General features: G+C 35.1%; 1 protein-coding gene across 1 annotated transcript; it reads right to left on the reverse strand.

Moving 5' to 3' along the window:
• Positions 1–10,765: 10,765 nt before the first annotated feature.
• On the reverse strand, positions 10,766–50,277 carry COL3A1 (collagen type III alpha 1 chain; the record flags this gene model as incomplete). The annotated part of the gene is made up of 50 exons (XM_080689363.1): positions 10,766–10,912; positions 11,614–11,856; positions 12,217–12,404; positions 13,393–13,687; positions 14,509–14,616; positions 14,714–14,767; positions 15,062–15,169; positions 15,553–15,606; positions 16,108–16,215; positions 16,301–16,354; positions 17,368–17,475; positions 18,224–18,331; positions 18,450–18,611; positions 18,801–18,854; positions 19,140–19,193; positions 19,464–19,571; positions 20,148–20,201; positions 20,897–20,950; positions 21,049–21,102; positions 22,834–22,887; positions 23,136–23,243; positions 23,330–23,428; positions 24,588–24,641; positions 25,313–25,366; positions 25,689–25,742; positions 25,856–25,909; positions 26,179–26,277; positions 26,462–26,515; positions 26,813–26,911; positions 27,448–27,501; positions 27,718–27,825; positions 27,937–27,990; positions 28,193–28,291; positions 28,416–28,460; positions 29,281–29,379; positions 29,775–29,828; positions 30,685–30,729; positions 31,167–31,220; positions 31,360–31,404; positions 31,801–31,854; positions 32,492–32,545; positions 32,692–32,745; positions 33,906–33,959; positions 34,697–34,750; positions 35,195–35,248; positions 37,151–37,231; positions 38,368–38,475; positions 39,220–39,270; positions 39,524–39,720; positions 50,196–50,277. The coding sequence occupies 50 exons, from the start codon at positions 50,275–50,277 to the stop codon at positions 10,766–10,768; spliced, it is 4,344 nt and encodes a 1,447-aa protein (XP_080545489.1).
• Between the last annotated feature and the right edge of the window lie 21,812 nt (positions 50,278–72,089).

Raw genomic sequence — 72,089 nt, forward strand, 5'->3', positions numbered from 1 at the left:
TGTGGTTTTCAGCTGAGAGTATAATCATGAGTTTTAGAGACCTTTGGGAATGGGTGATCTGAGTGTTTGTGGCTCTCACTGGTGAATATTTTCCACATTTCATAGATGGGCTAAGGATGATGGAGATCTTGTAGGCAAGCCCATCCCTTACAACAAAATCAAAACCACCAGAAATATCAATAACTTCCACTGCAAAATATTGAGTTATTTTTAAGCAACTGGGGTACATGTTGTGATTGGCATGCTGGAAAGATCACCTTGGCAGACAATTTTAATGTGAGTGAGACTGAAAGCAGAGAGATTTGTTAAAAAATGTTTGAGAAAAAGAAGCAAGGAATGACAAAATCCGTGTCACCACAGAGAAAGTCAGATGTATTGGGAGATACTTAAGATTGACAGAGTCGGCCGAGCATAGTGGCACACACTTGTAATCCCAGCGCTTGGGAGACTGAGATAGGAGGATCGCACAGTTTCGAAGCCAGCCTCAGCTACTTAGTGAGGCTCTCAGCAACTTAGTGAGATCCTGTTTCCAAATAAAATATAAAATAGGTCTGGGAGGATAGCCCAGAGGTAAAAAGCCCTGAGTTCCACCCCTACTACCACAAAAAATAAAAAAAAATTAAAAAAATTAACAGAGTCAACAGAATCTAATGAGTGAGTGAGAAGTTGAGGAGGCAAGGATTTTAACATTATTCACAAATTTCTTATTTAGGTAGCTGGAAGGAAGGGGATGGCATTTATTGAGATAGAGTATAAAGAAAGGGGCAGGCCAGAGATGTTATGTTCTATGTTTCTGTTCCTGGGACCATCCATTGGGAGGTAGGTTAGGTTTACACTTGGAGATAGGTGAACCAGGCATTGTGGTGCATGCCTGTAATCCCAGTACTTGAGTGGTTGAGATAGGAAGATGACAGGTATGAGGCCAGCCTCAGCAATTTACTGAGACCTTCAGTAATCTAGTAAGACTCTGTTACAACATAAAAATAAAAGGGCTAGTTATGTGTAGTTCAGAGGTAGAATGCACATGGGTTCAATCCCTAGTAATGCACACACACACACACACACACCACACACACACCATCACATGGAATAGTTGTTGGGCATTTTGGTGCTAATGAAATTACTCACAGAGATTGTAAAAGGAGAATGTTGAGCTGAGAAGAGATCACAGGGGAACGCCGATGTTTAAGAGAAATTGAGGAAAGCAAACTATACAGATAGACAAATGTTAGTAGCGTTATTTATTAGTTATACATTCCTGAAAGTTATTAAAGATGACATTAAACTTTGAAAAAAAGCTTAAAGCTACTTTTGATGCTATAATGCATCTTTCATAGTTTCATGATTAATCTCAAGGAAAACAACAAAAGAAAATATAGTGGAAGATGAAAACCCTGGATTAAAAATCTAACTCAATAAAAACAACAGTGGCACTGTTATAATAGGAAATCTCAGAGATGAAACTGTGCAAATGTAGCAAAATTTAGTATCATTTATGCTTATAATTCTCTGCTGGAGTTTATTTTGATGCATAAATAAAAACATTGAATGATCCCTAATTTACATTATGCCTTATCATGTGACTATTTTTTAAGTTAATAAAACCTTGAAGATTGCATTTATTGTCATCAAATAACATAATTCATCAAAAGTTGAGGGGTACATATCAAACTTATATGCATGGGAACAATTATGGTTAAATGCCATTGATATTGCAATAAATTAGTAAAGACATTTGTGAAGTAGAGTAAAGGAGATTCAAATGGTAATAAATAGGGGAAAGTAATGTGAACAATTTTCCCAGCAGCTGAAACTGTTATGAGGTGGATCTTATAATGAAAGGCAGCTGTAGATAGAGAATGATCACAATTGTTGTTCAATTTAATGAGAAAAAAATGTAACATAAATTGAAAACATCTGTAGTCAGAATTTGAACTTTAAAGATTCACGGGAACCCTGAAGTCAAAACCTCTGAGACCTCTGATATGTTTCCTTGCATAATGCTCTGGTTTGTGGGTTCCTTTAGATAGTGATCGCCTTTCCTCTTTCAAACTGTGATTTTCTAAATCCGACAAACATGGTTTTCATGTGCTTAAATACAAGACAAAATTTGGAAATAAGACCCAAATCATTTTTAGCAATACCACCTCCTGTTCAGTTTCGTCTCTGTTCTTATTGCCCTTGTTGATCCTCAAAGATAAATCGTCCTTTCCTTAAAGCATTAAAAGCTCCAGGCCCTCAAATCCAACTCCTTGTGATACTTTCTGCACATCTTCCTTCTCACCGTGTACATGACATGCTGGCCTTTTCCCCTTTCCTCTGCAAGTTTTGCTCCCTAATGATGATTTTGGAGCCAGATGATTTCATCGGCCATCTGTAGAAGGATACTTTCCAAATCTAGTTAGCCGCCCCTGACCTAGTACTTGCTAATCAGGCACATATTTTATCATGTTCAGCCACCCTTCCAAATGAGTCACTGTCGTGTTTAACTGCCACGTAGGAAGCTGTGAGAAATGCTGGAGTTGTGTAACTTTCCATTTAGTCCTTACTAAAGGGAAACATCTCGCATGACTTTTGAAGTTCTCCTTCAGCTGTCCCCATTTTCCCTCTTTAGCCTAATTTCCCAGCAAGTTTATCTACGTGCTGTGATGCTTCAGTCTACTGCTTGAAGAAAATGTACTGATTTGCTGAGATGTTTTATTTTCATCTTCTTCTTCTCTAAAATGTTCATTCTTACTTCTTTCTTCCACAATAAGTATCTGCTATGCTTTAAATATACTTTGTCTAGCCTGACATGGGCACACATGCTTGTAATACCAGTACTAGGGAGGTTGATACAGGAGGATAGCAGGTTCGTAGACAGCCTCAGCTACTTAGTGAGGCCCTCTGCAACTTAGTGAGACCCCGTTTCAAAATAAAAATGAAAAAATAGAGCTTGGGGTGTAGCTGAGAGGTAGAATGCCCCTTGGTTCAATCGCCAGTACCACTAAAAATAAAAAAAATAAAAATATGCTTTGTCTCCTTTGAAACTCATGCTAAATTCCCATTAGGAGAACATAAGTTTCAAAGGAGACAAAGATCCAGGTGCTATCTTTAATTCCCTATTTATATAACTAATTGATTAGTTTTAAAAATACTGGCCATGAATGCAATTTTGAAACTTTATTTTAACATTGACTCAGCAAGTGATTCTTCATGAAAGTTCTGCAATTTTGGTACAGTTGACTAGAGAACATGAAGATTTGGGGAGAACTTTTATACATGCTCCCTCAAAAAGAGTGCTTTCACCAATATTGTATCAAGCTCTCTTAGTGAGTTATGACTCAGTGGATAATTATGTCTGCAAGTAAAGTATTTGTCATAGTTTCTGACTCATCAAGTGGGAAAATTCCTCTAAGAATCCAGACAAGAAAGATTTTGAAGTAAGATCTCTTTGATGTGATTTTATATTGGGAGGAAGGGAATGGGGAGGTGGGGGAATCAAGAATGTGTGACGTGTGTCATTGTCAACATAATTCACAACATAATTCACATTATGATGTGAGACTGATGTACCAATAAAAGCACAGAAATTAATAAATGATTAACAAAAATACTAATCTCCTCTAATTAGTACCAAAGTCAAGTAAATACTTCCTTCATAGATAAAGTGATATCATGTTAAAAGAAATAAGCAATGTACAAAATTTCATACACAGTATTTTCACAGTTACGTCAGGATGTACATGGGAGACTTGAAGAAAATGTCCACTCCAAGGCAACATGTATAATCAATACAACAACATCTCATATTTTATAGGACACAGAGAAATTGATATGATATCACTTGATTTCACTTTTTAAAATCTAGATTTAGTGGCCTTGGACTGCATAAAATCTAAATTTACTTTTGTTCTTCATATACCATAGTTTCAAATTTTTATTTATATTTATTTATTTATTTATTTATTTGGTGGTACTGGGGTTCCTGGAAGCCTTTCTACCTCCGGGCTACACTCCCAGACCTATTTTTATATATTTCTATTTGGAAACAGGGTCTCCTAAACCAGCGCAGCTGGCTTGGAACCTGCGCGATCCTCCTGTCTCCGCCTCCCAAGCGTGGGGATTACAAGCGTGCGCCACCATGCCCGGCTTCATAGTTTCAAAATTTTAAACAACAAACTTTTATTTTTCATTTGGCATTGAAGTCATTGCACTTTCCTGGTTTCCTGTTGTTTCTTCTCTCTCTCTCCTTTGCTGCTTTCTCTTTATTTCTACAACTTGTAAATATTGAAGTACCCAAGAGCTCATTTTTCTATATTTTTCTTCCTTCTCTCCACTCTTAATTGTTTGATGATCTTGTATGTTTCCATGGGTGTAAAAATAACACATTTACTGAAACTCTTACACTTAACTTTCTAGCCTAGACTTAGAGAATTGACAGGTATTCAAAACATCACATGGACAGCCGGAAATCTCAAACACCTCAAGTTTTTTACCTTGATAGTTTCTGGCAACTTTATTCTTCCAGTTTCTTATGCAAAATCCTTGAATTTATGCTTGACATCTCTTCTAGATAGCACATCCAATTTGTTGGCAGTTCCTGTTAACTCGGTATTCAAAACACTTCTGGAACACAACTACTTTTCATACTTTCATTACCACCACCCTGGGACAGGAAACCATCATCCCTGGCCCAGATTATGCAATAGACTTCTAATGTATGGTTTCTTCTTCTAATACAGTATTATTTCAAAATCACAGCCACAGAAATACTTTAAAACTGAAGCCAGAGGACACTAGCTATTATCATAGTGTTTTCTCCTCACTAACACGTTTGCTAAGTCAGATCCTTTATTTCTATCTTCTTAAGTTCTGGTATTATATTCTTCACCTTCCAGGAAGTTTGGGAGTCTTAATTTAGTTTGGAATATCTTGGAGGCTTGGTTTCAGTTATTCAACCTTGTTAATAATTATTCCCAGAGGCCTCCATTATATTTTATATTGATTATTATTTTCCAAATTGCACAATTCTTCTTCTAGTATCTCAGAACCTATTCTCACATATATTGTCCAGATTTTAGATGATATAAATTAGTTAAAATTTTCCATTCTTTTTATTTGTAAACCTCCTACTGAGACTGACCTTTTAGTTGCTAAAGTACTAGAAGGTCATTCTAAAATCTGACTCTAATTATAAATCCAGAGACAATAAGCAGTGGTGGGAATTAGGTATGTTAAACATTGGCCTTTTCTTACAGGAATCTTGCATTTTACAAATAGCAGAAATATTACTACATAGGAATTAAGGTTCCTATTTTATAAGACTAATTGGGAAAAAAGAATGTTTAAAAAGAATTCTTTTAGAAACTACATTCAAACTTCTAGGGTCCTGCTACTTTCTAGTCATAAAGTAATCAACTGGAGGGTGAGAAATTTTGATTTAAATGATGTGATTTTCAGAATAAAGATCTATATTTGGCTCTTTATTATCTGAACCATTTGGCAAAGATTTATTTATTTACTTACTCGTTTATGTATTTGTTGTTGTATGCAAGGCATTGGAGACTGAACCTAGAGGCATCCTACCTCTGAGCTACATGCCTTTTTAAATTCTCATTTTCATTTTTTGTTATTTTGAACGAGAGACTCTTTAGGTTGATGAGAGTTTTGGTACATTTCTAAGGCTGTCGTTGATCCTGTAATCCTCCTATCTCAGCCTTCCAAGCTCTAGGATTACAGATATGTGCCACCACACCTGGCTTAATTTTTAAAAATATTTATATACTTAGCATAGTTAAAGGAAGTATATATCATTTCTTTCTATGCCTTAAGCCAAGAAATTAGAGACTTGAATTTGTTATTCTTTTTATGTGCATCACCAAATATAAACAGCCACATTCATATGCAGTCCAACAATTTCTTATTAAATTCAAACATACATTTAGTAGAGGAGGCCATGTGTCTCCTTAAGCTTTAAGTTTAAATTGAAGATCACTCTTCATTTTCAAAGATGATTAACCCTATTTTCATAGACTTCAAAATTCTCATCCTTGGATGTAAACAAGTGTTTCTACATTTTCCCTCAACAAATATAAACAGTTGATCCCAGAGTATTTCCATTTTCTTTTATTTCTGCTGTCTACAAGCCCTACAGATAGCAACTGCTGACCTTATCAAGATTCTTATCTACAAATGACCTAAAGCAACTTTGGCAGATTTATGATGATTGTAATTAACATACTTTTTCTGAAGTTCAGAAGAATTCAGAGAAAGCTATAGAATTCAGGTTTATAGAATAGAAAGAAACAAAGTGAATGCTTATGTTCAGGGCCATCACCAAAATCATATGCCATAGAAGTCCTGGTGAAGCCATCATAACCCTTGCTACTGGATGTGTATCCAGCACTATGTATTGGACAAGCTCCTTTTGTCATCTGGCTAATACGGCCAAGTTATGAAATCAACCATCCTAGGTGCCTGTTGACAAATAAATGTAAACAAAATGTGGCATGTACACACACTGGACCATAAAGAAGAGGAAAATTTTGTCATTTGTAGGGAAATGGGTGCAACTGGAGGATGTCAAGCTAAATGAGGTCAGCCAGATGCAGAAAATCAAAGGCCACATGTGTTTTCTCAGATGTGAAGGCTAGAGAGATAATAGGAAAGAAAAGGGACCTATAATTTAGAAGACCCATGGAGTAGTGGAAAGCAACTTGGGGATGGGAGGAGAAAGGAGGTTTGGGGAGAGAAACAGACCAAATAATCTTAAATGATATATGAATGTATCACTATGAATCTCCCTATTAGTTATGGGAAGAGGAGGAGGTTATGGGAGGCCAAAAGACCAAGTGACACACTGTGTGCACATATAAATGCATATCTCTATGAGTCACACTATGATGAATAATTACAACACACCAATAAAAGATGAATAAAAATGCAATGTGGCTATTCCTGCCTCAGTTGTATCTGTCACCACCACAAAAATGATTTTCTATTCTTATTTACTTTTGCATTTTTATTATGGTAGTAGAATAATGCCTCCCCAAATATATCCACATTTAAATTTCTAGAATCTGCTGGGTGTGGTGGCGCACACTTGTAATCCCCACGCTTGGGAGGCGGAGACAGGAGGATCGCGCAGGTTCGAAGCCAGCCTCACTGGCTTGAGACCCTGTTTCCAAATAAAATATAAAAAATAGGTCTGGGAGTGTAGCCCGGAGGTAGAAGGGTTCCATCCCCAGTGTCACCAAAATAAATAAATAATATATATTTATATATTTATATATATGTAAATTTCTAGAATCTGAATGTTACACTGCACTAGGCAAGAAGAAATTGAAGTTTCAGGTTGAAATTAATGTTGCCAATCAGCTGACCTTAAAATGTGGAGATTATCCTGGCCTATTTAATTGGGCTTTACCTTATCATAAAGGTCCTACTAAATAGAGAGAAAGCAGAAGAGCCAGTGTGAGAATGGTGCAATGTGGGAAAGACTTGACCAAATATTGCTGGTTTGAAGATGAGAATGGATCACGAGCCAAGGAATCTGGGTGGTCTCTAAAAACTGGGAAGAGAAATTAACAGGGTTCCTTGGGGCATCCCAAATACTCCCTAGCTCGAACATATTACAGAAAGCATTTGGCCCTTCTCTTTCTGTGCTTGGCTAATCTCACTTAACATAATGTTATCCAGGTCTTTCCATCTTCTTATAAATGACATAATTTTGTTCTTTGAGGGACTCCAGATAGCGGAAGAGATCCTCAGTGGAGCCAGGGGTAAGGGGAGGGGAGGAAGAAGTCTGAGGCTCATTAATGGAAATTCTACCTACGACTATATGCATACGTGTGAATATAGAATTGTTAACCTGGACACTTGGTATTGAGAGGGAGGGAAATGAGGAGGTGGGGGCACTAAGTGCTGTGTGAATATATGCCATTGTCAACATGATATACATTTTGATGTGAGACTATACTGCATGAATAAAAAATTTAAAAAGAAATTAATAGGGCTTCTCTCTAGAGTCTCACAAAAGAAACATGGCCTTGCTTCACACCTCGATTTTAGCCCAGAAAGATCTAATTTACATTTTTTGACTTCCAGACATATAAAACAAAAGATTGCTGGTACAGTAAGTCACTAAGTTTGTGGCAACTTGCTATAGCAGTAATATGAAACTAATACAACTCTCTCCAAATTAGAATTGGTGTGTCTTTCTGAGTTACCAAGTTCAAATCACATGTCCAAGCCCTAACAACATAAGGCTAAATAAACAAGTGTCTTTGTGGCTTCAAAGCTATATAACCAAAATATTTCTTGTGTGAAGATAGGGATTTAGATGCTCTGTAACAACTAAAGAATCACGTGAACAAAAATAGTGAACCATTTTAATTCTATTCACTAAAATGAATATTAGTGATCAATAACAGGCAATGTGTTAATGTTATATGTAATAGGATGAAATATTGTCTATAATATATTGTTAGAAATGCAGAAGGCAGAAATTATATTTCATATGTTTTTCTCTGGTTAAAACTCCAAGAGATATGTTAATTCATATGATTGGCTTTTGCATTTTCTTTGTGCATATGTATAAATATAAAATTGTTTTTGGATATAATTTATATATAAATGATATATTACATAACATAATATATTATGTAATAAATATGTTATTACAATGTAAATAAAATAGTTTTTGAAACAGGCACCCAGAGACTATAAATATTGGTTGCCTCTATGTCAGAAGATAATGGGACTACAAGTCTTGATGTTTGTTTGAAGGAATTTTAATATTGAAAGCATAATTATTTTTCATAGTAATATAGAGTGACTAAATTTCAAATTATTAGGTCAACTGTGTATGACTGTACTATTTTTACTTATGGTAAATAAAAAATAAGAACTTGATGGTAGAAAAGGAAGTAGAAAATGCCTAATCTTGCAAGTACTTTTAATATTTTTAGATCAATATTTTAACTTACTAATAATAATTGCATGTGTTTCTCATATACAACATGATGTTGTGAAATAGGTATACATATAAACATTACTCTTAGCAACTTTCAAGGAAACAAGTTATTGTTATTAACTGCAGTTACCATGTTACTCCTGTTATCTAGGTGAAGTTTTGAAATCTTTTTTTTTTTTTTTTTTTTTTGGTTGTACTGGGGTTCCTGGAAGCCCTTCTACTTTTGGGCTACACTACCAGACCTATTTTATACTTTTTTATTTTGGGAAACAGTGTCTCTTAAGCCAGTGTGGACCAGCGCGATCCTCCTGTCTCCACCTCCCAAGAGCAGGGATTACAGGCGTGAGCCACCACACCCGGCCAGTTTTGAAATCTTTGACCAATATCTCCTCACCCTCATCTCATCCATATACCTTCCCAATATTTTGCTCCTTTTTTTGAATTCAACTTTTTAAAATTCCACATATAGTTGAAATCATATTATATTTGCCAATTGTTCTTAATTTTGTGTGTTTTGTTGAACTCATCTTACTTTCTGATAAATCACCAGCATCTTTCTCCTTAATTACTCCCACTCTGAGGACATCCCAATTGTGTATGTTACTTTCCAGGGGGTGATCCTCTCATACAAAACTCTCAGGTTTCAATATGCCTCAGGGGTTACACTAAATTTGATCTAAAACATGCTGGATTCCCTACTGAAAGTTATCTCTATTCTGCACAAATTGTTTGTATTTCCAAACCATTGTACTGTTAGCTTCAAAATTGGAATGTAATCTGTATTTTCAAGAAAATCACTGGAGTTCCTGGATGTTGACAAGTATTTGTTAAATCTGTGAAAAGTGACAAGAACCAGGAATGTTTCATTACGATATTTTATTATGCATGTCTGTAAGAAAAGATCAACAACCACATACAAGCTTACAAAAGAAAATTTCAGACATTGTCTATGTTATTGTGACAAAAGCAGCCCCGTAATTTTTCTTGTTTTCTTTTACAGGATGAAGAGAGAGATTCCCCTGTGGTACACGAATTAATCTTTCTGATGGGAGACAGGTACTGATTTTGTGAGTTTATGGTTTGAATGCAGGTCAACAATTCTGTTGTGGATGTTTAAAAGTGAAAGTACACTAGCACCAAAACATGTGTCTTGAAAGATTTCCCAAATATTTGTCATCTTCACCAGCAATGACAAGAAAAGGGAGAAGCACCTTTAAAAGCAGTTGCTATCCAAGATTAAAATAATTGTGGCTTTAAAAATATTTGTTTAAATTTATTTGTTTAAATTCTTGTACTACATTCTACTTTATTCTTACCGATATTCTAGGAAACTAATCAATAGAATTTCTAAGTTTGCCAACTTATACAAATTATCTAGTCTTCTGGGGCTCACAAAATTTATGTTTCTGACCAGTTGAGGTAGTTGAAATAGGGAGGTCATTTCTAATTTCATGTCTGTTTCAGAAAGATTATCTTTTACTGGTGAGTATAGTTATTCCCCCACAGATAGACTAGAATTCAAAGAATGTAACACAGTGTAATCATAAGTGTTGAAGTTTATTTATTATAGCACCATTGAGACATTTTGAAATTGAAATTGGTAAAAAAATAAAACAAAAGGCATTTGAAACTGTATTTGGTGGAACAGCAAAAAAGGTATTCTTTTTTGTCAAATTATACTTTTTCCAAAAATTTTGGAAATAAATAACTGGAATTTAGTTGGTCGTGTGTACTGGTTGACAAGATTAGAACAAGAAAAACACATATGGAATGTGGCAATTTTTGCTGGGATTTCAGACAGAGTTTAGTTTATAAAAAGCAAACAGGGCCAACATCCACACCAAATTCTTGATCAGGACCACCGATATCATAGGGTGCGATATCTACCACAGGTAGTCTCATGGCCTTGCGCGTCCTATACTCAAAGACTGTTTTGCTCCATTCCCCAGTGTGTTTCTGTAAAATAAAAGCAAAGATGTAAGTATTTATGATGTTAACAATTATTTAGACAATTCCATGCAATTATTCAATTATTTAGACAATTCCTCCAACTGATCAAGTTGAAAATAATTTAATTTTCCTCTGAATAATCAGTATGACCTCTGTTCTTCCATACATATGACCTGCTATATTTCAAATTGTAATCCTTTCATTTGCTAAACAATATTCTTCCTCAACAGCCTTGTGGGACTTGTGAGCAAACTCAACAGGGAGATTGCCTGAGCGGGCCTGATTCTGGTCACCGCTACCAGGGATATAGTTTGTTAACAGTGGATAGGTCACTCCCAATAACATTTGCTAGCATTAGCAGTGAGTTTTCCTTTTGCTCATAAAAAATAACAAGGATAATTTTTTTATAAAACATAGATCACAGAATGAGTTCATGTGCAGAAGGTGTAATAACCAGCACAGTTATCTGATAGAATTTATATTATGGATTAAATTTCATTACTTTCATTTCATCTGGAAGTGAAGACCTATTTAGCGTTTGCAATACTTAACATTCTCTTCAGTGAATTAGTAGATGCTATATAACTCACACCAAATGCTATCTGTAGCTCATTATATTATTTTTTGCCTTCCTTTCAAAATAGCATGATTAAACAATACATGTTGGGTGCATTCTGACCAATATTTATAAAAGTATTGTTACTTACAGTGCAACCATCCTCCAGAACTGTGTATGTGAATTTACTGTTTCCTTCAGCTTTGAATTCACCTTCATTGGACCCCATCAGTTTCAGGGCTTTCTTTACATTTCCAGTGGCCTGATCCATGTAAGCAATGCTGTTCTTACAATGATATGTGATGTTCTGGGAGGCCCGGCTGGAGAGAAGTCGGAGGTATGCCAATTGTACATCGAGCACATCTTCAGGCAGTTCAGGGTTGCCATAGCTAAACTGTGGTAGGGAACAAATAAAACAGATCAAACATTTCAGTTGAAACTGTCTGTAAGTATCTCACATAGCAGTAGTATGGACATTGCAGTACAGGCTATTCGTAGATATTGTATATGAATATATTCTTATTGTATGCCAAATTAAAAAAAAACTCTTAAAAAGAAAAATGCTTGAAAAGTAATTCAATCTAGCTTAGCTCTTATTGCGGGTAAAGTTATAAAAGTATAGTGACTTAAAAAATGAAATAATTTGGGCTCTACTACTTATTAATTAACTTAGCTTTGTGATGAACAGATAGGAGGAACAGAAAATATCTAGTAAGTAGAGATGACTTATTTCAAAAAGTGTATCCTTTCTTACCTGGAAACCACCCTCCATGGACTCCCCAAACCAAACGTGTTTCTTCTCAGCACCAGAATCTGACCACCAGTTTTTACGTGGAACATTGGAAGGACTGGCATTTATGCATGTTTCCCCGGTTTCCATATTACAGAACACTTTAATAGCGTCCATCCTGCAACCTTGGTTAGGATCAACCCAATATTCTCCTGAATAGTCAGAAAAAAATACAATGGGAATTGGTTATAAAATTCAGCAATGAAACTTGGACAAGAATGATTTTGTTTACCTGCTAAAGCATTCATAGTGCTGATTGCTAATGCGTTTGTTTTATGTATGGCATATACAGAAATGATTAGCCTGAAACTGCCAAGGTAAAAATGTTACTATAACTACATAAATCCCTGAAATAAAATATAACATCTTGATTTGAATAATGATGATATTCTAAGCCAAGAACTGTTGATTAGTATATAATATTTGTTGAAATCTCTTCTTTATTTGTGTGTGTGGGCCTGGGGATGAAACCCAGGGGCATTCGACCTCCAAACTATAACCCCTACCCTATTTTTTATTCTTTATTTTGAAACAGGGTCTCACTGAGTTGCAAAGAGCCTCATTATCTGAGGCTGTCCGCGAACCGCGATCCTGCTGTCTCAGCCTCTCAAATGCTGGGATTACGAGCGTGCACCACCACGCCCAGCTAAATCTCTTCTTTTTTAATGATGACTAAATAGTTAATGTAATTTTGCTTAATAATGTAAGCTGGCTGTCTAATCCAGCAATATACCAATATATATAAGTCTAGTTAATGTCTCTTTCCTATTTTAAGTAATGTTTAGAAATTACTCTGAGAAAAGGCAATGCTCCATGTCAAGATATTTGAAAGCTTTCTAGAATTAATTAATTAATTAATAATTAAATTTGATTTTTAGAAATAATTAACCCATTATGCGCAAAGGCTTAAATTTTCTGTATTTGTAATATTTTGAAGTTATGTTATACCTTGAGTGAATCTACAAAAATTATTTTTTAACAATATCAAGCATTTCTTACTCGATGTTATTTAAATATTGTTTTGGTTTCAAAATATTTTCTATTCACAGTGAAGGTTTCCTGTCAAATTCTAAGATAAGCACTTTTCTCTGTAATCCTGCTGCCATAAGTGCCATTGCTCCCATCTGGAGTTACACATACCACTCTTCAGTTCAGGATGGCAGAATTTCAGGTCTCTGCAGTTCCGAGCAGGGTTCTTACGAGAACCATCAGGACTAATGAGGCTTTCTATTTGTCCATTAACAGATTTGAGTGAAGACATAATCTCTTCAGTGTTGATTTTGAAATCCATTGGTTCATCTCCATAATATGGTGCAAAACCACCAGATTTTTCACCTCCAACCCCAGCGATGGCAGCAGCCCCACCACCACAGCAAGGACCAGGAGCACCAGGGGGTCCAGGAGGGCCTGGCTGGCCTGGGTGGCCTGGGGAGCCCTAGAATGGGTAAAATCTTGCATCACTGAAGTGTTTTTGCTTGGCCCCCACTGAAACATTGTGCTACTAATCCAAAAAAATAATTAAAAACAGTTCATATATTGTGTCATAATTATTTTAGGACAAGTTTTCTTAGGTGCTTCTCTAGTCATGTGATAACCAATTATAAAACTAATTCACTGTAAAGAAATATATTGTTCCACTGAAGAAAAGTAAGTAATATTTGAAGACAAATTCTGGTCTATCATAAACAATGTATGTAAACAGCTCATGCAGCACAGCTCTAATACTGACATGAAAGAGTAAATAAAATCAAAGAAACTAAATTCTGACCCCAAATTTAAATCACTGAGCTTATTACTTAAGTCATTTCTGCTTCAATTGTCACAGGTGTAATTTGTAGAGATAATATTTTTATCCCATTTACCCCAAAGCTGTAGGTAGTAGGAATGATGGTATCAGTAGCAAAATAGGAATTATGGACGTTATTGAGAAGTAAAATGAACTGCATAAATGCATATCACAGTTGAGAAAACTCAAGTGTGAATTAAAATTGGTATGGTCCATTTGGTGGGCTGATCAGATGTCATTTTGATATAGTTGTTATCAAACCATAAGAAAAATTTCTCTCTTCTTCCCCCTCTTTCTCTTTCCCTATAGTGTAGTGGAGAAAGTATTAGTGTGGTCAAGAATGCTTTAAAATCATTCATTGTTCATTTTCTAAATCAAATGATTACTTAACTCACTAATACTGCACAGTGTTTCTGAAAAATTGGAGAATACATCAAATTAAAAACACACATGTATGAGTGCTGTCTTACCTCAGATCCTCTTTCACCTCTGTTACCTCGAGGCCCTGGGGGTCCAATGGGACCTGGGTGTCCACTTGTACCATCTTTGCCAGGGGGGCCATTGGGTCCAGCAGGTCCCTAATACATGATCATAGTATCATAATGTTAGAACATCTTCCTGTGATGCAAATATTTTATAAATGTGGACCTTCCCCTGGATATCTTTGCTACTTACTCTGGGGCCTGCAGGTCCTGGACTACCAATTGCACCCTGATGACCAGAAGGACCCTGAAAAGAAAGCAAGTAAAAATATAAGTGAGGGCTTAAAAGAAGGTTTAGAACACTATACATTTAAGATCTGATCAAGAATGAAGGTGATTGTGATAAGGGATGGTTTTCTCTTTAATTTCCTTATTGTTTCATGCTGTTATTTCAAATAAGCTCTTGAATTCATTTCTCATCTCTTCTAGCATATGTTTTCAGAGATGGAAACTTCTCTATTATTAGTCTCTCAAATTGGCCTCGCTCGTCAGTTAAAATGCACTAGCCTGAAGGAGATTTTCTAACATTAGATGTACTTACAGGAGAACCTGGAGGACCTGGGTTGCCTGGGAATCCTCGATGTCCTTTAATGCCATTAGAACCACGTTCACCAGTTTCACCTTTGTCACCACGTGGGCCTTGTGGACCCTGTGGAAATACATTCCAAATTAAAGTCATACATGAACATACATATTGAAAAATTAATAATTTATAATAATTACATTTATTTTATGGCATTCTATTAGCTAATAGAACAATAGCTAATGGAACAATATATTTCTTTACAGTGAATTAGTTTTATAATTGGTTATCACATGACTAGAGAAGCACCTAAGAAAACTTGTCCTATTAGTTTATATCATTGGCCCCAAGGAATTTTTAGAATCTCAATTGCTTTCTGTACCATTGAAGGAGAATTTATATCTGTTCAATACTTATATATTTTGTTAGTACATTTTTCTAAAATCTCCAGAATATATATAATATTCTACAGAGTATAATGAGTTAATAAGAAACAAAACAATACTTACGGGGGCGCCTCGTGAACCAGCAGGACCAGGGGCACCAGCAGGACCAGCAGGGCCCTGATATGAAAACAAATGGTTATATACACATAGAATTGCTCATATTCACTGATAAAATTTTGTTTTTGAAAGTTAATTTCATAGAATCATAGTATGCATACTAGCATTATTATTATATAATTATTGTTGTAGATAGTGTGCACACTATTATTGGAAGTTAAAATTGCTTTGTATCTCAAAGTACTTTTCCTGTTTATATTTTACTAAGGGCCTTAAACAGGAAAGTTGAACAAAATTTAACTTTGTATTTATCCTGCATACAGATAGTTGGTTTGATTAATGCTATTTCAGATTTTAGTGACAAATTCTTCATTGATTACTTCTGGACACTTCTGATATATTTTTACAGTCACATCTGTTTATGAATGACTAGTACTAAAACCCGCAAGAAGAATGAGAACACATATTTTGGTTGGCAGATCTGACATTCTATCTTCTCCTTACAAATCTCTTTATCAAGGGAAAGACAAGGACAGAGAGGTGGTGCTTATCAGAACTCACAGTTTCTCCTCTGTCACCACTCTTTCCAGAAGGACCAACAGGACCAGGAGGGCCTGGATGTCCAGGAGCACCAGGGGCACCAGGAGAGCCATTTTCACCACGATCGCCCTAGAAAAATATCAATAGATTCAAAATAAATATGGTGCTTATTTGCTTTAATAGCACATACCTAGTATACATGCATTTTTCATACCTTGCCACCAGGAGATCCATCGCGGCCAGGCAGACCATCTGATCCAGGGTTTCCCTGATTAAAAGAAGAGATAGAGATAGAGATAGTTGCAGAGATATAGATAGAGAAAAAGAGAAAAATTAATTACCTTGAAATAATCTAAATACTATACAAGCCACTTATTATAAACAAAGCAATATAGTTCTCAATGAGGTTGATAATTGGTTCTTGGGAGCAGGAAGTCTGAGATATTACAATGGAGCTGGACTTCAAAAAGTCATAATACCTGGGTATATCTGTGCTACTAGAATTTTACAATAGGTGATAAGAGAAATGTAGGAAAAGAATATCTAAAATATGGTACACACAGAGAAGCTAATATGTTGTTTTGAGAAATATTGATCTAAATTGATAATAGGAATCTACAGTTTAATTAGCTTTAGTTAATCATTCCACATGTCAGGCAAATATCAAAACATTATATTATCTGGGCGTGGTGGCACATGCTTGTAATCCCCGCACTTGGGAGGCAGAGACAGGAGGATCACGCAGGTTCGAAGCCAGCAGTGCTGGCGTAAGAGACCCTGTTTCCAAATAAAAATAAAAATAAAAATAAAAAAAGTAGGTCTGGGAGTGTAGCCTGCCAGTACCACCAAACAAAACAAAACAAAACAAAACAAATTATATTGTACCTATGGTATTGTATCATATATAATCTTGATTTATCATTTTAAAATATTAAGTTAAAAATAAAAATAAGTGAATAAGGAAAGACAAATCATAGATAACTACAAGCCAATAAATACATAAAAAATTTGTAAATTGGGGGGGTCTCCCTACTAACTTGTTTCCTAGTTCAGCTAGAGATCATATTTCCTCAAGATTATCTATTGGATAAATATTAATGACCACAAGCCTTTAAGGCTGATATAAGATGCAATTGGAAGAATATGTTATTAGAGAAAGAAGAACTTGGCTACTTGATAATATTTATATTATTAGCTATTAAGGCTCAATTGTGATTTTTAAAAAATAAGTTATTAAATTCTACCCGAATGGTTGAACATTTTCCAAGAATTGTTACTTACATCTCTCCCAGGTTCACCGGCAGCACCAGCCAGACCAGGAAGACCTTGGGGTCCAGGAGGACCACGTTCCCCATTGTGGCCACTAGCTCCTGGTTTTCCACTTTCACCCTGAGTACAAAAAAATATTATTTTAAGTAAAAATTAACATGTCATTATCTTATCTACCCATTTATCGGAGAAAAATCTTATTGTACTAAATTTCTATTGAAATTTTCTGCTTAAATATGCATCCACAGGGAAAAACTGGGGGAAAACAAGTTTCATTCTTTAATTCTAAATACACACTAAGTAGATGTGTCATATAAATTGAATATACTTAACATAACATTTTAATTTAATGACCACAATTACTTGACATTTCTTGAAAGAGGCGTTCCATTATAATGTGAGCCAGAATAAAATAAAATTTGCTGAATGAATTGTGTAAATGTTAAGCACAGAATGTATGGCAATACTAGTGAAAAAGTTAGGAATTAGAAATGACTTGAGTGGATGGAGAGTAGGAATCTAGGGGCTTTTATAAATTTATGTTTATAAATTTATAAGCCTTTCTGCCTCCAAGATTGACAGTCAGCAAAGTGGAGAATGCTCACAAGTTTCTTCACAGAGGCATCTGAGATGCTAAGATTATTTTTCTGTGATACCAATTTGTGCTTATATTTAAGATGTGGCTATGATTTGCTTTGTGTTCTGGAGCGGTGTAATAAAATTTTGTCTCTGAAAATTGAAAATATCAGAAAGGTCATCTCTTGAATAATTTGTACTTATGACTTTTTCATTCACCATTCTACATGGCGAACGATCGTTGAATGCTATCAAAGGTTGCAAGAGTCCAGAGAGAGAGCACTGCACTCACCTTGATGCCCTGAGGACCAGGGCTTCCCCTAGGACCTGGCATGCCTGGTGGTCCTGCAAGACCTCGTGCTCCTGTAATCCCTGCAATTCCAAGTGGGCCTGGAGCTCCCTATTGTGACAGATAATGAAGACCCAGGTCATCTTTCTGTAACTATGTTTTCCTGTATTGAATCTGTGATGAAAACCAAAATAGTATAATCAATCAATAGAGCAATGAATTCACTCACCGGAGGGCCCTGGGCACCAGGTGGTCCCTTCTCTCCTGGTTGGCCAGCATCACCTTTTGGTCCAGACACTCCAGGGCTGCCAGGAGAACCGCTGTTACCTGCAGGACCTGGGGGTCCATCCTTCCCTGGAGCGCCACTGGAACCTGGGGGTCCTGGGTTTCCCTATAAAAATTATTTATAATTTAAATATGCATAATAAATTGAAATTTTCTCCCTCTTTTACCATCTTATTTTGAGTAATTTCAGATGAGACTCAATACATAAATAGTAATGTGTAAGTTTCTCATTCTATAGATATACATAATGCTCTTTCTGAAATACATAATGCACAAAGACTTACAAAGAACTTACATTATTTCCAGGAGGACCAGGAAGACCACGTGCACCAGGAAAGCCAGCAGCACCCTGTGCAATAATAGTAAATTTTTGAATTTCAAAAGTAGAACAGACAAGTGTGCACTACAAACTTTATTTCATAATTAAAGCTTAAGAAGTGTGATAGGACCTGCATTCTACAGGAGTCTTACCCGGTTAGCTTTTTCTCTTTGTAATTTACTCATAATTCATAAATGAGTGGCTATAACTTTTATACTATATTTATGCTTCCAATTCATTTCAAAATTTTATTCAGATTAATATAAATGAATAAATATTTTTCAGTAAATAATGAGAGTATCAATAAATACTTACAGGACCACCAGGACTGCCACGTTCACCCTTTACACCTTGGGGACCCGGAGGACCCTGCAAGAAATGGAGGGAAGAAAGTTACTAAGCATAGCGCCAAAATGAAAATTTAAGAAAAACATTAAACCTTTGAAACCCGAAATTTTAAGAAGAAACTAAAATAATCTGACTGCTCTCTTATCTGAACTGCTGGAGCCAAGAATCAAATTCATAATTAGATTTCTCTGAAGATTATACTTTCTCACTATGACATGCTATTACAATATAAACTAGTAGATTATTGATAAAGCTAACTGTTTTCTGTCGAAGGTTATAAAGAACACTTACAGCAGGCCCAGAGCCTCCAGGGGGTCCTGCAACTCCAGGGGGGCCTCCTTCACCTTTCTCACCAGGGGCGCCTCTTTCTCCTTTAGCACCAGGCTCACCATTCTGTCCCTGCATGCGGGAACAACAAAGGCCTGTTGGTTGACATCCTTCACAATACACTCTAGCTTATTCTTACTTCAAGCCAAAATATAGAATTCTTTAGAGAGAAAAATGTTGAAATAAAACAGGAATAAAAAGTTCTCTGAAGACATGCCAAAACAATCCATCAAAATGTTGCCACAATAGAAAAAGATTTATCAAAACATAGGCATATAATATCTGCCATTAGGGAGAAAGTCTTTCTAAGGACTGTGTACTTGAATATGAGCATCAATAAATTTCTTTGGGAGAAACTGGATAGAGTGCCAATTTTAATTACTATCATCTGATAATGGAAGAACTTTAAGATTTTCAGTGTTATTAAATCTATGGTGCTGCTTTAGCCTTGATAACCAGGCATAAAAGTAGGACAGGTGTTTTTTATTTTCATCTTGTAAAGAGTAATAATAGGTATAAATTAAGCAACCATTAAGGGAAAAATAACCTCCCAGGGAGTAAGTGTCCAAAGAAGGACTAGACCCCCAAAGTGGCTTAGACTTTCACTATTTTTCTGCTATGTGCCTTTCGTGTTATATGTAGACTTACAGGAGCACCAGGGAAGCCAGCAGGTCCTGGAGGCCCATGCTCACCTCTCTCACCCTGAGAAGAGAAATATCCATGTTAGTCACAGCAAAGGCATTTCCAATAGGCAGTGCACATCTTTCACTATTTCATCTTATCTTTTCTTTAAGTTAGAAATATGCAAAGATAAAAGAGCTTAAATTCTGAAGCCTTTTCTGCTTTTTGACAAAACTAGAGGCAGACAATACAAGAACTATTTATTTTTCCTGCAATTATTTCCAAAATCATAGTTTTAAAATGTTGAAATAATTAACACATTTAATTCTGTAACTTTCAAAAATGTAAGTACCTAAAACATGGTAACATGATTCAATTGAAAACTCTGATAGTTGGGTTTAAAAGGTTTACTACTATTATTACTCAAGTTTACTAGTTTTGAGTCTTAATCCCTCAAAGTAGAGAATGTTGGATCTAGAAGAAGCTTCAGGCATAGATCCTTTGAGTTTAAGAATATTTATAAATGTATATCACTTGTGCAGTTTTAATTATTTTTTCCCCAGGGTTATTCAGGAAAGAAGGTATCGTTTAAAATGATTTCTTTCAGATTTTATGTTTAAGAAATTTAAAATTCCCTTGCATGCATGTCAAGTGTTCCTAAAGAGAGAACCCCAAAGTTGAGTACTTGGGGCAAAATTGCTAAAAAAAATGAGCAGCATAAGTAGCTATGTGTCATGAGAAGTTTAAAAATATGTTGAAAATGCTTTAACACTTACAGGGCCACCACGAGGTCCAGCTATACCTGGAAGTCCAGGGGCACCACCTTCACCCTGAGAAAAGAGAAAACAAACACACTTTAATATTGCCACGTCCTGCATCCAGAAATCAAAGAAACTTACTCTGTTTTCCAAATAGTGTGATGTGGTACCTTATCTCCAGGCTGACCAGCTGGGCCAGGGGGACCAATAGGACCAGCAGGACCCTAAACAAAATAAAAATATATTTGACTTAAAAGCCCTCATTTTTATACTATTAGAATGAAGTGCCTAGACATATGGTCATGTAGCAACCTAGATAATATGATTTCTTTCATGGCTTGAGTGACATACTCATCAGTGTGTAAATACTGAAGAGTTTAGTGAATGCAAGAGTCAATGGGGGTGATCTAGAAGACAGTGGGATTCAGCAACAGTTTATTCATCCCTTAATTTGATAGTTGTAGAAGACAATGGGATGTGATGTAAAATCTTACTATATTTTAAAATTTATTTTATTAGTGCATAGCAATCACATCATAGGTTCAGTGTGATAAAGACATACATGCACACAGCTGTCAGCATATTTCCTTCCCCACCCAACCCTCCTCTCCCCTCCCCTCCCCACATATGTTCATGAGATTGGTAGTGATACCTTCTCATATGCCATAGTATTATTTGCACTCTCTTTCATCAGTCCTCCATCTTTCCTCCTAGTCCCTTCCCCCAAACTCCTTCCACTACAGATCTCTCTTCATTTAAAGTCACTTGTGTTTTGTATTTTCTCTCTAGCTTCCACATAAAATTAAGCTATAATATTTTATTCAACTGTTGATAATTTAAAGTGTTTAACTACTAAACGGTTCATTATAGATATCAAAATTTAAAATTTTTATATATTAATTTTATTTATAAATAAAGTATTAGGCATCTTTTTGAAAAATAGGATGACAGCTTATCTACCTATTCTGTCCAAGGTCAAATATTTATGAATTTCTTTATGATTACTACAAAAAATAAAATATTTATGAAATGGCTTATATTTATTTGCTATAGTCATATTTAGATATTTGTTAATATGAGTAGAATTTTAATAATATATTTTTTGTTTTTAGCTTTTATATTAAAATAGAGATTCACAGGAGCATACAAAGAGGAATTTCTGTGAACCTTTCTCCCAGCCTTCCCCATGTTAAACTGATACAGAACCATAGTACTGTATCAAACCAAGAAAATGGCATTGGCCCTGTCCATACAGACCTAACTAGTTACACATGTGTGTTGTGTAGATAGTGCTATGCAATTTTATCACATATGAGGCCTTGCATGACCACCACAACAATCAAGGTACCCAAATATGCATTCACCATACCACCTTCTCATGTTGCCTCTTCACAGCCATCTCCATCTCCCTCTCTCTCATTCCTAACTCTTTGCAACCATAAATGTTCTCTACATTTCTTCAATTAGGTAATTTCACAAATGTTACAAAAGTCAAATCACGGAGTATGAGGCTGACTTTTCTTCACTCAGCTTGGTCTCAAGGAGACCTCCTTGAGGTTTTCTACAAACCTCCAAGAGGTTTGTGTAAGTTTTATGAATCAGTAGTTTATTTTATTTATCGGTAACTAAATTTCCATGGTGTACATATATCATCATATTATCATGTTTTTTAAAACAAAAAAATAAATAAAATTTGAGTGACTCATTATGATGCCAGCTGGTGAAATTTATCATACCTTTGAGAATTTCTATCTTTAGGTCATTGTATAACTATAAGTTAATGATATTTACAAACTTCTAATTTAAATAATTAAGTTATTTGGGTCCTTTTAATGGCCAAAAGGTGGTAAGCTATGGTCTAACTTGTCATGAGTAGTTTTCACTAAAAGTTGAAGTAAAGGCTGCCCCAAATCACATTTAAATAAAGCTCATTTCTCCCATGGGTGAATACTCACTCTTGGACCATCTTTCCCTGGAACACCATCAGCACCTGCACCACCTGGCTCACCCTGTCAAGTAAAAACAATGTCATCAGATTATATCTTTGTGAAAATCTGACCAGAGGGGAGCAACCATTATGATTTGTTGGAATATGTATCAGTTGTTGATTAATAGTCACTCTAGGACCCATCTCAAACTTCACTTACTCTAAAATTATAACATTAATATTGGAAATAGATTACTCTCCATGAGTATGGCTTTTCCTTCATTCATAATATCTGTCTTATTACATAATCAAGAGAGAATAAGTCAGTACCTTTTCACCTTTTGGACCAGGACTTCCAGGACCTCCTCTTTCTCCAGGCATCCCTTGCAGACCAGGACTACCAGAAGCACCAGGTGGCCCAGGGGGACCAGCAGGACCCTGAAATTAAGGGGCAAGTGGTTAATGGCAAGAAAGATAAAGAAAGGGCTTTCTAATATGTAGGAGAAGGAGTTCCATGAAGTTACCTTTCCTCCTTCAGGGCCAGGGGGACCAGCTCCTCCTCTAAGACCTGGGGTCCCTGCCAATCCAGGAGGTCCACGTTCACCAGGGGCACCGGCATCACCCTGCCATAGAATATGCAATATCCACATTAGAAAACCCAAATGCTAAAGACACCAAATTCACCTGGAATTGTATAATGTCAATACAGGCCACTAGGTTCTTAACTTGTAATTCTGAGCAATTTGAAAATTTTTATAGTTCTAAAAAACATTGATGAGTTGTGTGTGAACTAGAAACTTAGACGAATCTAAACAAGAAAACTCAGGTTCTTGGTCTGCCTACGTATTAGCTGTCTTTAATATGCTTACTGTTATTTTATTTGCAACTTCATTTTTTCACATTTCATTACAAACATTTTATTATTTTAATTACAAGGTTAATTAAATACAAATTATCTTATATTTTTATGTGGTACTAGGGATTGGACCCAGGAACATTCTACCTCTGAGCTACACCCCCAGCTAGATTTTACTTTTATTTTTATTTTAAAACAGGGTCTCACTAGGTTAATAATAGTCTCACTACTTGCTGAGGTTATCCTGAACCTGTGCTCCTCCTATCTCAGCCTCCCAAGTACTAGCATGTGCCACCACGCCATTACCTTTGAGATTTAAAGACCCTGGCTGATTCGATAGTGCTTATAATTACTGTTAGGAAACTGGGTTTTTCAAGTGAAGCCAATTTAATTTTTGGAAATGTCCGAACTTTCCTAAGTAGATTCACCGAATACTGTTAATGTTGCTCTTCTAAAGAACTACTTTTTGGGCTTGATAAACTAAGAATATCTTTCTCATGAATTTTTCTGTAATATGCTGAAGAAGTTAGAGAAGAAAATGAAATATCACCTTGCCTCCAGGAGTTCCAGGTGCACCAGCATCACCCTTTGGACCCTAGAAGTTGGACATTATGTGATCAGGCCTGTATCAGAATACATGATGTAAATCACAGCAACATATACATCTGACTTTCTACATATAACACAAGTGTTCAAATCTTGAAGCTGTGTATTTTTTCTTCAATTCCTTTATTTTGCAGTGAAATTCAAACTCTCTAGGCAGTAGTTACATGTTAAATGATTTGTCTTTGTTTTGATAATGAATACTTCAAAAGTAAATGCCAAAACTCAGATGCTATGGCATAAAATGCAACTTTTCATAATTGATAAATGATAGCCATGTATTCTTTTGTTTTCTGAATTTTTAAAAGTGAAAATCCACTCACTGGTTCACCAGGTTTCCCATTTTCTCCAGGAGGACCAGTTGTACCAGGTATGCCCTACAAAGAATCAAGTATATGATTATTCCAAAGTTTGCTAACTTGAAACATTCTTACATATAAACATAGTTCTGTAAGGTATTCAAAAATAATTTTCATGTTTCTTTTAGATGTAGAAAATTTGTGCTACTCAAAAGCCAATGACAGAGACAGGAAAAACATATCTTACAAGCCTGTGTTAATTTTTGCTTTGTTGCTATGTATGAAAATGAATTCATGAAAGTGGCAAAAAAATTTTATATGTATTTATATGAAATGAAAAGCTGTATATCTTTTTGTACAAGGGATTTAACCCAGAGGCATTCTACCTCCAAGCTATACCCCTAGCTAAACTTCTGAGGCTAACCTCAAACCTGCAACCCTCCTGTCTCAGCTTCCCAAAGACATGCACCATTGCATTCAGCTGAGCTTAATTCTGTTTTAAAAACTAAATGTGTGCATCCTGGAATACTCATTGAAAACATTAGTGTTGACCAACATTTTTTTCAGAATGGGAGACAATCCCACAAATTAGGCTTCAAATGAATTATAATTAGTAATATGATATAATAATATAATCTGTTAGGGTCACATAAAGATTGAAAGTCAATTTATTCAAAAAAGTAGCTATACAAGGGGAGTATAAAGTTGCCTGCTAAAAGCAAGCACATGGTAACATTTAAAGTTCTTACCTGTAATCCCTGGGGGCCAGGGGGTCCTCCATCTCCCTTGTCACCAGATGGCCCCTATGTAGAAAAATATAAAGATACACTCATTATAAAATGTCATTTCATCTTAGTTTACAGTTGACATTTCAGCAGGCCCATAGCATAATTTAAAATATAAAGATGTGAAGAGGGTATAGTCTGGGTGATAAAAGAGACCCAAAGCAGACAGCTCTAATATACCCTTACTGTGAGCATTTAGCTAGATAATTAAGTAAATACATTTCACAGTTGCTTTTGGAAATTTTAAAGGCATGCTATCAGGGATTATGTAATTTGTAACATATTCCTCCTGCTCAGACTCCACCCTACTTCCATCTCTAATTTTTATGAGGGGACTTACAGTAGGTCCAGGGGGACCCTGAGGTCCAGTTTCACCATTCTTTCCAGGTGGACCCTAAAAACAATGACAGTTAGGGAAGCAGGGTTAGTACAGATAACATAGAGAAGTTCTAAGATGAGTAGGAATGTATCTATCAGAGGGCTAGAAAGGAGATGGAAGCTACCTACCGGAAGGCCAGGGCCTCCTGGACCGCCTCGTTCTCCATTCTTGCCAGGAGCACCCTGAAAAAAGAGTGGCCAGTGTTTACCAATTCTAAAATACATCAGTAATCACATGACATGATTCCTTTCTATGTTTGCTCTGCTTCCTACACACACACACACACAGACACACACACACACACACACACACACACACACACACACACAATTTGATTCTCATAGTCTTCCATTCTTTAAAGGAGAGACTGAGTTTTGGGCATTTCTGTGCTCTCAAATGGAAAATAAAAGGCTTTATGCTTTATATTCTTTGGAGAACTTAAATAACTTACATCATTTCCTTTAGGACCAGGGAAACCCATGACACCAGGCTGACCTCGGGGACCAGATGGCCCAGGAGGACCTTGGCGACCACTTTCTCCTTGAGCTCCCTAATGGAAAAAGCAATTATATTATCAAACTTTGATAGGTACCTGATGAAAATATATAATACAGACATATATATATATATATATATATATATATATATATATATATATTCAAGACTTAGTTAATATACATTCTGTTTTTTTTTTAATTTGGTTTGTAAAATGAGATTTTTGTAAAAGTACATACAGGAGGCCCTGGTTTTCCATCATTGCCTGGTCCTCCTGGGCTTCCGGGCATACCCTAAATAAAGAAAAGTCAGTTTTCAAGTTACTTAAAATGAAAATTAAAACATACAGGATACCGTTTTTATAACTGGGAGATTTCCTCTTACATGTGTAGCCTCATTTTGTTCATCTTTTATTTTTCTGTCTATAAAACATCTTAGTCAAGTGTTCTATTTTCTATTCTTTCTTGATCTACCCAGCTCTAAATTTTCTTAAAACAATGTTGCTTTGTTTTGATTTGAGCCTTACAGAAAGTCATTTATTTTTCCTTTCTTCTTGCTAAAGTGTCATTCAAACAAATGATCCTCCATACCCTCATTCCTGGACTTCCAGGGGCTCCATCTCGGCCAGGTTCTCCAGCCACTCCTCTGGGCCCTGCAGGACCTGGGCCACCACGCTCCCCAGCAGGTCCCTAAATAATGAAATAAATAAACACACCTTTAAAAGAGGCTTCATTGACTTAGACATCAACAGTAATTAGGTTACAATTATAGGACTTATATGGTCTTTTAGAGTTGATTCATTGCTGACATTCTCTACATAAAAATTTTTATCTTGGATTTCCATTTGAAAAAAAATTTTGAAACAACTATGACAAACATCACATACTTAATTCATTTCTATGCATTTAAAGTTGAGTGTCTTTGAAGTTTTGAAATCACATTTTATATCACTTTGGAGTTCTGAAGAACTTTTATCTTATTTTATCATAGCCTGAGACAAGTTATTTCCAAGTCAAAGATAAAGTATTCTCCTAGAGATTAAGTGACTTGCATTAGTTACAAAGTCAGGAAAGTGGACAAGCAGGGCCTTGTTTGATGCTGGGAAGGTTTTCAACTTCAATGTGTTTATTTCATATATGTAGGTTGTCATTAATGGGGAACCATATATAAGAAAGGCCTATTTGTAGTATGTGAATTTAGCGAAATAGAAACTAAAGTTATCTACCTTTTCTCCAGGAATGCCATTTGGTCCAGCTGGTCCTCGAAATCCTGGGGCACCCTGGAAATAATGAAGGTCAAATATTTCAGTCTGAGCTGAAATTTTTTTTATAATTTCTGAGTGGCAATATAAATATTCTCATTGTTATGAAATGCTTTCATAACATTATTTGGGATTGATACTCCAGAAAACCAGTGGCTGCCTCACTCTGAAGGTCAAGTTTTATTTGGAGGATAGTGATGATGCTTTCTTTTTGAAGACCCATTGAAAACCTACCCTTTCTCCTGCAGCACCTGGAAGTCCATTTGCACCAGGTTCACCGGGAGAGCCATCTTTGCCATCTTCACCCTTAGGTCCTGGAATACCAGGGGAACCAGCTTCCCCCTAAAACATGATGGCAAAATAAAGGAATTATCAGTGAACTTAGCTGCAATTTTTTTTTACCTGTTCATTTTTCTAATTTTGTTTCAATTTCCTTCATTGGGTAATACTTACACGTTCACCACGTGCTCCTGGCTCTCCTTTGGCACCATTTTTACCAGGTTCACCCTAAAGTGAAACAAAATCTTCATTTAGAAACAGGGAGGATTCAACTAACAAAACCATCACCAGCAGGACATGACAGTTATAAAACCAGAGTGAAACCTATATAAATCCACCTAAATAGAAGGAAAATAAGTGTGAGCAATATTTTTATGTGGCAATTAAGCTGCATATTTCAAGAAACAAAGGAAAAATCAAGTTAACTTACCGCATTACCTCGCAGTCCAGGAGCACCATTAGTACCAGGTGGTCCAGGAGGACCTCGGGCTCCCATTAGGCCAGGAGCCCCAGGAATGCCAGCGGGACCCTAGGAAGAACCCAAGTACATTCTCATTAGTCAAACTTGAACTTTTTTCTGAATATCTTACTTGAATATCTAATATGTCTGTGGTTGAGCTAAGTGTGAGATATAAGTATTGGTGGCAACTTACCATTTCACCTTTACCACCAGGACTACCATTATTCCCAGGAGGGCCCTAATAACATACAGAAAAAAACCATATTAATTATTCAAAAGGCCATGTGTATACACACACACACACACACACACACACACACACACACATATTGTTTATAAAATATGTTTTTGGCAAGCATTATGCTTTGTAGATATTAGATGATTCCCCAACTACAGTACAACATAAAAGGAGAATAATTATTTATTTATTTATTTATTGGTGGTACTGGGGTTCCTTGAAACCCTTCTACCTCCGGGCTACACTCCCAGACCTAATATATATATATATATATATATATATATATATATATATATATTTTTTTTTTTTTTTTTTTTTTTTTTTGAAACAGGGTCTCTTACTCCAGCAAGGCTGACTTTGAACCTGCGTGATCCTCCTGTCTCCACCTCCCAAGCGCGGTGATTACAAGTGTGCGCCACCACGCCCGGCAGAGTTATCATTATTTAAATAAAATAAAAGCAATATGCATTTGGTCAAAATTATTAAATAATAAATAAATAAGAAATGGTTTTGATTTTGTTACTCTTCAGAAATTTTCTGATTGATGTCTAGTTTGGGAACATTCTTCAAAGTATCAGATAACTACACTATTCTCTATCTAGTCCGTGTCAACTTCATTAGTTCCAGAATCTAGCAAACCCAAAACACTACCATTTCTACTACTAATCATATAAATGGTTATCACAGCAGAGTTATTGTAGAGCATTAAGCAACCTCTTTCTTTTAAAGAAGCAATTTTGATAATAGCAAAATTGAATCCTATGTCTTCCAGAGCAGTGCAGTGGCATTTCTTCCTCTCTATTGCATATTTGCTACTTACAGGAGGACCTTGAGCACCAGCATGTCCCTGAGGTCCAGGTTCTCCTCTTTGTCCGGGGGAGCCATTTGAACCAGGGGACCCTGCAGGTCCTACTTCACCCTAAGGAATAACACCCAAACTAGTAAGTTTTGCATACAACTCCTAATTACTTCTTTCAATCTTTAACCCATCTCCAAAAAGATGTAGTACTTTATAACTATAGGCTATAGATAAAACAAAGAATCATTAATCATGAAAGCAGAGAAAAATTATAAATGTGTATGACTATTTTATATGTGTCCCAGAAAGAGTTTGGGAAAAGACCAAAGGTATCAGAGGAGAGATTAGGATAACTGAGTGCTGAGGATAATGCTTCTTTGAGAATCAAGAATAGAGCATCAAGACTATATATAGATAAAAAACAATTTGGTTAAAAATCATTTACAAGAATCATTCCAATGCTCTATTTTGTTTACACAAGATTTTTATTTTCTTCTATGGAAATACAAGCTTACCTTAGCACCAGGGGATCCAGGGAATCCTGCAGTTCCAGGGGGACCAGGGGGACCCTGAAAAGATTAAGTAAAATTTTAAGAGCTCTTAGTCAAATAAATGCAATAAGTAAGGACATATATAACACAGAAGACATGCAAATTAAAATAGTACTCATCATTCATGAATGAATATTACATAAAGAAACAATGTGGTTCTATGAGAAGAGTGAGATCTAAAATTAGGATAAATTTCTCTCAACTTAGTTTATAAATTCTTCAACTTTTTTCAAGTTAATTAGCCCTAAACTTTGTCAGTCTCATTGACAAATGGAGGTAATATTGCTATCTATTTTGCAGGGGTTTTTTTAGTAGTAATATCCAATATTGAGTTTTATTTATTTATTTATTTATTTATTTATTTATTTATTTTTGCGGGTCTGGGGAGGGAACCAGGGGCATTCGACCTCCGAGCTACACCCCACTCCCTATTTCTTTTTTTATTCTTTATTTTTGAAACCTGGTCTCAGTGAGTTGCAGAGGGCCTCACTAAGTAGCTGATGCTGTCTGTGAACCGAGATCCTCTGGTCTCAGCCTCCCGAATGCTGGGATTACAAGCGTGCGCCACCACGCCCGGCTCAATATTGAGTATTAACTAACACTGAAAGCACCATACAAATGTTAGCAATTGGTCTGGTATAAGAAGTGTCAGAAAATAGATTTTGTTTGTAGGCTCAGTGTTAGTTTGAATCAGATGTTTATGAGTAAGGTCATGTACTGGGCCTACCAAAAAATTAATTTATTTTAACTTTTAAATGATAAAATGATGAACTAGAAGCTAATATAGATATCAGCAATATCTATTATAGAATAATATACAGTTCAGGATCTCTTATTACTCTAGAATGAGTGGGGATTACGTGCAGTTACTTACTGGTTGACCGTCGCTACCTCGAGCACCATCATTACCTCGAGCCCCCTGAAAAAAAAAAGGTTGATCTCAAATGTCTTCTTAATTATGGCAGTATGGTCAAAATTAACTTTTAACTAAAATCCAAACTCAATTGGGTTTTGCTCAAGCATATTAAAATATAACTTCTAATTATATATTTTAGAATCAAATTTTTAAAATTACATTATATACAGTAAATGTAGCATTAGATTCTTTTTTCAGAATTGAATGCACATATCCAAAGTTAACAACAAAAGAACTACTCTCAACCCAGTTGACAATTGTAAAACTCTGACTCATTTCCATATAATTATAGCTAAAATTTCACTTAGGTCATTTTGTGTAGTTTTTTTTTTAAAAAAAAAAAGAAAAGGACAATTTTGTGAAGATGTTCACAATCTCAATGCCTGAGACTCTTACCAGTCACTCTGGAGTATAACTGTGATGTTGGAAAAGGTACTCACCGCGGCTCCGGGAAGTCCTGGCCGTCCTCTCTCACCAGGTGCCCCTCTTGGACCCTGCAAAGTAAAATTGAAAAATATGATCTTACTTTCAACTTGACATACACAACAGCATTTGGGAGGGAGCAAAGAGAGTTTTGGATTAGATGGAGGCTAATAGTAATACTGAAAATCGTATGATAAGAAACAGAATTACCATGGGTCCAGGAGCTCCATTATCACCTGGAAGACCATTTTCACCCTAGAATCATGTGACAAATGTTACTATTTTACATAAGAAAAAGACTTTTTATTTTGCATAATGTTATATTACATAAAATACTATGAGCCTAATTAATACATGCATTTTAATAACAAATTTATGTTAGCATTTTATTTACCAGAAATCTTAATTTTTGAGTTTAAAAACATAATTACTAAACTTAAGTAATTGATAAATTACCCATTATAAATGTAGGCTTTTCAAGTTTTCAGCTTTATAAAACCTCTAATAAACTATTTTAAGTAGTCACTATTACTTAGCTCTTAATATATAAAGTTCTGATAAATGTCTGAAAAGTTATGCTTCATAATGTAAATAGTAAGTATGCCTTTAAGATTTATTTACTCATAAAAACATGATTTTGTTGTGATTTACCTTTAATCCGGGAGCACCTGTTTCACCTTTTTCTCCATTCCGGCCATCAAAGCCCTAGGAAATGTGTAAAAATAGTAAATACATTAAAATCTGTTCATAACAGGAATGGTTGGCAAACTTTACATTGAATTATTATTATTAGCTTTACTACATGGCATTATTTACAACATTAAATTGAATAATATAAAGTATCTTAAGTTGAAATCATCTAACTTTATCACAAAATATCTAAAACCAATTAAAAGGTACAATTTGATCAGAAATTTGCCTTAACTATAGATTATGACGGTAGTTTCATAGACCTTATTTACATTAGTTAAACATTTTACACTTGGTTTAATTTACCTAATGTATCCATAGAATAAAGGTTTTTAATTCACTAATATAGATTAACTACATCAATGAATAATGGATAGTGAAAAACATATTTTAATTTTTTTCTTATACTGGTGGTAAGGAAAGTAAAACTATTCCTTACCATGCCTTTCTGTACACTTAAAGAAAGTTCAATAATTTTGCATAAAATACCTAATTTAGTTAACGGATAAGATTGAAATACTTTAAAAATATCAAACCAATTAATTTTCAGAATCAACTATCTTTGGAATATAGTCAAATTTCCACTATTATTGGTTAAGCAAGTAAACACAACCGAAGGAAACCTTGTAGGCAATTCAGACACTCTACTTACTCTGTGTCCTTTCATTCCTGGGAATCCAGGCATGCCAGCTGGGCCTTTGAGACCCTAAAATAATGAATGGAAAAGATGTTAACAGACCTTCAAATAAGTCACAATCCAATGGGAACGTGTCTTCAATTTTTTAAGTCTAATTGAGCTTCATAGTTAAGCTAAGAAAATTGTGATTGAGTTATTAGGTGCTGAACACTTACTGGAGGTCCAGGCAATCCGCGCTCTCCTGGTCGCCCAGGTCTTCCTGACTCTCCCTAGATGGGGAAATGGAGAGCATGAGAAAAAACATGGTACCAGTGAATGATCTGCTTACTAGCCATGTTTTTTACAGGAAGAATTGAACTAAACAAGTACTTATGAGATTAATTTTCTTAGAATAAGGATTGAGGAGGGCTTCTCCCAACCTGACATGAACATATGAAGAGATAATAGAAGTGTCTTTCATCACTGAGATATTATGACCTTTTTTCTTCAACCCAGTAAGAAGAATTTTCTATTAGAAATTAAATGGTAAATAAGGAAGGACATAATACCAAAGGCATTCATAAAACTTTAAGTTCATGGTTCATAAATTACTGCTATTAATTTTTACATTACAAAAAACAAATAGAAAAAAAAAACTCCTTCTCCAGTTAAGTGGTATATTCTCTGCATGAGTCTTCATTATCATCAAGAAGCACATCTGAATGTTTATTGTATTAAATTCAACAAATGGTGTATATATATATATATATATATATACATATATATATACATAGCTATATATACATAGCTATATATATAGCTATGTAAAATAGTATTAATTATCAACTATTAGTATGAGCTGAAATGTCAAGCTATAAATCATTTTTAATAACTTTATTTCTTCTGAGACATTTCTCCTCCTCCTCCTCCTCTCCTTCCCCTTCCCCTTCCCCTTCCCCTTCCCCTTCCCCTTCCCCTTCCCCTTCCCCTTCCCCTTCCCCTTCCTCCTCCTCCTCCTCCTCCTCCTCCTCTTCCTCCTCCTCCTCCTCCTCCTCCTCCTCCTCCTCCTCCTCCTCCTCCTCCTCCTCCTCCTCCTCCTCCTCCTCCTCCTCCTCTTCTTCTTCTTCTTCTTCTTCTTCTTCTTCTTCTTCTTCTTCTTCTTCTTCTTCTTCTTCTTCTTCTTCGTGGTACTGGGTTCCTGGAAACCCTTCTACCTATGGGCTACACTTCCAGACCTATTTTATATTTTTATTTGGAAACAGGGTCTCTTAAGCCAGAGAGGCTGGCTTTGAACCTGTGTGATCCTCCTTTCTCTGTCTCCCAAGGGCAGGGATTACAAGTGTGCACCACCACGCCTGGCATCTTCCAAGACATTTCTAATATGGCACCCATCATTTGTAATATTCCAAGTTGAATTTTGTTTTCTCTTATTCAATCATGAAGAACTTACATCTTTTCCAGAAGGACCAGATGGACCTAAAGCACCAGGAGGTCCGGGTGGGCCCTAAAATAAGAAAATAAAAGATAAATATATTATACATTTTTCTTTCACATTTTATTATAACATAATAAAACGTGGAAGAAAAGTCCTATTTGAAAATGCTTTCAGTGTTTCTCATCATGAAAATGACACTGAGTTAATTGGATATGTACTATATCCAATTTTTGCTGCATATTAAACTCATTTTAACTAAATTTAAAAGTACCTTGTGTCTACATTTTATACTATGCATATGTATTTAAAAATTCAAAATAATTTTATGATTTTTGAGATAGTAAACATATCTAGATATTAAGTTATTTCTAAATATTTAAAAATATTTTATTAAATAACTCCACTATGCTTCTTATTTACATGGCATATCCTTCTGCTGGACTCTTTAGATTATACTTATTTCTAACAAACACACACACACACACACACACACACACACACACACACACAACACCCCAATAGAGTATCTATAAAGGTAAACTGTAGCTGCAAGAAAATGAAATCTGTATTTAATAAATAGCAAGTGGACAATTGTGAATGAATTACTCAAGGAATCCCTAAGATCTTTGAAACCAGTTCAAGTAAAATAAAAATGCAGTCTATTGTATAAAATGGAAGCATAAATGCAATCTGAACTCTGTAGGGATCTATGGCTACTTTAGAAAATTAAGGTAGTTTCTAAATAGAAGTTGAATTAATATATATTTAATTACCAACTTATTAAATACAGAACAATTTTTACTTACTGCAGGACCAGCTTGCCCAGGCTCACCAGGGGGACCTTGATATCCTGGAGAACCCTGGTGAGTAGAATAATATGTCAATATTTTTAAAGTAACAATCTTTAAATGAGTCATTAAGTTTGAAGTTAGTAAGAAATTAGGATTTGTGGATATAAACAGCAAATTTTATTAAAGTTTATAGGAAGTGAAACTTGTTTTTTCAGATCAGAATAAAGTTAATATAGTCCATTCATTTCATTTCATTGAAACTAAATTGTTTTAAACTCAAAGTCATATTACAAGCAAATTAAACATGTGATTTAATTTTACCATGGTTGTAATAGCTAGCAACTGTTGATGTAAAAGAATTAAATATGGAATTCCAACATTTAAAAAAGCATGAGCTTCTTGGTTGTGACTTCTCATTCCATTGGGGCTCTACATGCTAGAATTCCCACATAATAGCAGAGTGTATTTTAATTTGTACATTTAGGAGAAAGAAAGCAGCACTACCATACTTACCGGAGAGCCAGGATGACCAGATGTACCAGGGGGGCCAGGAGGACCTGGGGGTCCCTGGAATGTAAATGTGAATGTCAATATAAAGTAGAAAAATAAGAAATAACTTTACCTGTACATCAGAGAGATGGCTGTTTAGATAAGGTGCAGACATCTTTAAAAATATAAAGAACTCTATCATATTATCTGATATCTATTCATGTATATGATTCATTTTATGTGATCTGTATTGAAGATATCAGTAAAAGATATTCTAAATGGAATTATCCCAGATTCAATAACAACTATTGACAAATGTTATAAAATGTATCTTACTCCTTAAATAAAGGAATTCAAAAGCTAGAAAAATCAGTACAAAGTGCTATCACTATCCTTGCAGTATTTGGATATACTGTACCAGAGAAGATATAATTTTTTTCAGTGTGGAAAAATATTTATTTGCCTAATATAAATCCAATGATACAAGTTCCTAAAATAATAATATAAATCAACTGAAAACTTCATAATTCTATTGACATAGATATCACAGTTATATTTACATGGAAATTTAAATATGCACATGAGAATCATTATATCTAAACCAGTGATAACAAATAGACTTGGGATTATCCAGACGTATAAGAAAACCAGCTTTGCGGTCTGCTGTTTTTAGATATTGGTAATATATTTAGAAAACAAGATTGTAATTAGATTTTCCTTATAATATCTTTCCTAGAATGCCAATAAGTGGTACTTTATTTAGTTTTGTATGTCTGGTTAAAAAAAATAAGACCCAGTGCTCATATCAATTAATATAATTCTTGTGTCTTTAAAAGATAGAAAGATAACAGACCCTAAAACTTTATGGGTTTGTATACATCTCTTTTATTGCAGTTTACTCTCAACCAATCCCAAGGGTCATTCCTTAACAGATCATTTGGGTCTATTGGCAAAAATTTTTTATGTTCTTCAGTTTTGAAAGTCACATTATGAAATCTAGTGATGTGGCCAGCAATTCTCTACAATCCCAAAGAATTCATGTTATGCTTTATTTTTACTTATGTGCCTGTTATCTGCAGTAAAATTATAACCTTGTGTACTACTGGCTCTCCTGAGAGGCTATTCCAAAACAAGGGCCAATTACATGAGTCACCAGGTTATTGTGCCCACGTGCTCAGGCTTCAGTGGTTTTTGATATTATCTTCTTTAGGAAAGTACTTCAGGTACAAGGCGAATAGCTATTACTTAAAGTAGATAACCTTAAAGAGTCAATAAATTCCTTGAATATTTATGTTAGTTTTGAGAATTGAAAGCAAGAGGGATTGTGATCTTAAACATTGTTTACTTGGACTTCCAACTAAAACGTAGTATTTACTGAATGAAAAGATATAAAAAAAATCTCTGACCAACTTGGATGGGAAAGGTGAAAAGTGGAAGCCAAAGTAGCACACTTTGATTAAAACTGAAGAATATATGAGTGTAAGACCTGAGCATGAATGCAGGTGAACCCCCTCTGCCCCTACAGGTGGCCCTGCAAGGATTTGCATTAAGGCCAGACCTGAGAGGCTATAAGGAAGGAATGAGTTAGGATGGAAGGCACATGACAGTGCTACCATTTTCTTTGGCAAACTTAATAAAGAATAAGCTATTTCATATGCTGCCATAAAACTTCATTTTTAGAAGAACATCATTAGAAATTTGAGAAACTAGCCGGCCGTGGTGACACATGCTTGTAATCCCCGCGCTTGGGGGGCGGAGACAGGAGGATCACACTGGTTCAGAGCCAGCCTTGCTGTCTTAAGAGACCCTGTTTCCAAATAAAAAAATACATAAAATAGGTCTGGGAGTGTAACCCGGAGGTAGAAGGGCTTCCAGGAACCCCAGTACCACCACACACACACAAAAAAAAAAAAAGAAAAAAAATTGAGAAACTAGAAGGCTAAATAATACTCTAAAATGCTGAGAAAGGATCATACGTACAGGTGGGCCAGGATATCCACCGAGTCCTCCTCCGCCCACTCCAGACTTGACATCATATGAGTCATACTGGGGGGAATAGTTCTGTAGCAATGAGACCAGAGATACATAATTATTTTTATAGAGATCATAGTTAATTTCGAAAGCATTATGAAGATGAGCATGCAACTTCTATTGTTGACTGATAGAAGTTACTGCACAAGAGGAGACAGGGTATGCACTAATTATCTTGCTTCTTTGGAGCTTAAGATACAGATAAGGAATCATATATTATTTAGACTAAAAGAGTCTTGAGATACACAATCTCCCACTTGGAACTGAAAAGTGAAAAAGTCCTAAACAGTTAATAAAGCAAGTAAAATTTATATCCCTTGCTTTATGGTTAATATGCCTAAAAATTGCATCCCCAAATAAGCATCCTCATAGAAGATAGGTAAAATAATATTAAAAAGGCTCAAATGCTTATTGAATTTCTTTGGAGCTTATTTTAAATTCTAGGCCTAGAGATAGATCCTATGTGGTTCCCAGAATATTAGGTAATATTCTTACCTAATATCATATAGAATATTCTTACCTAATAGAATATTAGGTAATATTCTTTGCCTCTTTCTGAATTGCTCTTTCAAGAACACTTTTTAGAACTGATAAGTTTTTGTATATATGTTTTCTAATTTTGCTTAAATCCATGCAGCAGAAATGATGCCATGTTTGTTTGGATATTGGTTTTAGGTACAAAACTAGTTGGTTGCCATACTTCAAGGGAGCAGGATGTGCTCTGAAGGCTTAGAAAGAGCAGCTGCATAGGTATGAACAATCCTTTTCAGTTGATGTCAATGATCAATGTTTATAGCTCTATTTTTCATCCAAGCATTCAGAGACTTTTCTATTGAATTTAGAAGAAGAATAAAGGACAACTGTAATACTTCCTCTATTTTATGTGAATTATTTTGAGAATTATTTATTCTCAAACATAATATGTTAAATACCTACTGAGAAGTTGGAAAAAATTGCAAAGGTATCACTAGCATATAAGGAATAGTACCTATACATACATACAGGGCTAAATAAAGATTTCTTAAATATATAAATCAGAAAAAATACATGAATCAGAGAATAGATTTAAACAGTTGATAGATGTAACATAGACTAAAGAAAGAAAATAAATTAGGTTCCGTTTTTTAGGAGAGATGATTTATAGTCCTGTAATTGATTACCTGAGGACCAGTGGGGCATGATTCACAGATTCCAGGGGTGCCAGGAGAACCAGGGGGACCCGGCTGTCCTGGAATACCAGGGTCACCATTTCTCCCAGGAATACCAGGAGGGCCCTAAAAAAAATTCAGAGGTAAAAATAAATGAAACAATGAAACACCCTAGGATTCATAATCATTAGCATATGGTTGCTTCTCTGCTTTATAACATTAGGAGTCAATGCAAGTGATTTTATATATATGTATATGCATGTATATGTAGTATATATGGGATCCAAATATATATATTTGGTATATATATGATTTGGTATAACATATAACATATATGATATATATGGTACCCGAATCTTGTGAATAACAAGTATAGTGTATTCTTTTGCATATTGACCTATATTTTTTCAAACTGGTTATGGATTGAAACCCTACATGAAGTCTAGGAAATCAGAATATATGTACAATGATGGATTTTTAGTCTGTCATTTGTTGTCATTATCATTCTTTTTTTTTTTTTTTTTTTTTTTTGCAGTACTGAGGATGGAACCCTGGGGCATTCTATCTCTGAGCTACATCCCCAGCCCTAGTTTTTATCCTTGAAACAGGGTCTCACTGAGTGGTGAAGCGCCTCACTAAGTAGCTGAGGCTGTTTGCGCACCACAATCTTGCAGTCTCAGCCTCCGGAATGCAGGGATTATAAGTGTGCGCCACCATGCCTGGCCCAGTGTCAGTATTTAAATATGAGGTACTAAATAAATGTAAGATTAAAATTGAAATATGGAAAGGATATGGGAAGGAAAAGAAGCTAATGATTCCTCAGCTCAATTTCAGTAGCAATGATTTTATACCATTGAGGTGTTTACTTACTGGATCTCCTTTGGGGCCTTGAGGTCCTTGACCATTAGGAGTGGGGGAAGTCTAATAAATGGAAAAGATGAAGATTACACTAGACATAGAATTTTTTCATAAAGAATGTCCCAATGCACGTCTATTTGTTAATCTGAATTATAACTAATGACCCACCTTTAAATTGGAATTTTGCCATTTACTTGTAATATAACATGGCTTTTTGACAAACATAACTTGTATTTTGTTTCAGGCTCCTATAACAGGAGCTATTTATAAGTTTAAATATAAATCTTGAGAGTGAACAAACTTTCCTAAAACTTACAGGTGTTACAGGCTGCGGACAAACAGCACAACATTCTCCAAATGGGATTTCTGGGTTATCGCAGTCTAAATGTTCATCATCACAAATTATGTCATCACAGAGAACAGATCCTGCATCACAGACGCATATTTGGCATGGTTCTGGTTTCCAGACATCTCGAGATTCATAAGATTGACCAAGATGGGTGCATCCTAATTCTGCAAGAGAAAAACAAGATAAAGAATGTGATGTTTCCTTATGTTTTGTTGAAATCTGCTTTGTTGTTATGCAGTCATGACTACCTACAATACCCAAAGTTCATATAGTATGAAACAAATGATTTTTCCTTTTCATTAAAAAAATCACATTTACCCAGATAAGTTACTAATAAGAAAGTGCTCAAAATATCAGAGTTGAGCTGGATGTGGGTTCACATACAGCCTTACCTACTTAGTGATGCTCTTCACAACTCAGTGAGACCTTGTTTCAAAGTGAAGAATAAAAAAAATAGGGATGGGGGTATAACTTGGAGGTAGAATGGCCCTGAGTTCCATCCCCAGTACCACACACAAAAAAAGAAAAAAAAATCAGTTGATTCTTAATATAAAGTTGGTACATCATAGTCAACTTCTTTTAAAATGCCAGTCAATTTTAAAGTGCCAGGTATTTTAGTTTCATCTATTTAAGAAAGTTAACATCAATGTCATATCACACAAGAATTTAAACATTTATTTCTTAATTATACAATTGAAAATAAGCCTTTATGCCCAGTTGCTATTCTTTACTTTAACAGTAGATGGGAGCATTAAACTAAAAGATGATTGATGATTTGTTATTAAATCTTAAGATCTTCTAGATTTTATTAACCTAGTTGAGAAATTAAAGGGAAAACTGAGCTAATCCTGGCAACATAAAACTCTTCCAGATTTATCTGGGAAAATTTTAACAAAGCTTATTGTGTGTACCAAATGGCACCGGTAGTTCTGTTGAGCATTAGTAGGATATATATATATCCTACTAATATATATGTATGTATGTATATATATGCCATATGGACATAAAGAATCTTCTAAGGAGAGAGAGGAGAGAGAAGAGGGAGAGGGAGAGGGAGAGAGAGAGAGGGAAAGAGAGAGAGAGAGAGAGAGAGAGAGAGAGAGAGAGAGAGAGAGAGAGAGAAAGAGAGATGTTTTTACAACAAATATTGGCAAAGAATAAGTAAAAATAATAGGAAAAAACATGAATCATGACCAGGATTATATGTGGCTTAAAATGGTAAAAAAAAAATTGCTTCAACCAAAATTTTAGACTCAATTCCTAATTATATGTAAGGTACTGACATTTCACTGCTATTAATGATGAATCAGCTTAGTAGGTGCCAAAATAAAACCTAGTCTCAATTCTTAAAGCTTTAGCTATGGATTGTGGTTAAATACAACTTTAGTTCATGAAGATTACCATGAGAGTTTGCCAGTAGTTGAATAAATAATAATAGGTTTCTAACCATCTGTAAAAATGCTTGAAAACAATGTATAATTCAGTAATTTTTAACTTTAGTGAGACAGTAAAATTTTCACTTTCTTAAAGCCAATGTTGATAAAAATTTCAGTTGAAGGAGGCCTGCTTAAAAGGAGGCAAGTATTTTATTTTATTTTATTGGTGGTAGGAATTGAACCCAGGTATATTCTATGTCATAGCCATATCCCTAGCTAATTTTCTTTTATGTTTTGCTACAAAGCCTCACTAAGCTGCTGAGGTTGGCTGTGAACCTGCAATCCTCCTTTCTCTGTCTCCCAAGTACTGAGATTACAGGTATGCAGCTCCACATTTCGATGGAGGCAAGTATTTTCAAGTTGCGTTTTGTGCTGCCTAATGATCAAAAGGCTTTTCAGTGGTCCTGAGACTGTGCCTTTTGAACACAACATATAGTTCTAAAGATGACCTTGTAAAGCTCTTGCTTCTGTAATATCTGCCTTTTTAAAGTAATGATGTTAGGCTCTTTTTTGAATATCTTGAGTTTAGAGGTTTAGCTAAAAGTTCACTAAAATGGAAAATTCCAGAATATAAAGATTCTACAGAGTACTAAGTTTCTCATTTCCACACATGCATGCGATATAAATTTAATGATCCTGTGAAACACCTCTAAACTTCTTGATCAATTCAAGAAGTTTAAATATTCATTCTTACTTTGTGCCAATATTTCCCAAGATTTTATAATGTCCTGGTGTGGTATACAGCTAATAAAAGAAAGCATGGTAATTTTATTCAGGTATTAAATAGGAAAAACAGGTAGTTTATGTTAAAAAGTTCTTATAGTTCCTCTTTCATGCTTGAAACAGATACATGAAGACATGGGGAACTTATAATTTCTAAGGTTTGAAAGAAACATTTTTTTTTATTTTCTTCTTTTATTGGTACCAGGAATTGAATCAGGGGCATTCTACCTCTGAGCTACAACCCTAGCTCTATTTTATTTTTTATTTTGAAACCAGGTCTACTAAGTTGCTGAGAGTCTAGCTAAGTTGCTGTGACTGGCCTTGGACTTGTGATCCTTCCTGTTTTGCCTCCCAACTACTAAGATTACATGCCTGCATGACCATGCTCAGCTAAGAAACATTGCTTTATTTTTGGTGAATATAAAACATGAAAACCAAAATGTTTATACAGTGGAAATGAAGTAAGACAATTGGATGATATCATGAAAAATATACTTACGACTAAATATTTTTCACATTATCAGTGGGGATAACATTAAACTTATTTGTTCTCTAAACAAAACTGACTTATTATATTTAAGAACTAAGTTCACTGGTTTACAAAACCATTGAAAATGCTGGGATGGAAGAACCAAAATGCATGCTTTGAACTTTGCAGTGGTCCATTATTCTTAAAGTGAATCATTTAAAAATTCTTCAATTTTGAGCTGGGTGTGGTGGTCAGCATTGTAATCCCAGCATTTGGGAGGCTGAGACAGGAGGATTGCAGTTCGCTGACAGCCTCAGCTACTTAGTGAGGCCCTTTGTAACTCCGTGAGACCCTGTTTCAAAATAAAGAATAAGAAATAGGGATGGGGGTGTAACTCAGGGGTTGAATGCCCCAGGGTTCCATCCCCAGACCCGCAAAAAAAAAAAAAAAAAAATTCAGTTTTATTTAAAATATCCCTTCAGATTAGTTTTAATTTAAGATTTTCTCATTAAAAATGTAGCTAAGCAAATAAGGAGGCCTAACTGGGGGTGATGGGAGGGGGAAAGCAGGTGATGAGAGGGGGGAAGAGGGAAATTCTCTAATGCACATGATATACATTCACAAACATATCAAAGTCAATCACTAAGCCAAACAGAAGGAGGGAGGGGAGAGGAAATGGGGTGGGAACTGGGAAAGGGCTAAAGTAATATGTGCATGTATGTCTCTACCATCTTGTACTTCATCAAGATGTATGACCACAGTGCACCAATAAACATTTTTTAAAAACCTGGATTTCATGTCATCTCCTTCCAATTCCTTGAAAATATTACTGGATTGTGTTAATGATTGTTTCAACTTTTTGCCTCTGGATTAGAAATATTTTTCTACATTTAATGCAGTATGTGGACTATGAAAAGTAGCTACTGCGTGCCATATTAAAGACACGTGAAGATAACAGTTAAAAATAGGTTCAAGCTGGGCATGGTGGTGCATTGGGTGTGTTCTCACATCACTAGATATACAGTATTTTACATTTGTTTTGACAGCTATTAAATTAAAAAAATATTGACTAATTAAATATTTAAATGAATTTGTTAGAATTAGATTTATTATCAGTCACACAAGCAATGGACTATACTAAATCAACTCTTTGCTGAGACCTACGCCATAAAACAAAATGAAGCCCCTTGTGACATATACTCACTCTCATTTTTCTTTCTTTCCTGGCTATTTTGGAATGATACATACATGAATATTACCATTTAGCTTCTTATTTCCAAATTTCATTAGAAGCTTTATTAACTTTTTAAAACACAGAAGCCTAAATATAAAGATTATTTGATCTTAGTCCCCTTTTCTTTAATAATGTTCTTTTTTCTCTTAATATATTTCTTTTAACCTATTTTAAAATGGTTACATAAAACATAAAAATTGTGCATATTAATAGATACTATGTAATATGTCAATACATATATACATAGCATAATGTTTAATTCAGGCTATATATTTATTTCCTCATATATTTATAAACTCTTTAAAGTGAGAATATTTTAAGTTCTTCATTCTAGTTTTTTTAAAGTGGAGAGGACATCATTGTAATGCGTAGACACTCAGCTGCACAACAGCACCCCAGAGGGTTCTTTCTCCCTTACCTAACAGCAGCTCAGACCCCATTGCTCGGAGTCCTCCTTTCCCCCATGCCCCCCCTCTAGAAACCCCCATTCTTCTCTCAACTTCAGTGAGATCAACGTTTTGCTGCTATTTTTCTTCTGACATGCTCACAACAATTAAGATGATGATGATGTGTGTGTGTGTGTGTTGTCATTCTAAGTAAAAAAAGAAAGTCAGAATACTTTTAAAAACAAAAATTGCTGCAGTCCTATTTATTGCAATCACTTTCCTGAAAAGTCACAAGTAGACGTGTTTTTGCTTTTTACATATTCCAGGCTACCTTAAAATATGTGAAACAAGGTAACAAATTATTCTGAAAAAAAGTCTGTAGCTTTTATAAGAGGATTGCATAGACAATCTAGATTCTTCTCATTCTTGTTCCCACCAGAATAAAAAACCCTTACACAAAGTATACTTTGTGAATCACCATTTGTAGGTGTTTCCTTGCTTTACTTTTTATATCTATGTGATTTCTGTTTTTAAATTCCAACAAGAACTTTCGGTAAACTGATTAATATTTTATCCTTTTAAACAGCAGAGTTAGAGAATTAGGAAATAAGAAATACTTTATATTTTAGAAACTATTATGGCTAATTGCATCTCTAATATATTCTGATGTCAAATTATGAAAACACTGAAAAATATATTACAGTTAGTTTACTGCAATTAGCAAACATCTTTAAATTTTACACATTGGTGACAAAAAGCTTATATTTGCCTTCCTTATCACTAAGCCATGAAGTAATTTCCTCTTGAGTATTTTATTTGTCAGTATTAGTACTACTGGTGCTAGGCAGAACATCTATAGTGATTCCTGTGTTCTAGGCCTTGTTCTGAGTGGTTTGCATCTATTTTACTCTCAACAACCCTTGAGCTAATTTCTGTTATTATATATATATATATATATATATATATATATATATATATATAATCATTTTACAGATGAAGAATGTAGCCAAAATATTAAGCAACTTCTTCAAGATTGTATGGTCAGGGGTAAAAGGTATGATTTGAATCTGGGAAGGCTTTCTCTTAAATTTACTATTTTTAAATACTACATTCTATTCCCTTTCTGCTTTCAAAGATTTGGTAGGATTAAAGAGGCCAGATTCAGAACTCTTTCTTTTATGGTTTATAAACCTTAAAGGTTAAGAGTCTAAAAAAGCAGATTTTTAAGGGAAAACAGTTCTCTGCAAAACATCCTTTCTCTCTGGTCTCAAAACAAAAAGATACCATCTGGAGTTGGATTCCAGTGTTTATTTTCTCTTGACCTTATGGAAAAGTGGTATCTCCAAGGCCATCCTGATGGCATCCAGACCACCAACAGGATAAGCATGTGATTCAGAAGCACAACATACATTTTACTGCATGCTGTGAAGAGGATTCTAACAACAAAACAAACAGATAAGCTATCTGTATCTAATGCAAAATGTGTTTAGAATGTCTCAATAGATGCTAATTTTCAGAAAATATGGTTACTAAGTGACTCACATCAATGGACGTCTAACTTCATTAAAATTCTCCCTTGAATTCTAATGAATTATAAACATTCCATCCCCTCCAAAGAGTATTTCTACCATTTTAACTTACTTGAGAAATATAGTCTCTGCTTGTCATCCTCCACAACCATCTACTATAGGAGGGGGAAATGTTTCAAAAAATATTTGACATTTTATTGAAGCAGTAGATTTTTTCAATGTTAGTTTTCAAATTTAGCTTATAATAATATCTGGACCTTCTATTTTTGAATTTTACATCTTCTGGGCACTTTTGACTTTTGCTCTCTTTGAACTTTTCCTTTCAGTCATCAAGTGTAAATTGTAAAGTGGCAGTGTTCGACCTCAGTCATGGAAAAACAAGGGTTTTATGAGTTAATTTAAAAGGAATCCACTTTGGCTGTGTTTTCATTAGGCGCAGACAGAAATTCTAGTGGTTCATGTAACTCTCCAAACTGCAGTTAACAAATGATTTGTAGAAGAAGCTCTATCTCACTTTTTCCACTCTGATCCTGACATAAAACAGACAGTGCTGCCTCCTCTGACAATTCTAGATTTTTAAAAAGACTGTATGACTTCTTCCCCCTCCCCAATACAATGTGACTGAGATAAAAATGTTCCCAGAGAAATGGTTTTATAAGAAATAGTTCAGATGTTTCCAGAAAGTTATTGTAGACATGAAAACTTGACAGATGCCCCCTCCTAGTTCAGCAAAAGCAATGGCACCTTTCATCTTTAAAGTGTAACTCCTAAACAACCCACTTTAATCACTTCAAGCTGGTGATGTAATTTTTGGAATTCAACCCAGGAGTATTCTACCTCGGAGCTACTCGCCCAGCCCTATATTCTTTTTATTTCAAAAGTGTCTCACTAAGTCGCTGAGGTTCTTACTTGCTGAGACTGATCTCCAACCTACGATCCTCCTTTCTCAGCTTCCTAAGTACTGAAATCACCCGCGTGTACCACTATGCCTAGCTTACTTGATGTTATAAAGGGAAAACAAACTGATCTACATGGTCCTTGGATAAAGAATCTGCACCAAGTTAGCATTGCCCTCAAAGAGAACTGTGGAGTTTCCACATATATCCCTCTTCTGAGTGACAGCTCAAGGCCTGGTAAGACTGTAGGCATGGCAGAAGGCTTTCCTGTGGAACAATCTTTTGGTGATAACTATATTCCTAGTTAAAACACAGACATAGTTTTGATCTTTTAAAATAACCCCACAGATAAGACATCAGCCCTGGAATCTGAATTGGTGAAAAGGCATTTACTCTCAATCTTTTCTTCTTTTCCATAACAGTTTAAGTATCTTTGTTCTTTTCTCTTATAATGCCGAGTTTTCTAATTCTGGAATTTAAACAAATAACATATTTACTTATAGGCCTTTACATCACCCAATGTTGAATATTCTGGAGTGATAAGTAAATACAAGGCATCATAAATGAAAATCACAAAATGTTGTATCAATAATACTTTATTTACTTTCCATGTACATTTCCACAGAACTGATGATAATTTCTGCCTTAAGTATAAGCTTCGGAGCCTCTTGTTCAAAAACAGATGGACCAGTTCAAAGTTGAGTACTAAAAAGAAAAATAAATACTCCTCCTCACTTTTATAAATGCATTAACTCATATGTTTCTAAGACAATATGTAATCGTGGTATCATTTCAATGAGAATTACAAAAATAACAAAATCTAGATAATATGAATTTATGTTTTTCATTTTATAATTACAAGGACTTAACATAATTTTGGTTCCAGTCTTAATTCTGTTCTTTTCTACTTTTCTAATCTTAGCTAAAGAGTGAGGTCCGTTAGATGATTGACAGTGAGAAATGGGGACAATTATGTGAGAAGAGAGGTCTGCTTAAAAGTATGGTAGTTTTTACTGGCTACATTGCTTTTCCTGTTATATTGGTACATGTTTTTATGTAACATTGCTATATTGTTTTTAATTAGTTCAATATGTTTAATTATTGGGTTAATACCAACCAGAGAGCTTGAATGTTAACTGATCAGTTAAAATTTATTTTTTCTGTAAAGGTAATGGGAAATGGACTCTCATAACATGAAATAAGAAACTGAATCTCTAGGGCCCCCTACAGTTTTGAAATCAGAAACAATTAAAGGTCCACAGAGCATTTTAGTGAAATTATCTGTATACCAAAATATAGATGCTCAAATTTTAGATCAAATTTAATTAAAACTGTTTTTCTCCCTGCTCTAATGAAGAAAATATATGTCACATACTTTCATATACATCTATCTACTAGGCATGGAGTAAAATACATCAATAAAAGGCTACATCATAGTCTTTCAACATAAATAATATATTTTTTTAATCTTATGTGAAATTTTGAAAATGGTCAAAAATGTTTAGTTCAATTCTGATAATTCCTTTGACTACTGAGTCCATTATATTTGTTTGTGGCAACATTTTTCAGCAACATTTTATTTAGTTAGAAGAGAAATGTTTAATATTTAAATTTTACATATATAATTTCTAAAAATCTCATTATAAAATACTGAATTCCATGTAATATGAAAGTTGGCAATGGTTATATAAATGGTATCTTCATCAGCCAGTAGGTGGCGCATATTTGCACTTAAAATTTGGCATGTTTATAAACCACAGGAAATATAAAACAGACCACGTTTTTTCCATTGCTGGACTAAAACACATGGATAAAATAAAACTTTCACGAATTTGTAAAAAGACCAATTTTTTTTGGGGGGGGAGATGTCTTATGCTGAAGAACACTCTTGTGAGTAGACTTTTGTTAGTGTTCTTTTGTTCCCTGCTGTTTGGAGATTGCTGGGGATCTATGGCACCCCCAACCCAGACCAACACGATCACTCCCAGGATGCTACCTCCTCAAGTCATTCCTGAAACCTCCCCAAGCTTACCCACCATCACGATTGTCTTATAAGATCTGTAGGGAACATAAGATAAACTGTCTTAAATGCATTTAAACATTTTTCTTTCGTCACATAGAAACAATGCACAATACAAAACCCCTTTCATCTTCTTTTGAGTTTCAAATAATGTAAAGGACCAAAAGAACTTATGTGACATGAAATAATGTAGGTATCCAACACTGTTTTTTTCTGAAAATGACATTCAGAAGAAAAATAACAATAATGCTTACTTTTCAAAATTCTTATAACCACTAGGCAATTAAATATTTGTTAATCTTTTGAGCTCAAGTACAAAAGTTTGTAGTCTTTCCAATAAATGACAATTCAGTGACGTTTCCCCCAGAAATCAGTACAATTTAAGAGCCCTTTAAAAAAAAGTTATAAATGTTGGGGTGGTGTTAGTCATTTGGTCTCCTAGGGGAGGACCGGGAAATTTAGCATCTCCTTGGAATAGGGAAGTAAAAGGAACAAGGAAAGAAACAAAGGAAAGTCAAGTGTCCAACAGGAAGAAAAGGTGAGGAGACAAGGGAGAGAGAACAAAAAAGTGATGGAGGAAGAAGGAGGACAGATGGGGTACAGGAGGGAGTAAGAAGACAGGCAGGTGGGGGGGACTGAGGGGCTGTGCCTAGGCTAGAGGAGTCTGGGTGATGTGGGAGAAAGGAGAAGGGGGAGGAGATCTTAAGCAGCCAAAAGGGGCGGGGAGATAAGAAGGAGTGGAAAGGAAGGGAGAGAAGTTTTAAGGGGAAGAGAAAACTAAAGAACAAGAAACATGGGTGTTTCTCTTCTTTTGTGTCCAAGGTATGAATATAACTAAAGAAATGTCATTGGTATTTCTCTTGATATGAATAAGTAAAAAATGGATGCTCATACAGCAGCTTCAAAAATTAGAGGTTAAAATATAAGTATGCTCAATTATGAGCAAATAAAAATTATTGTTTAATAATTTCTAAAAATCATAAGTATAGTAGCTAATATTTATTTCTATGAAAGCTTATATTCCAATTATTCTAGTATTTTTATGGCTTAGAGAGATATATTAATTAAAAATACTTTCACATAAATAGAGATGAATATTTTTTACATGAAACTGCTCTATGCAAATACTAGAAAATACAGTAAGTCCGCTTTTTGAAGTGAAAGAGAACTTGTATCATTACCTTGCTTGCGAAAAAGTCAAAACATTCCTGTTGAAAACATTTTTAGAACATATTCTCTTCACTAATGCAAATGCAGCAAAATTGCAGAACATGTTTTAAATACTAGACCCTTAACTACAAACTAGTAAAAATATGCATCAAACTACAACACCAGTGCTTGAAACACAATAAATACGGAAATGGTTAAGCATGGTGAACAGTCTAAACCCATTTAAGGAGCATTAATAGAGATTCCATTGTTATGTTACCATTTTTAAAAATATGTAAAACTATTCTAATGATTCATAATACCTTCCCTTAGCTTGTTCTTAATGCATAACATTTATAAAATGTGTTATCTTATTGGAAAAAACAGTACTGTATATTTCATCCTTACAAAAAGTCCAGCATACAAAAGAAAACATAAAATTATTACAAGAGACCAACAACTTCCAGACTCCTAGGGAAGCATTCCAAGATATTAACAGTCCAGAAGGGGAGCCTTTTAAAGCCATTTTTAAAAAGTTTCCAGTGCCTTTAACATGAAAACAAGTTAGTACAAAAAAACTTTATCTTAAGCATCCATAACTTTTAAAAACATGCATGATATTATTCTTTTGATACAAATGCAAATAAGCAAAATCAGGGTCAGTTTAACATTTCACAATTTGGACTTTACAGGAGAAATTATCTTCCCGGAGGCTGATTTTCCCCCTGCATGCCTCTTTGTAGAGAGAAGTAAAGACAAAACCCCCTTAAAGTTTCCTGAAATGAGTGCCTACTCACCGGCTTGGTTCTGTTGCGCCAAAATAACAATGGGATGAAGCAGAGCAAGAAGTAACCAGCTCCCCTTTTGCACAAAGCTCATCATGTCTAAATATCAGACATGAGACTCTTTGTGCAAAAAGGAGAAAAGAAAAGCAGTTCAAAGTAGCACCATCAGTTGTTCCCTGCCCTTCAGCACCGGGCCCGTCATAAAACACAGCCACTGAGATTCCTTTGCTTTGGCCTTAAATAGGAAAAAGTTTGGCTTCCCTCACTTTCCAGCCCCTTTCTGAAATATGAGAGCAGCACCCATCCCCTTAGCAGTAAAAGAAATGATTAATATTTCTTTTTCCCTTATAGAGGACACAACCCACAGAATTAGAAAAATAACACATCTGGAGCTTGTATGCATCTGCTTAAGTATAAGTTTGTTACACACTTAATAGTTTTAGATACACATTTGAGTAACTTAGCATATATAAAACTGCTGTGCTTTGTGTTTATCATACAAGAATTAAATGCAGGTCTTTTATTTCTCCTTATAACATTACCAACTGCATAATTTTGAAAAATTGCTTGATGATCATTCTTAGACATGGCTAATTTTGCAGACTTTATCTTCCTAGAAAATTTTTGTTTTGGGATTTTGCCAGAATCCACACTAACTCACTTTAAATATGAAACTGTAAGAAATCAACTGCAAGAAATGCCTTTGTTTTTTTTCCTTCTACTCATCCACCCACCCTGGGTCCTCCATGTTAAATTTCAACTATCGTAGAAAGACTAAGCAACTGAGTTATGATTGAATCTAATCCTAACAGTTACACACTTATATGTAGCTGTTTATATTTCTTACAAATGTCTTTAGCAAACCTGAGTGCTTTTCTGTGAGATTTCCAACTTATATGCTGATTGGGAAAGAGAACAGATTTTTCTGGAGGATTTTCATGTCCTGACTTTGTAAAAGCCTTGGAGGGAAAGAGTTTATCACATTGAATAGCACAAGAGTGTCAGAAAAAATTCTCATTTTGTCCTCATTGATATAAAGATTGGTATGAATATTTCTGCATTTAGACTTTTATGTGTTTATTTTCCAAGTCTTCATAAATGTAGCTTTCCAATATTTATCTGGATGTATCTAAGGAGAACTTCTGGGACTTATTTGAAGGAAGGACAGATACTATTTATAGGCCATGATGAATGTCCATAGAAAAAATATATTTGTTCACAATATTAAGTTATTTCTAACATTCAAGATACTTCTTGATGCTCTAACCCTTCTCCGTTATTCCATTTATCTCTATAATCTATACTAGAGATTTCATTCTCATCAAGGCCACCTGGATTTATTTTTTATGTTAACTTGACCATTCCCATCTCCATGCACATGCACATGCAGATAAAATTCTTCCCAACACACACCAATTTAGAGAAATCACTTCTCAATGGTACTGGTCAAAATTTTTCTTCTTAGAAAAACCATCTCTTTTACCTCTGTTTTATCTTTCTCTTCCCTCTATTTTATGTTACTCAACATTTACACAGCTGTTTGTGATGTATATATATGCATTTATGCATGCATATTTGTGTGTATATTAAGCATGAGTAATGGTATACTTGTCTTCTTTTATTACTAGTCACAGGAACACAAACTAAGATAACTCAGTGTAGATGACATCATCAGATTATAGGTAAAGAGATGCAGAACAAGACCAATCTCTTGTGCATGTTATGATTTTAGATTGGATAGTAGATTTTAGGTTGGAGAGTCAATTATAGATTAGAGAGTCAGTTTTATGTTGAGGAGAAGACTAGCTCTTGAGAGTGGTCATGAATATAAGCTTTAATACTGGATCCTTGACATGCATGGCATGCAAAATTGTATTGCATATTTAAATTCTTGGACATTCACATAAAAGCCATATATACATATATATGTATATATATGCATATATATGCATATATATACACATATATGAAAAATTTTGGTCAATGTATTAGTTAAGTAAAGCTAGTTTATATTTTGCAGAAAACATAGTTGGATATTAAAGCCTATAGGAAAGACTTGGAGAATTCATCTTCTGCATTTTCCAGTTATTATTCTTTACTCCCTTGATCATATTTGGAGGTCCTATAGAAGGATCCTTGGGTTTTGTGTCCTAGATCCCACTCTTCCTCCTTCCTGTATCAAAGTGTTTCCTAATACAGTGTCTAGATGGGTGTAGATCTCAGATGACGTGAAATGGCCTGGATCCACACTGGGTGAAACACTGGCGAATCCCATTATGCAATCCAGGAGCTGATGTACTCTAGATACACATTTCTCTCTATACCTCCCTGACTTTGCTGACGTTAACCAGGATACATAAACATGTCATGCAGCTCTCTGGATTGTGTCCGGAATTTTAACACAAATTTAACCACCTGCATCCACGAGGGCACTGCTCAATCTGGCTCTCTTTTAACAAAGAGAGTGGCTGGAAAAATGAGGCAAAGCTAGGGTGTAGCAGATTATCAAACAAAAATTCAAATCTTTTCCAGCTCAGTGGAAAGTGGAGCTTGGGAGAAAGACATAAGCACAGCTGTGATGAACTCAGTAGGCCAGTGAATGTCAGCAGTGCTCTCTACAATGGCAATAAGGAAATCAATTATCCTCATCATGAAAAACATATGTGACAAAAGTTTCTCTCTGCCTCTCCTTTGTTGTACTGTTTTCTTTGTGATTTTCCTTTTAAACTAAAGAGACAGTTTAGTTTGGGTAGACCTTTCTTGTTTTTCAAATCATGGGAAATCCCTCTAAAAAGGTACATGTGATCATATTCACTTAAAAATATACTAAACATGCCTATCATCCCAGTACTTTGGAGGCTGAAACAGGAGACTGCAGGTTTGAGGCCAGCCTTAGCAACACAGCAACACTTTCAGTAACCTTATGAGGTCCTGTTTTGAAACAAAAAATATAAAAAGGTATGGGAATGTAGCTCGCAGATGCCTCTGGGTTCAATTTCTTGTACTTGAAGAAAACAAACAAAAACAACACAAACAAAATCTAAACCTATAGAAGAATTGAAGCCGGAATAAGATAATAACAAATGCAATCATGAAATGCAATGCAAGTCATCTTTGTTATTCCTAAGTAGTTGGGTAGGTTCACTCAGTGTTCAGTATTCTTTTTAACAGAATTAGTACAAATATTAATATGTGTACAATAAAGCCAAACCTATGGTTGAAATATGTCAGGTACAGTTGAGGAATGTGAACATATTTAACCATAGAGACTTCCAAAAGTGAAACAATGACTTTGGGACATGATAATCAAGAATTTGTGGAACATGACAATCAAAATTCTGAGTAGAACTATGACCCAATCTTCAAGCCCTTTGCTTTACACTCCTCTTAGCTCCCAGGGTAGAGTTTATTGTCTTCTTATCTTTGTATTTATATGGCTATATTAACAATTTTTGCCCAAGAAATTTTACTTTTGTCTAAGCCTTACATTCCCATCACTTTTTGTAAAATTATGTGCCACAATGCAGTCAGTTTGGAAACACTAAATATTTATATCTGTTCTTTTTGTTTATTCACTTTGCTATTAAATCTGAGAGCCTAAAGGTCATTCTTTGTACTTCAGAGCTGAAAATTACCCCATGGTTAAAAAGAAGGTTCAAAGAGGTTATGTGATTCTTAAAATTACTCATTGAAATTGGGATTACATAGCACAATTTCCACATTTTTTATATTTTCCATTTGAATTAGTCACTGATTGTGGTAATGATGTTTTATGCAGTTTAGGAATTGGGTAAATATAAATGTGGCACACAAGTTTGTATGTATTCTAATGGAGTATTGTAAAAGGATAAAGTTGTATAGTTAATGATCATTTTTAATTACTATTCTTCTGTTTTTGTTTTATTAATCTTTTAGTTGTTATATTTAAGTAACTTCAAGTAAATACTCACTAATTTAATCTTAATGATGAAGTTCAATCTTAAATAAAAAATAATTTCCATATGTGTTTGTAGGTGTTGATGTATGAATGTGTATGTATTTATATACTCTAGTATAACTAAATACATATGTATATACTTTAAAGTTGACAAAAATTCAGCAAATAATATTCCTAAACATGGTTTTAATATGAGTGAAATGTAACGGTATTTGTTTTGTTCATTTTTCTTCACTCATAGAGATAAACATCTAAGTTTTCTCATATGTGAATATAAATCTTTTGTTTAATTAATAGACATTTAATCATTAAAAGAGAAACTTCTGGGCAGTTTGAACTACGAAACTTTCTAAAGTAGTAAAGTATGTTCTGCTGATCACAGTCTTTATATACTTATGTTTTAATATGGCTTTGTTTTCTATTATCATTATTATTGTGATTATACTTGAAAATTTATAGAAAACTGAGTTTCATCTCTCCAACTAACATGATGATTGACCCCGAACAGTGATATTACTTTGAGTTTTGCCAGAGTGGCAGAGGCTGGAACATAGCATCTTGCAGGAGTTCAGGACTTCCCTGTTGGGTCTTGAGTTAACTTAATCATTCTAAGATTGAAGTTCCCCTCTGCAAATCCCTCCAGACTCTCTATCAAATATAATTTGTCATCTGAGTCATCCTTAGGAATTTTTAGCAGTATCCAACACAGCTGCAATAGCTCTTCAAGTGCAGCCAATCCTGTCTGAAGATAAAAAGAAGGGCCAAATTGTGATCTTCTTGATAGAAGTATGAGATAGGCCAAAGCCAAACACACTCAATCTGTATTCTTAAAATGGAAACTCGTCTTAATTCTTATCAATGTTCTTTATATTCAGATATTCAGTGGATTCCCAGATTTAGGGTCTTTTAAAATAAATAATTTTTAAGAGTACATAAATGAAAACCCTTTTTAGCCTCCCTCACCAAAATTAAATAAGTATGATCATTTTATATTTAACATATGATAATCACTTCTTACAGTTAACCTTTCTTTGGGTTGGTATTAACATCTATGTAAAGATATTCTGCCTAATTGTCTAAATACTTGATTTTTCTCTTTATGTTAGCTCATGATTAAAGAAGTGTATATTTAGGTGTGATTTGGGCATATTATAAAACACCAACATTAGATTTTGAGAGGAGAATATGTGAAATGGATATCTTTGGCTCTTATGGATACTAACATTTCCCTCTGGATTCTTGCTTTCACATAACAATACCAACTTTGGTAGCTTTACTTTCCATTAATATTTATTTATGGCTGGGCGTGGTGGAGCATGCTTGTTATCCCAATATTTGGGAGGCTGAGACCAGAGGATCACGTTTTGCGGACAGCCTCAGCTACTTAGTGAGGCCCCCTGCAACTCAGAGACCCGGTTTTAAAATAAAGAATAAAAAATAGGGTAGGGGGTGTGGCTCAGAGGTCAAATGCCCCTGGGTTCCATCCCCAGACCCGCAAAAGAAAAAAATTATTTATGTATTTATAGTAGTCCTGCTTATAGATCTTTCTTATTTCTTAACCTCATATACTTTTTAAAGTCAGGCACAGATTTTGAAAAATGTAATAAAATGATAGAATTGGAATAGTAGTATCTTAAATATTTTGGTGTTTAATACTATAAGTATTTTCTTAAAAATTATAAGACTAAGATCATGAATCAGTTTCTACCTTCCACTTTTCACTTTATAGATGTTAGGTGCATTTCATGAAGTTATTGAGTCAAAATATCTGACTAATGAAAAGAAACCAATCCAAATATAATGTCTTTGCCTAAGAATTATGCCACCTGGATTATTCAAAGTACTAATTTTAGGATGATTAGACTGAACAGATTAATATTACTTGACTCATTCATGTCCAGCTATTCTCTCCATTTATTACTCCCACCCCAACAAGATACAAAATGTATTATAGATAATCCTTGAAATGTAATTCATTCTTATTCAGATACATCTTCTTAATGAATCACAAACCTCCCTTTTTCCAATGTCTAATCTACATTTATTAGTTTCTGTCTAATCTACATTTATTAGTTTCTGTGACTTTGCACCTGTAATCTTTCCATCTGAAAGGATTTTTCCTCATCTCTATATATTCAAATCTGTTTTCAAAACTCTGATGTGTCTAATTTAAAAAAAAAACCCGACTTTCCCTCTTAAAGTGATTCTCCTCTTCCTCTCGTCTCCCTTACCTTTCCCTTGACTTTTAGCTTTTTATCTCTCTTACTGGACCGAAAGCTACTCCAGAGTAAGACTGAGTTTTATCCATCATTTTAAAACCCAGAGTAGTTATTACATGGTATGGCATATAATAGGCAATTAATAAATATAAAATAGCCTGTGATTTAAAATGCAAAATACATGAGGTCTTTCATCATATTGATCAAGATTTGGATGGATCCACCGTATGATCTGGCTATACCACTCCTGGGTATCCTTCCAAAGGGGTTGAAATCAGAGAACTACAGTAACATATGCATACCCATGTTCACAGCAGCACAGTTTGTAATAGCCAAAATATGGAACCAACCTAGGTCTCCATCAACAGATGAATGGATTACAAAATTATGGGAAATACACACAATGGAATTCTATTCAGCTATAAAGAACAAAATCATGTCATTAGCAAGAAGATGGAAAGACCTGGAGAACATTATGTTGAGTGAGACCAGCCATGCACAGAAAGAGAAGGGACATATGTTTTCTCTAATATGCCCAAACTGGGGACTATTAAAAATACCAGAGGGACTCCAGGTAATGGAGGGAAAACCTTAGCAAAGCTGAAATGGAAGAATAGGAGATGAATAAGGCTGAGGTTGATTAATGGAGGAGCTACATCCGAATATGTGTAAAAGTATGAACATAGCATGGTTCACCTGGACACGCATTGTTGGGAGCAGGGAAGGGGAAGGGAGGAGGTGAGTACCAAGCACAGTCTGAATGCATGCCAATTTCAATATTATCCACATAAAATAAAAATAATAAAATTTAAAAATAAAATGAAAAATACTAAAAAAAACATCTAAAGTAATCTTTTCTCCATATCTTTTAGAACTCTTCTAGGCTGGCATGGTGGCACATGCTTGTAATTTCAGTACTTGGAAAGCTAAAACAGAAGGATCACAGGTTCAAAGCCAGCCTCAGCAGCTTAATGAGGTTCTCAGCAATTTAGTGAGACCCTGTTTTCAAAAAAAAAAATTTAAATAGGTCTGGAGGTGTAGCTTGGAGAAGGCCCATGGGTTTCATCCCAGTACCACACAAAAAGAGGAACTCTTCTAACTCTCAATAAATTATTTATTCCCAAGAATGTCTATCCTAAGGAAAAGAAAAATCACTCATTCAACTGTAGGAAGTATTTGGATTTATAATGGATTTCTTAAACTACTAAATATTATAAATTTATTTCTAAGATAGAAAAAAATAAACAACAAACCTGGTTAGCAAAGAGTTTAAAAGAAGTCAAACTCTATGCTCACCAGGAGTAACACAAGAAAAAACTGCTAAAAAGAACCCAATTGTGTGTGTGTGTGTGTGTGTGTGTGTGTGTGTGTGTGTGGTTGCATTGGGGATTGAAATCAGGGGTGTTCTACCTCTAAGCTGAACATCCAGCCTTTTTTAATTTTTGTTTTGAAATGGGATCTTACTAGGCTGCTAAATGTCTCATTAATTTGCTGAAGCTGGTCTGGAACCTGCTATCCTCCTGTCTCAGCCTCCCAAGTACTAGGACAGGTGTACACTACCATGCTTGGCTTTAATTATTGAAGTGGAAAGAAACATAGGTATTTCTTTTTTTTCTTTTTCTTTTCTTTTTTTTTTGTGGTACTGGGGTTCCTGGAAGCCCTTCTACCTCCGGGCTACACTCCCAGACCTGTTTTATATTTTTATTTGGAAACAGGGTCTCTTAGGCCAGCGTGGCTGGCTTCAAACCTGCGTGATCCTCCTGTCTCAGCCTCCCAAGCACGGGGATTACAAGCATGTGCCACCACGCCCGGTGAAACACAGGTATTTCACCAAGGATTATCAGAGAGTGTGACCACAGGTTAATTTTAAAATAAATTGAAAATTAAAATAAAATGCCTCATAATTTTACTCTATTTTACTTTATGGGTAAAAATAGTAAAAATAGCATAAAAGGGTATTATGAGCATAAAATGAGTTTTCAATGATGTGTTCTTACACATTTTATTCAAATTATTTTCCTTCCCTTTGATTCAACTTCCTTGTGGTTGGCATTTTTTCAAAGAAGAAAAAGAGGCAAAATGTCAAATCAAAGTACTGAAATTATGTTACCTTGCCACAAATGCAAACACTCTACACATAATGGGAAACAAATGTGTCAAGCTTGTTTTTGTTGCTTTCTTTACAGGTTTACGTCCCCTGGAGACCTGTAGAATCGTCAATTGAGTTGATTCGGTATGCTAAGGGTACAGGCAGGTCAGGGAATGAGATTCTATAACGGTCCTTTGTGTGTATGAACTGGGATAGTTTGTTGTTATTGTTGTTGTTAAGGAACAGTTAGCTTCAAATTGGGCAGCCACGTTGACCTAGATTCAGCACTGGGGTTGTGTCACTCTTGACAACTGGACTGTCTGGTGTACAGCTGAAACAATCACTCCTAAAATTTTAATTTGGGTGTGGCCAGCAGCAGTAGTCCAACAGCTGATGGTTACCAGTTGGATACAACATGTTCTCAAACAGGGTAGGATTCTGTGAGAATTTCCTGACTTTGCCCATCCCCCAACTTAAAATGTACCAGCAGCACACTTTTATGCTGGGGAAGTGAAGAAAGAAAGACCAAACTACGTTTGCTAGTTATTGGCAATGGTGATTCACTAATTAAAAAGAAACTAATCACCAAAATAAGGCTTTTCTTAAGATACCAAAGTGTTATTATATTCCATCCAAAATATGACCAAGAACTGATGAATCTTTTGAAAACATACAGGCTTAGGGGGGAGAATGGGGATACATCTTGGGAGAGTTCTCTGAATTTTACATAAAGTTGAAAAAGGCAATTTTATATCTGTGCTTTTTTGTTCTAGCAAACACCAGAGCAAAATAAGGCCAGACAGTCAATTGGGACAGCATGACACACCGCTGGAAAAAATGACTGTCGAGTACAAAATTACAAGAAAAGTAAGATCATTGTTGAAGCCACGTTAGCAAACCCGGCTCAAATTCTATCTGATTCTCTCGACACTTCTTTTGGAAGATTCCCCAAAAGAAAAGCAGAGAAATTACATAAATGGTTTTCCAGGCCAACCTTTCTGATTTAGTGTGCTGTAAGTTGCTTGCAATGTTTCTCCAAGTAGGGGATCCAGGAAAATTCCTAGGGGTTGTGGATTTTGGAATGCCACCAAATCATTAATGACTGCCACTCCATCGGTTAGCAAAATTCTTCCTAGCTAGTATGAGGAAGACAAGGTGACAAGTGAGCCCAAGGAAACAACGGTAATAATGATAGCCAATCAACACCTCCAGTTGTCTATGTGTATCCATCCTGCCCTTAGCTAGCTTTGATATTATTCCCAGAACTACACTAGCAGTGTTAACTTTCCCTCTCCTTGGATGGAAAAAAAAGATAAGGGTAACATTTCTCCTTTTGTCCTCTTAACAGCTTAGAACTTAGAGGAAATGGGAATCGAGAATTTGGGGTAAAGAAACCTGAAGATTTTCAAAACTAAAGAATGTCAAAGCATGGACTATACTGAGGAGCCATATTTCTAACATGTCTCATTTACTTTGGGGTATTTATTTGTTATGATAATACATTTGATTACTCACTATTGTTAGTTTGTATTTTTTGCACAATTATAGGCTCCTTGGGGGAAGAGTTACATTTCTTTTGGTGTTACCATTTCTCTGGTAACCAGCATATGGTCTTAAGGAGCAGACACACAGGAAGGACCTGCTGGCTTGAAGCGATGCTGAGATTCTAGTTCACTTATCAATGATTCAACATTTACTGGCAATGCTGTAACTTTTCCAATATCACTTAAACAAAATACACTAAAATTTAAAGAACTCCAAATGATTAATCTTGAATAGTGGTTTTATAAGAAAATTATCACTTTAAAATAAAAATATCTATCTATAAAGTCTAATGCTGTTTTTCTTCTTTCTGTTATTTAATCCCCAAATAGAACCTCTGCCAAATGAAAGAAATACAAGGGAAACCCAAATAATTTCCTGGAGGCAAGCTTATTAACATTTTTCCAAAGCATATCTTATTTGAGCTGTTTATTTTGGATCACTATCCAAGAGAGATAATTTTCTTTTTCTCAAAAGCTTATAAGTAAAACCCTAGCCTGTAAATATGTTTGTATAATAAAGGCAAAGAATGGGATCTAGTGAAGAAGAGAACATTCCACTATTAAAATAGTCTCAGAGGTGATTTTTGACTCTGTAATTTAAGTAATGACCCCTAAAAAGTGTTACTTAATAAACTTCAGCCAACTCAAAATAAAATATGAAAAATATTAAATATCTAACATCTGGTACAGTTTCTAGAATGAGAGGTGCTCGGTGAATCTTTAAGGAATCAATTAGAGAATGGTTTACACAGTTTTATTTTATTAGTATAAAAATAGCTGTTGTCATGACAAAGCAATTGTAGATGATAATAGGGCCTTTCTTAATTATAGCAAGAGATATTCTTATGCAGTATTTGCTACATGGTAGTCCTGGTCTAAGTTTAAGTATATGCTATAAAGCATAAGTTTCCATAAATATATATACATATTAACCTAGGATAGGGCTGGCACATAGTAAGCACTACATATGTACACACACACACACACACACACACACACACACACACACACACACTGTATACACATACACAAGAAACAGGAATTTCTAATGTATCATATGTAAGAAATGTATATTTAAATATACAAACATTTTATTTAATCTTCACTACAATTCTGTATGTAGTACTTTTATATCAGTTCTAAAAGTGAGTAAACTGACTTTTCCAAAATTACACAGCTATTAAATGGTAGAGACAAGCTCCAAAACAGATTCTTAGAGTCTCATTTCCTTCCTTCCTTCCTTCCTTCCTTCCTTCCTTCCTTCCTTCCTTCCTTCCTTCCTATTCTTTCTCTTTCTTTCTCTCTTCTTTCTTTCTTTCTTTCTTTCTTTCTTTCTTTCTTTCTTTCTTTCTTTCTTTCTTTCTTGTACTGGGGATTGAACCCAGGGACACTCCACTGAACTGCATCTATATCTCTTTTTTATTTTTCTATTTTTTAATTTTCCATTTTTCTATTTTATAATTCTATTTTGAGGCAGGGTCTTGCTAAGTTGCCCATGTTGACCTTCAACTTGAGATCCTTCTGTCTTAGCTTCTTGAGCTGGGATTATAGTTGTTACTATCATACCTCTCCAAATTTATGGTTTTTGATCCTTATGTATTATATTAAATTTAGTAATCCCAATTGCTTTGAAATATATTAGAAAATATATGTTCAATGGAAAAATTTGAGCATATTTACTATATGTAGTCCAGTATTATTCTCAGTTATATATTTGTTCCAAACTTTTGAATATTTTTGTTGGTGAATCGATTGTGAGTATCAGGTTATATTTTTAAAGCTAAAATCAATTTGTTATAGTTTCTAGTGAATAAATTAATTAAACAAATTGTGTGATGCTACATCACAAACAAAATGTGATATAAAGTAATGATCCTGATTTTCTTCCATCTCATAAAATTATTTTAAAAGCAATTCCATCAAAATAAGTCTAAAAGTGTTTTTGAAAATATACTATGAGGACCCAGTCAAAGATACTTTCTTTCTGATGTGTTTGTAAAAATAAAAGTAAATAATAGAAAATGGAAATATTCAGTACTGGACATGATTTGAATTTAAATGGCATACACATACATTGGCATGCAGACACCATCCATACGAGTAGCATCTCATTCTTCTACTAACGCATGTTTTTAATACTCCTTTTGTTTTTCTCAGAATCTGTTAGGATAACCCAAGTTTTCTTGTAAGTCAGAATTAAAATTAGATTAGCCAAGTCAAAGCAGAAAGTGAAAAATTAGGCTTTCCCTTCCCTCAGGGCCTGTCCATGTTGTAAACTGCACAAAATGATCCATCCTGACAGTGCAGAAAAGAACACACTTTCCAACAAAGCTCACATATGTGGCAGGGAGCTGTCCCAAAATGACATACTTAGGCAAATATTTTCAAAAAGATCATAAGTTTTTTCTTATAACACTATTCCCTAGAAGTTTTAAAGTTTATCAGTTTGGTCTTCTCTATCAGTTAAAAAAAATAAGTTTGATCAATTTCAAGTTTCTTTAAAGAAAGATTTTTTTCTTCAAATAACACTTTTATTGTGATGTAAACCTTTAATCAGTGCCAAAAAGGAGTTGAAGAGCATGCAAAATGTAAAACATGGGGACAGTTTGGATGATGATGATGATGATGATGTTGATTTTGGTGGTACTGGGAGTGGAACCCAGAGGCTTTCTACCTCCAGGCTATACTCCCAGACCTTTTTTATACTTTATTTGGAAACAGGGTCTCACTAAGTTGCTGAGAGCCTCACTAAGTAGCTGAGGCTGGCTTCAGACCCGTGCGATCCTCCTATCTCAGCCTCCCAAGCGCGGGGATTACAAGCGTGCACCACCACGCCCAGCGACAGTTTGGATTATTAACAGTTAAAGCAAGAAAGCTAACCAAATTTTTATTTTTATTTATTCATTTATTTTTTCGCATTACTCATTTGAAAGATATGCTATTTGCTCTCGCTTTGTGGATCTGAGTTTTCAAGGAGGCCATTCACTTTCTGCCTCCAAATGACTTTCCAACCATTTGTGTAAATGCCTCTGGTTGCATACTGACATCTAATTCATGGTTCAAACCGTTTTTAATCAGTTAGTTAATCATGCTATTTAAATACATTCTGTGTACAGGATACCACATTGAGTTTGACAGGGTATAAATGGAAAAGTATTGCACAATTCCAAGCCCTAAAAAGATGGTAATCTATTTAATATTGAACATAATTATTTGGCCACTTTGGAACAAATCCTCTAATTATGAAATAGTATACTATACACATAATATATATACATACATAAGTAGATATAGGTATATATTTGTACTGAACATTAAACCCAGGAGAATCCTATCTCTGAGCTATACCCCTTTTTATAACTTTTAAATAGGGTCTCACTAAGTTGCTGAGGGCCTAGCTAAGTTACTGAGGCTGGCTTCAAACCTGTGATCTTTCTTTCTCACCCTCCAAAGTACTGGGATTATAGGAATGTGCCTGGATAATATTTATGGCTTATTCTAGTTCAAAGATTCAAGACTTTCTATTAACTACAATTTTGTTTTTTCAACTATAAAGAAGTTACACTTACTTTTTTCAGTTTTTTTCTCTTCCCTGTTTTCCAACCAGCACCCACACAAACAGATATGTCTGTTGTCTGAGTTTAAAACAATATCACCCTTTTCCCTACTGCTTGCTATTTTAAAGCATAAATAAAGAAAAGCAAAACTGGCTTTAAAAACATTTCCATGAAGTATTTTCTCAGTTGTTAAACCATTGAAATGAAAAAGTGATTGGACCACCTTATTTTTTTTTCTTTCTGAAGCTCATATATGGATGCTTTTCACTTAAATGCTATACTTTAAGAAGTTTGGCACTTTAAAATAGAAGATAAAAATTCTAGTGATCTACTGTACAAATTGGTGCTTAAAGTTAGCAATGCTATCCTGCAAATTTGGAAGTTTAAGAGAGTAAGTTTCATGTGTGTGGATATGTTTACCACAATAAAAATTAATAATTAATAAACACTCTGACTTAATTATTTGTTGTTGGTTATCTTATTATGCTGAGTTCATTTTTTACTTACTGTTGGAGTAACTTGATTAATTGCTAAGCTTTTGTATACTTCAGAAAGAGGCAATACACTTAAAGACTTGCTATTGGAAATTAACATCCAACCCTATATTCTGTATAATTTAGTGAAATAAGGCTATAAAAATAAAAAAATTTCTCTTTTCAATCATAATGTTTTTTATACCAACAGTCAATGTGAGTCATATAAGGTATGGAGGGTTTTTTTTTTTTTTTTTTTGGTGGTACTGGGGTTCCTGGAAGCCCTTCTACCTCCGAGCTACACTCCCAGACCTATTTTATATTTTTGAAACAGGGTCTCTTACGCCAGCGCGGCTGGCTTTGAACCTGCGCGATCCTCCTGTCTCCGCCTCCCAAGCGTGGGGATTATAAGTGTGCGCCACCACGCCCGGCACAAGTATGGAGTATTTTTAAAAATTAGCCTCTTAAAAAATTAGTGTTGTTAGCCAGGCGTGGTAGCACACACTTGCTATCCCAGCATTTGGGAGGCTGAGATAGGAAGATCACGGTTCGCAGACAGCCTCAGCTACTTAGTGAGTCCCTTTGCAACTCTGTGAGAACCTGTTTCAAAGTAAAGAATAAAAAGTTAGGTCTGGGATGTAGCTCAGAGGTAGAATGCCCCTGGGTTCCATCTCCAAAACACAAAAAATAATAAGCATTGTTAATATTTATAATTCAGAGGTGAGATGATTAGTGTATTGTTGACTTATTTGTTGAGTTTTGACAGTCATAATCTTCACCTAGCTGTTATGTTGTTTCATTTTTCAAACATAACAATTGAATCTCATTTACATTGCCCTTCAGAATGAGTAGTGTATTTTCTGTTGCCATAACAGAATTCCTGAGACTGGGGAATTTATAAAGGAAAGAGGTTTATTTTGGCTCACATTTCTGGAACTCCAAAGTATCTACTGAGCTTCTGATGAGGGCCAGGTGCTGATTCATGCATGCCAGGAAGGCAGAAGAAGAGAGGGAAAGAAGGCTAGAGTCCTGCAAGAGAAAAACACTAATGCATTCATGAAGGTGGACTCTTGACCACAAACGCATACCCTTAGGTTGCAGGGCCTAGCCCCAACATGTGTTTAGATGGGAACAAACCATATTCAAACTCTAGAAAAGGTTCAAAGGTTTCTCCATATATTCTTCTGGCATTTTTAATGAAGTGCTTCACAGACTTAAAAAGTGCTGAAAATAATGTCACCCTTGCCTATGTAGAGTGCACTTAAGGCTACTTTATGGGTGTCTTATACTGAGATAAAAGAGACTTTCTTTCATCCCTTTCTTTTCTCTCCCTCTCTTCTCTTTTATTGATCTTTCTCTCGCTTTTCACCTTTTCTATAAATCTTATGATTTAAGTTACCAACATATACTGATGCACACACTGTCCTGTCTTGGTGCTTTTGAATTTCTTGGTCCCTTCACTGAATCACTCCTTCCTGGTACGTGCATGTTTTTCCCTTTCAACTTTTTTAGGTGCTTGAATAGCACCTTATCTATGTACTTATCGGACCTGCACATTAAAAATAGCACTTCCTTAGCGCTTTCTTTTTGTTTCTTGTTTTATTTTTCTTCTTATCACTTATAATCCTTGGGTATAGCACATTTTACTTAATTTTTATGTTCCTCTTTCTACAACTGGATTATAAATTCCATGAAGACAAGGGCTTTTGTCTGTTTTGTTCTCTCTTGTAATACTAGTATCTAGTACTAAGTCCCAAGTATTAGACATAATAGGTCATCCATAAATATTTTCAAATGAATAAATAAGCCCAAACCTTTATTTTATCTCTGATTTCTTCCCTGAGTGCCAAGCCATATATCCAACTGCCTGTTTAAAACATCTACTTGGATGTCTCACAAACAACTTGAATTCTGTGTTAGCAGAACTCTATTCCCTATTTCATATATATCCACTCCTCTACCCCAGAGATTATCTGGGTAGATTCTCTGAGTTTCTGGTCCTGATTTCATTCTTTTATCATTTTACAATTATTCTCTATACCCTCTCTCAAGAAAATGTTCTAAAATACAAATTTTATTTTGCCATTTGCCAATTTATTACTGTCAATGACAATTCACCCCCCTGAGAATAAAAATGCATACCTTAAGAAGGATTATTTCATTTTTTAAATCTCACTTTCCTGTCTCAACTCCCGACACTCCAGGCTTCATTCTGGCCATCCTAAATGACATTAAGTTTCTCCAACTCCCATCTTTATGATACTCTTCAGATTACCACGTGCTTTCTGCTTGGAATATCCTTCTCGTGACACACTCCATAGGAGAACTCTATCCAACCTTCATTGAATGTGGCCTTGTTCTGGTAAAAACTTTCCCTGAAATAAAGCACAGAGCCGGGGCGTGGTGGCGCAAGCTTGTACTCCCTGCGCTTGGGAGGCGGAGACAGGAGGATCGCGCTGGTTCAGAGCCCGCCTCGCTGGTTTAAGAGACCCTGTTTCCACATAAAAAAAGTTAAAAAATAGGTCTGGGAGTGTAGCCCGTGGGAGTGTATCCCGGAGCTAGAAGGGCTTCCAGGAACCCCAGTACCACCAAAAAAATAAAAAAATAAAAAATAAATAAATAATAAAATAAAGCACATCTACTTAGTACTTGAACTTTCTCAAATGTGTCATAATATCTTATTAATGCTGATTATTCCTCCATGTGTGTTGTTGGAGTCTGTTATGCAGAGAGTAATCTTGTTTTGCTCACATGTAGATTCTTAAGACTTACCACAACCTTGTAAATTCTGGTATGTAGAGTCATCTCTAGTAATCTGTGGGTAACTGATTCCAGGACTTAGCAGTTGCCAAAGGTTGGAAATGCTCAAGTTGCTTCTAAAAAATTGTATATACTTAGCTGGGCGTGGTGGCGCACACTTGTAATCCCCACGCTTGGGAGGCGGAGACAGGAGGATCGCGCTGGTTCGAAGCCCGCCTCGCTGGCTTAAGAGACCCTGTTTCCAAATAAAAAATATATAAAATAGGTCTGGGAGTGTAGCCCAAGAAGGGTTCCATTCCCAGTACCACCAAAAATAAATTACATATACTTGTACATAACCTAAGACTATTCTATGGTATACCTTTTTTATTGTTTAATTCATTTTTTATTTTTCTTTATGATAATGGGGATGAAACCTCGGGGCATTCTAACTCCAAGATACACCTCCATCCCTATATTTTATTCCTTACTTTGAAATAGAATCTTACTAAGTTGCAGAGAGCCTCAATAAGTAGCCGAGGCTGGCTGTGAACCCACAATACTCCTGTCTCAGCCCCCCAAGTACTGGAATTACAAATGTGTGCCACCACACCCAGTATGACTGAGTTTTAATCAAATATTTCGAAGCTATTTTTACCTTGATCAGTTGTTATGAGAATCACTATTAAATTGCCTACATCAAGTCTTGGCCAATCAGTTCCCCAGGCTGTAGATTCTACATTAAATGGATGTTCCTAATTGTTCTAAAACTATCTCTTTAAAACTTTTTGAGATGCTGAATATCTCCAGTATTTCCAAGTCTTCCAAAATGCCCAAACAACTCCAAAACAAATTCCTCAACCTCCCCTCTTATCTTCTCTACTTTGAATAAATTTCTTATCTGCTTTGGTCTTTCAAGAGTATAGAAGCAAATATTCAAAATTATTTATCTGTGGAGATCATGGAGTGAAGCTCCAGACAAGAAGGGTAGATCCCTCAATGGATTTGCAGCCTGATAAGAGGCTTTTCATTTATTTATTCTTCTCAAAACTTAAAAAACAAAAACAAAAAATAACAACAAAAAAAACCCTTTTGAAACAATGCTAAAAATGTAGATGAAGAAAAAGGGTGGAACCGCATGAGCTTAAGAAACTGCTGCCAAGACCATGTGTGTCATTTTTCCTTGTCATAATATTATTGCCATCTTTCAGAACTCTGCTGAGGATTTGGTATCATCTCTTCGCTGGTCTGCCACGCGTTACAATTCTCGTCAGACCATGATCTAATGTAGCAGGATAGTAGAACATCTGGTTTCACTGAAAAGCTAAACTGGGTCTTCAGGCTTAAGACAAATGTGCTGATGAAGAGCTTCCATATATTACTAACTAGAACTCTCTTACTTTCTCATGTCACATTAGCAAAGCTAAATGCACACTCAAAGCAAGCAAAAACAACAGTGACAAAAGCAATTTTAAAAACACAAAAACATGACGTAGGAACATGCTATTTCTTATTTGCTTTATTGTTTTTTTTTTTTTTTTTTTTTGGTCAGGATCAAAATATCTCAGATCGCATTTTACTGTAATAGTTTTTTTCTGTCTTTCTACTTAAATAAGACATCTCTAATTATGACAATTTTTTCCTAACTGAGTAAAGAAGTAAAATGTGAGAAAGTGGACTTATATTAACCTCAGAAAATGAGTTAAACAAGTTTTATTACTTAAAGTCAAAAGCTGTTACTGACTACTGACTACTTTGCTGCTATAGCTATAATTGCCAAAATAATTTAGTAATCTGTTGAACATTAATTCATTACAATATTGTCAGTTTACTGCTGTGTGATTTCTAGAATTATGTAGCAATTGACAAGTCTCAACATATAAAAGTGAGATATGAGAAGAAGGAAGAATGTAAAATTAATATATGACATAACTTGGAAGAGAAAACGAGTTGAAGAGATATTCTGAGCTGAAAAGGATTGAGCAAGTTTGTGAAGCAGAAGCTAGAAGAGTTGGCTGGATAGGAGTGGACAGAGGAAAGGGGGCAGAGATGTGAGAAGCAGGCATCGGGCTAAATCATACTTTATTTTATACCCATAACTTGTTACCATCAAATCTCACCTCATTCTTCAGTTGATAATATTCCTATATAGTGAGTAGACTACAGAAAAAGTTGAATGAAGAATGTATAAAATACTCAGTTAAATTTAGTCTTTTATCATACATGTAGATATTTATACTATTAAGAAGAACATGTAGATTGTACTTTACTTACAATTTGTGTTTGTAGTTTAACTTACAAATACCATGTATGTGCATTGTGTGTGTGCATGTATGTGTGGTACTGTGGATTGAACCTAGGCAATTCTACCTCATAGTTTTAACCCCATCCCTATTTTACTTTTTATTTAGTAACAGGGTCTTGCTAAGTTGCTGAAGAGAGTGATAAACCTGCAATCCTCCTGCCTCAGTCTCCAAAGTACTGTGCTTATAGGTATGCACCATCACTCCTGGCTCAAATTCTACTTATTTTCTTCAAATTATAACTCTTTATTTGTGTATGCTTTTAAAACTATATATGAGCCAGGAGTGGTGGCCCATGCCTGTGATTTCAGTACTTGGGAAGCTGAAACAGAAGGATCACAGGTTCTAGGCCAGCCTCACAATTAGTGAGACTCTGAGCAATCTAAGGAGACCCTCATTCAAAAACGAAACAATAGCAACGTTTTCATGGAGGTAGAGTGCCCCTGGGTTCAATATCCAGTACCAAAAAAAAGTATGTATGAGCATACTTTTTATGTTCATTTATACATAAAAATGATTTCTAAATAAATCATTTATGATTTACTTATAAACAATGATTTATAAATAAATTCATGAGAGAGAGGTTCACAGAAACTTTCCTTTTTTTGTTTCTTTCTTCTTCCTTTTTTGTATTATGGTATTATTCTCGAGAGAACTAGTTAAATTGTATTTCTTGCCCATGCATCCACTGAGTCATTCTCAGAAGTCAGTAAATTCCCTATGAGAGCCGGGCGTGGAGGCACACGCTTGTAATCCCTGTACTTGGGAGGCAGAGACAGGAGTATCGTGCAGGTTCGAAGTTAGTCTTGCTGGTTTAAGAGACCCTGTTTCCAAATAAAAAAATAATGTGTGTGTGTGTGGGGGGAGGGTCTGGGAGTATAGCCCAAAGGTAGAAGCATTTCCAGGAACCCCAGTACCACACACATACACACAAAAATTCCCTATGAGATTTTTATATTTTTGTTTTCATCTTAATGATAAACATACACCTCCACATATATTTATACTCTGGATAGTGTTATGACACTTTTATAATAGAGTATTGCCAAACAATAATCAAGTTCGCATGCTGTTATGGCTTGCGATATGAATCCAATCTTCAACATAGTTCAAAAAGATGAGTGGTAAGAGAACATAAAGGGAGAATGAAGTGGAGAGAGAGGAGAGAGAGAGAAAGAAAGAGAGAGAAAAGAGAAAAAGAGAATTTCTTAATCATATCCTTTTCATAATGTGTATAAAAGCCCAAGAAATTAAAAAGGTTTAATATGTGGGATTACAATAAGCTAAAGAGCATCTGTGAAGCAAAGAAAACTATCCTCAACAGAAAGCCAAAAGAATGGAAGAAGATTTTTTTCAGCTACTCCTCTGATAGAGGACTAATATTTAGAATATACTGAGAAGTCAAGAAACTCAGCACTAAGAAGACAAATAACCCAATAAAAAATGGGCAAGTCAACTAAGTAGACACTTAAGAAATACAAATGGCCAATAAATATATGAAAAAATGTTCAACATCCTTAGCATCAGAGAGATTCAAATCAAAACTACCCTGAGATTTCATCTAATCCTAATTAGGATAGCAACCATTAAAAACACAAACAACAACAAATACTGGGGAGGGTGTGCAAAAGTGAGAACTCTAATACATTGTTAGTTGTATTGCAAATTAGTGCAACCACTTTAAACAACATATGACCCAGCTATTCAACTTCTGAAAATATACCCAAAAGAATGGAACCCAAACTACCAGAAAAATGCATGCATACCTATCTTTATAGCTGCACAGTTCACAATTGCCAAACTATGGAACCAGCCAAGATGTCCATCAACAAAGGAATGGATTACAAAACTATGGGATATGTACACAGTGAAGTTTATTCAGCCATAAAGAAGAACAAAATTATGTCATTTGCAGGAAATGGATGGAACTGGAGAACATCATGCTAAGAGAAATTAGTCACAAAAACTGAAAAGTCAAATGTTCTTTCTAATATGAGGAAGCTAGGGAGGAAATGGGAAATAGGTGGGACTCCAAACAAAGAAAAAAACCTTAAATGAGTAAAAAAGGTGGCCAAACTGAAGGAGATGGGAATGGGGAAAGAGGGAAACACCCTAAACACATGATGTACATTGACAAACATATCAAAGTCAATCACTAAGTCAAACATGAGGAAGAGGAAGGATGGGACTTGGGGAAGAGCTACATGAGTGATTTGTCCATGTATACCTCTATCACCCTGTACCTAATCAAGATCTATGGTTACAACGCACCAATACATTTAAAATAATTATAAAAATCAAATCAAAATCAAAATGAGAGTACAGAAGTAGGTCATTCGCTCACAGACCAAAGGAATCAACCCTTCTGGTATGTTGGTTTTATTTTATTTTTTGGTGGTATTGGGGATGGAACTGTTCTAACTCTGGGCTACCCTCCCAGACCTATTCTATATTTTTATTTGGAAATAGGGTCTCTTAAGCCAGAGAGGCTGGCCTCGAACCCATGCGATCCTCCTGTCTCTGCTTCCCAAGTGTGGGGATTACAAGCGTGCGCCACCACGCCCGGCATGGTATGTTGGTTTTAAACTTCGGGCCTCTACCTTTTGTTCAAGCAACACAGTTTGTGCTACTTTGTTATGGGGAAACCTAGTAAACTAACACAAGCATAAACATGTAAATACCTGTTATACTATTGTATTAAAAGAAGTGAATATACAGAGATGTATATGTTCACCTTTAATGTGGCAGTGCATCCTAACAGTAACAACAACAACAACACAACACAACAACAATAAAATAAGAGCCAACTGCTACACTCTAATTTGTAGAGCCTGTGAATAAGAATAAACTATAGTGTGTCTGAAAAGAAAACATTTTCTATTTTTTTCTATTTCAGTAACTATAAAATATTGAATTTCTCCTGTTCAAATAAAAGAATTACAGATAAATATGCCAGCTTTGTAAGCTGCACTTAATAGTTATATTATTTCTGTATTTTTGTGGATAAATAATAATGGTATTAACAGTCAGTTTAACTGGGAATAA

Source organism: Muscardinus avellanarius (genome assembly GCF_963383645.1).
Source record: "Muscardinus avellanarius genome assembly, chromosome: 2".
Lineage (NCBI taxonomy): Eukaryota > Metazoa > Chordata > Mammalia > Rodentia > Gliridae > Muscardinus > Muscardinus avellanarius.